Genomic DNA, 60,948 nt, shown 5'->3' with positions numbered 1-60,948 from the left:
AGGCAGGATACATCGTCGGGGACAGGCAGGTTCGATAACGAGGAATGCAGACAGAAGACAGGCGGAGTGGCAGGCAGGATACGTGGTCGGAGCGAGGCAGAGTCGGTAGCAGGGAATCAGTCCGGAGAACGCTGAAGAGTCTGGTGCAAGCATCAAAGACAAACTGACAATGGGTGACTGGTGAGAGAGGCATATATAGGGGTTAGATTACAGATCGGGAACAGCTGTGTGCGCAGGTGAATGGAGTTGGACTAATGGGACAGGTAAGGAGAGGGAGGGGAAGTAGAAGAAGGCGGAGATCATGACACTCAGTAAAATGAGAAATCCAATTTTTGAATGCACAGTGAGTGAAGGAAGACTTCCAGTGAATGAGAGTGAGAAAAGTTGGCCATTCATTATATTTTTCATTCTTCTGTAATGATTGCAATTTATTTTGGAAAGGCAATTACCATATACATATAATAGAAAGGTATATTTGCACTTAAAAGTGACTTTCATTTGAAGTTTGAACTGGACCTCCATTTTAGTTGTTGTGTCCTGCTAAAACTCAGTGAGAGTTACAGGTTGCATTATTGTGAAACTTGGTGACAGTCCCATATTCAAGAAGGTCCTGGGTTAAATTCCCGCCTGGGGCACTGTTGGCACCATGCTCCGGCGGGCTATCTCCGAATTAGGGGCCTTTCTGTGTGGAGTTTGCATGTTCTCTCCGTGCTCACATGGGGTTTCCTCCATCTAACAGTAAGGACCCCCACCAAAAATCATGCACACATCATCATCTGACCAGCAATGGACATATGGAACCAGGTCCCCGGGAGCGTCGCCGAATGCTGCCCACTGCTCCTGGCTGCCCCCCACAGAGGAAGGGATGCCAGGATGGGTTAAATGCAGAGAACCCATTTGTGTGTGTGTGTGTGTGTGTGTGTGTGTGTGTGTGTGTGTGTCTGAAAAGATTAATAAAGTTGTTCCATAGTGAATAATTAACAATAATAATAACACACAGTGTCAAAATCAGCGATCCCACTATTGTAGTTACTGAAAAGTGCAGGTGTCCTATCACGTGAACGTGATCAGATCACATGATCTATTTATCATTACGTACAGCAGATCGTAAATCAGAATCAGCAGGTCGGACTAAAAACATCAGAAATAGGAATCTGCAAAGAAAATTGCAATCGGTGCATCTCTAGTTGGTAAACATGTTTAGTAACTTTACAAGATGATGCATTTAAGGGATATATCCTATGGTGCCGGGGTGATGTGGTTTAAGTAGCCATACATGTCCTGGGTCGAGGTAATTGGGCCCAGGATCAGTGTTGCTATGCACCTGTTGCTCGTGAGACCAATCAACGAGCAACAGGTGCACAGCAACACTGATCCAAGCCCCAACTACCTAGAACCAGGTCAGGTGTGGCTGATTAAACCACACCACCCCCAAACCACATATTCAATTAGGAAATGGAGGAGGACAGAAAGTCACACTGATTGTTTGGCCTCCCCACACTGATCCTGTGCCCCCCCCCCCCAAGCAGTTGTGGCCCTAAACAACTGCATATAGTGCTCAAGGCAGGCAGGAGTGTGTGTGGGGGTCTCCCCCCACAGGTAAGGGTTTAGGGAGGGAGATGGAGTCTTACTGGCCGTGGTGCGCCAACATGGCACCAACAATGACCAACGTAACCAGAGCCATGGACGCCCCCTCCCTCCATTCTTTTAAGAGGTTTATGTGATAAATCTGTGTCTCCCCCTGCTTGTCAGACTGTTCGACTTCATAATCGACCTTGCTATCCCGCCGTGTGACCACAAAAGGCCCTTGCCACTTTGAAAGCAATTTAGAGCTGGACGTAGGGAGCAACACTAACACCTTGTCTCCCGGGGCAAATTGTCTGAGTCAAGCTCCCCAGTCGTATATGAGGCACTGACATTCCTGAGCCCGGAGCAAATTCTACCGTGATAACAGCCGAATCAACTTGTGGAATGTTATCTCTGTACAAGTATAAAGGACAGTTTCTTCTTCCATTTGGGAGAGACTGCATTGGCTCCCTTTTCTCTCAGACATCCATGGCAAGTCTGGTTTGATGCTGTTCTTCCTTGTAATAAATGTAATATTATAATCAAGTCAGCGTCAACGGAGATTCTTTCTTCAGACATGTGATCGTGGCGCCTCTTCTTTTGGCGCTCTAACACAATCCGATAAATGGTAGCATGTAGGAGAACCTTTAACCTGAACCGCAGTTCCCGTACTGCGAACAACCTCAAATGGTCCTTCCCGGCATTCGTTAAACCACTTCCTCCTAAACACCTTCACGAATACGTTGTCTCCAGGTTGCACCACGTTCATCTTTTGCTCACAATGTTGTGGCTCCCCATCCTCTGGAGTTGTCAATTCTCAGCTGGATTTACCGTGAAGCACCTTACTAAGGTGACATCTTCCTGCTTTAAGAGCCTATGATAGTCTTTTAGCCTAGACATAGTTCAAAAGATTTCTGAGACAATGATGAGTAAGAATTGTCAGTGGGTAACCCATAGTTACTAATGATTTATCATACATTAGATTAACTCCCACCATTGCTCTGTAGCACAGTGGTAGCCCAAATTCTACCTCTGAATAGGTAGCAGAATAATACAAAACAGGTTGTGGACTTGTCCCTGTACCTGTGGGCTGACAAAGAACTGCACATGCATATTTACCCCCAGTGCACGTAGCCACATACAGCAAAAAGTTCTTAGAATAGTCTGGCAACGCTAGCACGTCTCAAATGCCACAAGACCTTCCTGCGTCCAGGTGAGGTTGCAATGGAGTTGAGCATTCCCAGTCTCTTTTATCATGGCTCTCAAAGGCCCTGTTAGGCAGGCATAATCTTCTACCCAGGCTGAAGAATATTGCGCAATACCAAGAAACGTCATCATCTCTCTGACTGTTCTAGGCTTTGGTGCCGTTCGAATGGCTTTCAAATGACTCTCAGAGATGCTTCTGTGTCCATGAGTTATTGTTTGACCCAAATAAACTACTTTTTCTTGACAATACTGCAGCTTCTTCTGAGAGGCCTTGTGTCCTTTGTCTGCCAAAAGCTGCAACTGTTTGATTGAGTCCTCATGGCACGTTTCCTTATCTGGTGAACAGATGACGATGTCATCCACATACTAAATGACAGTACTTTTCAAGATCTGATCAATCCCAGCCAAGTCATCCTGTAACATTTTATTGAAAATGTGAGGGCTATGTTTGAATCCTTGAGGAGCCTCTTGTACTTGAAGGTTTGTCCTTTGTATGTGAATCCAAACAACCCTTGGCTTTCTTCCCTCACTGGAACACTGAAAAATGCTCCACACAAATCCAACACTGTCAAGTGTGTAGCCTCTGGAGGAATTTGGGCTAACAAGGTATGTGGATCTGGTACATCAGCTGGAAAGTCTGCCACCACTTCCTTTTCCGCTCTTAAATCATGTACCAAGCAATAGGATTCATCTGGCTTCTTTAGAGGCAATATAGGCTTATAACTCTGAGGATCGGAACATATTTCCACTACACCTGCTTTTAACAATCCTTCAATTTGTGGTTCAATCCCTTTGATTGCCTCCTCCTTTAGTGGGTACTGGTTCTTCCAAGGAGGTTTGGTTTCTGGTCTCAGTTCAACTCTCACCGGTTGGGCTGACTTCACAAGTCCGATGTCCGTACTATGTCTTGACCACAAACATTCTGGAATTTGTTGCAGCATCTCCTTTCTCATACTGTCGGAGTTCAATTTAGTGCTGGACATTGACTCATGTGTCATCTGTACCACTTGTAGTTGTCCTTGTCCTTGAGCTGAGATCATGATTTTTATGAACTTCTGTTCTTCACTCATCCAGAGAGCAAGATTCTCCTTTATTGGTACGAAAATGTCTTCCTCAGCTTCTGCCATCATTTCTCCTATATGCTTCTGCTCAAATTCTTCAGCCACCATTAAAGTCACATGTGGCACACATTTCTCAATGTCATACTCTTTCTCAAGATGCTCATCAGTGTTCATAGCTGCTTCTTGTGGTCCCAAAATTATGCAGCACGAGATCAGCTGGACATGCTTGTGTTGACTACTCAACCATTCCTCCGGATCCGATTGGCCAGCTTTCTTAAAATATTTAAGCGTGCAGTGATGTGGATACTCAAGAGGCTTGGCATCAGGCATATTTGCCACAATGAACTTCTCCCACATCTTGGCTGGCTCTAATAGCTCTGGACTAAGATTTCCAATCCAATAATAGAAGATGTCTTGGTCTCTGGTGCCATAAATAATTGGCGGTAGACATCAGGTGGCACATCCACCAGACAGCCGTCCGGTGTACACCGTATTGTACAATTTAGTTTGCACATAGCATCTCTTCCCAAGAGTGCAATAGGCGTATGTTCTGACACCAATATAGGTAGTGTGATTTTTCAATTTTTTTTTTCAATTGGTTTTGTGAGAGGAGTCAGCTGTTTCACACCCTCAAACCTGATTGTCCATACCAATTGGTCAGACATGGGGAGATGTATAGCATCTTCAGGCAAAACACACGGAAAGCTGCTCCGCAATCTGCCATTACTTCCAATGGTTTATCATTTATTTTCCCTTCTATTTTTGGATCTTGCTCCGGCCCTGACACTACCAACTGACACCTCCCTTTCAAGTCTTCCAGGCACCACTAGAAACCAGGTTCCGGACCCCTGTAAGGGTTCACAGGTCCCATGGGTGGCTGTGGTTGTCCTCTGAGACCTCCTCTGAACCTGTAACAGTCACAAGCAAAGTGGCCTAGTTGTCCACAATTATGACACCATCCTTGAGACTGTTGGAAATTTCCTCCTCTACCTCTTCCTAAATGTCCTTGACTCTTCTCTCCATATTTTTGGTTGATCAAAAACGGGCTGTAGAAAGGAGACAGTGGGGACCACAGGTGGTTGAACCTGAATCGGTCCTTGCAGTGGTTGTGGAGGTAATTGATTTGGTTGTGACTGGCTCTGCATAACCACAGCGTGTTTCCTTTCCTTCTTCTTACTATCCACCAACTGTAATTGGTTGAGTTTTCTGAGAGTCTCCTGGTCCTGTTCCTCACTACCACCAAAACCTCTTCCAGCTTTGAGATCCATGGATGTGCTCCATCTTGAAGAGTGGGTAACTTTTCAAGTATGTTAGACTTGTCTGTATTCTGCCAAGGCTTGTACTCTAAATTTTGTCCTCGAATTATTACTGGACACATTTTGTCGGGTCTCTTTCCTTTTCTTGGACGTAGTCCATACCTCAAAGTGTCTGGCTTTTGAGGCTTTATCTTCTGTAGTTTCTTCTTCGTTATTTGTAGTTCTTGTAATTGTTTTTCTAATACTTGTTCAACGTCTGGACAGGTGTAGACACTTAGGTCCTCGAGGCATCTGTCTATTCTCCTCTAAGTCTCTCTTAAAACCATGCGTCTGTCATCTCCTACCCCTGTACTCGCTGCTAACGGTTGAAAACAGGAAAGACCTTCTTTGTCCGATTCTTCATCACTTTCACCCTGTTCACTCTCATCCGTGTCGTCCATTCCTGGAACCATTTTCCTCACTGGTCGATCTCCTCTTTTCTCCGCTTTAGCCAACATCCATCTGACTGCTGGGTCGTATCCTCTAATAGCTTCGTCTGAATCGCTCACAATCTCTTCTCCTATTTCCAGACTTCTGACTCGTTGTCTGCTTCCCAAACTGTTCCTTCTCTTTGTACTGTTGGAGCTCGGGTACATCTTTATGGTATTTTTAGCCTTGCCCATCTCATATTATTTTCTCGTCTTCATCTTTGAAGAGATAGTTGCCCTGCTGTGTAATCACTGGGAGCTGGGGATAAACATCAGTGAACTTCACCTCCTTCTCATAAGGCGGGGGCTTCTTTACAGATGCAGTATGTGAGAAGGGTGCCTTAATCTTCTCCATCAATTTTTCTGTTTCCTTATCATTTTTCTTTACTTCTTGTATACCCCGTTCCCTTTTTTCTTTTGCAGCTTCGAACAATTTCTGTCCCTTCTTTTCTAACAGCTGCAGAATGCCAAGTTCTGTTTGTCTTTTCTCCGTGCATCTCGTTCCCTTCTTAGCTTTCTTTTGATTCACTTTATATGTGGACACAAGCACCTGCATTGTTTTAATCACATCCTGGTTAAGAGATCCTTCAACTGGCCACGAATGTTCAATGTCAGGCCAAAGCTTGCTCCATTTTCCTGATATTTTTGCAATATCTTTAATAAGGGGATTATTGTATTGCACTACATCAACAGGAGTGATTGCTTTTGTAATTTTATTTTACATTTTTGACATCATAATGACCCTCTTATTATCTTTTATTGTAAATCGAATCGCATTATTTAAAAATTATTTATAAAGCACTGTGTAATCACACTCAACCAAAAATAACCGAATTTACCAACCCCAAAGGAGACCAACAGCTTCCCACTTATGAAAGCAAATTCACTTGTTCATCATCTGATGCACTCAACAGCGCACTCAACAGTATTTAAATCAAATCAGCTTTTCCACAAGTGATCAATAAAATCAATAATACTCCATTAATTAGGCAAATGCCTTACTTAGTCAGTCCGTCGCCAAGTCTCCCACTAAATAATTGCAAATGTAATATATTAAATAGAACTACTGTAAGCCTATATTTAAAAACAAGCTAAACATGTATCAATTATGTAGGTTATAACTAAATGTATACACATATAGGTAAATGCAGGTGTCTATTGAAAGATAAAGCCACACTGGAATCACTGGAATTCTCAAATCAGAAATGAGATCCGGACCATTACATCTCAGCCTGATGCTATCATCCAAAAAAAGACACAATTCCTAATGCAACGAAGAGCAAATTATTTTGAATTCAATGACAAATCAGGTAAATTTCTTGCCAATCAATTGAAACGCGATGGAGAAAAATCATTTATTACAGCCATCAAACACACAGGTTAGAATAACATACTCCCCAAGACTCCCACAATACATCAGTAACATATTTAGAGATTTTTATAATAACCTATATCACTTGGATAATTAATGCAATATATCAAACATTCACTCATTCATTGATGATATTGACCTTCCTAAACTTTCGACAGAGCAGGCTAACACCTTAGATCAATCACTTATTCTTAAGAACTCAGGAAAGCGCACTTCTCTATGCCCAACAATAAATCACCTGGATCAGATGGCTACCCAGTGGAATTTTATGAACACTTCTGGCCACTTATCTCCCCATTATTCATCAGAATGGTTACAGAGGTCAAGTCAACCTCCACCATGCCTCCGCACATGAATACTGCTCCCATTTTGGTTTTGCTCAAACCCAATAAGGACCCAACCCTCACCTGCAGTTAAACATTTACGTTTACATTAAGTCATTTAGCAGACGCTTTTATCCAAAGCTACTAACAAGGGAGAATAACATTCAAGCCACATTGCAACAGACACATTAGTATAATAATAAATAAATACTGCTAAGTAGAACAATCTTTAATCGTCACACAGCACACTACAACACATGCACGCTTTGGATGGTGGCTGGTGAAATGAAGACTCTGCGTTTAACCCATCCTGGCTTGTCCTTCCTCCGGGGGCACAGCCAGGAGCAGTGGGCAGCATTCGTGGACGCGCCCGGGGACCTGGTGGTGAGTGTCCATCACTGGTCAGATGATGATGTGTGCATGTTTTTGGTGGCGGTCCTTACTGACGTTAGGTGGAGGAAACCCCATGTGAGCACGGGGAGAACATGCAAACTCCACCGAGAAAGGCTTCTATTTGGGAGATAACCCGCCGGAGCACAGTGCCAACAGCGCCCCAGGCGGGAATCAAACCCAGGATCTTCTTGCTGTGAGGCAGCAGTGGTGGAGGTGCTCTCTGAAGAGCTGGGTCTTCAAGTGCTTCTTAAAGACATTTAAGTAAGTGGGAGCATTCCCAACAATCACTCTGTAGGCAAGCATCAGAGACTTGAACTTGATGCGAGCAGCTACAGGTAACCAGTGGAGCTCGATAAGCAGCCGAGTAACGTGTGCCCTCTTTGGCTGGTGAGCACCAGTCGCACCGCCCCATTCTGTACCATCTGCAGTGGCTTCACCGCACAAGCCGGTAAGCCTGTTAGGAGAGCGTTGCAGTAGTCGAGGCAGGAAATCACCAAGGTTTGTATCAGCAGTTGAGTGACATTGGGTTAGGTACGGCCTGACTTTTTGGATGTTGAATAGTGCGAAGCGGCACGACCCAGAGACGGCGGCAATATGGTCCGAGAATGTCAGTTGGTCATCAATAATGACACCTAGATTCCTTGCAGCCTTGGTAGGCGCAAGAGATAAAGAGTCAATTTTGATATCAGTGTTGTGATAAATACCTTGTTTGTCCAAGAAGACCAACAGTTCCGTTGTTGCCAGGTTTAGTTGAAGATAGTAATCCTTCATCCACGTGGATATGTCAGCGAGGCAATCCGAGATCCTCGTCGAGACAGTGGGGTCATCAGGCAGGAAAGACAGATAGAGTTAGGTATCATCGGTATAGAAGTGATTTCAAAAACCATGCGAGCGGTTGATCGGGCCAGCAAGGTGGTGTATATGGCAAAGAGGAGAGGTCCCAGCATAGAACCTTGGGCACAGACCACTGGCCTTGCCATGTCACACTGAACAAAGGCCCAGTGAGGTAAGATTCAAACCAGGAAAGTGCACTGCCAGAGATGCCCATACTTCAGAGTATGGACAGGAGAATGGTGTGATTGACAGTGTCAAAAGCAGCTGATATGTCTAGCAGAATGAGATCTGAGGATTAGGCACCAGCTATAGCAGTTTTTAAGGCCTCCGTCACAGACAACAGGGCTGTTTCAGTGGAGTGTCCGCTTTTGAAGCCAGATTGAAGGGGATCAAGAAGGTTGTTTATGAATCCTTTCCGACTCTCCATCTGCTTCTGTCATTACCAGTGGTTACACTTCACAGCAGAACAGGAAACTCTGTTCACAAAATCAGTTTGTATGCAAACGATATCTTGTTGTACATATGGAACCCTGTATCATCCCTACCTGAAGTGTTCAATCTTCTTTCTTAATTCTCAGCTATCTCATACTATTCAATAAATTGGACTAAAACCATAGTCTTACCACTCAATGGGGGGGACTGCAATGCTGCAACCCAGAAACTTCCCTTAACCATCACAACGGGCAATATTAGATACCTGATATCTCCACCAATCTGTCAGATTCCAAAAATAAAATGTATTTTCAATGACCCCAGTGCAACCAACAGTACATTGGTTTAATACTCTAGACTCAATAGTCAATAAATTTTATTGGAAATTCAAGAAACCGAGAATTAAACTAGGAACACTACAGAAAAACAAAAACTGTGGAGGCCTGGCAGCCCCAAACTTTAGATACTACTATCTAGCAAACCATCTACAATTTTTAATTAAATGGTTGCAACGAGATCAACATTTGGCCCATGGATGGCGAGACATTGAACAAACTGAATGTCTGGAGTTATCATTATCTGATCACCCATTCCTTACTGAATAAATTAGGAAACCTAAATGCTTTAAAAACCCATTTATCGCAACAACTCTGTCAGCCTGGTAGAAATTCCTCAAAATCAGTGGTCACACTCTATCTCCAAACAAATTCAGGCCAATCTGCCACAAACCAGATTTTCTGGTTAAAAACAGACCAATAATCTTTAGGTCTTGGAAAAGACAAGTAATTACTCATCTGGAGCACATTTTTGACAACAATTCACTTATATCCTTCCCAACCTTAATCCAAAGGTATAACATCGGTGGCCACGGCTTCCTTCAATTCCTTCAATTACAGCAGTCTCTAAAAGTTAAAATCAAATTGACGAACAACATCCTACAACCACCCCAAATGACTGAACATCTCACTCATATCGGTCAGTTGAAAAATCCCTTTTCCAGAATATACAAACTATTATTAAAAACAGATGACACCTTATCTTTACCTACAATGGAATGGGAAAGTGACCTTGCTGTTCCCACCAATATCAACCTGTGGAAGCTTATTTGTAACACCTTTTCTATGACCTGGAACTCCAAAATGTAACTCATCCAATATAAGATCTTGCACAGAGCCCATATCACGGAACATAAAATGTTTAAATTGGGTTTTGTGGATGACGACATTTGCTCTCACTGTTCCCTTGATACCAGGGATGAATACTTTCATGCCTTCTGGCTCTGACCACCTATCCTAGCATTCTGGACCAACATCAACAAGAAACTATCAACCCTTCTGGCTAGCAGCATTCCAGTTTCCCCGTCTATATGTCTTCCCGGTGACCTCTCCTCAGTCGACCCACCATTGAAACACCACCAATCCATTTTGATCGCCTAAACAATTCCCAAGAAAACAATATTACTCTAATGGAAAAAGAGATAATCTCACCACATCCTAATAGTTGCAGTTATTAATAGATTACACCTCAATGGAAAAACTATTGGCGATATCCAATGTTGATTCATGTTGACAATGTCTACTTTTATCATTTATATATTTACTTTTATTACCCTCACAGAGCACAGTGCCAACAGCGACCCAGGTGGGAATTGAAGCCAGGACCTTCTTGCTGTGAGGCAGCAGTGCAATGCACTGCACAACCGTGCCACCTTCAGCTCATTTACTGCCATAACTATGACAGGAAGGGGCCACTTGACCAGTTGTAGTTCCGGTGTTCCTAGATCTAATTAATTGATTTTCAATACATGTTGTTGTCCAAAGTTTCTGTTTTGTGTAAATGTTGTTTATTTCTATGTTTATTTGTCTCACCCGTGGTGATTCTCCCTCTCTTGGAGTAGTGATCAGTTGTTTATAGACCCAAACATGATAAATAGTTCTCCAAAGAGGGGGGTTGGTGGTGGTGCTGTATAACCAAAAACGGTGCTCTTGTCATTCTACAGGTCATCCACAGGACAGAGTTATTGCAGCAGTTCTTGATGATTTCAGAATTAATAAAGAGTTGCATTGCAGGTTGAGAACTTGAACTCCACTTGCAGACTAAATCTGTCCTAGATGCAATGACATACAAATACTCAGTGTTGTATGCCCAGCATGCTGACAGCACAGGTTATGGAAAATAAAGAGAGCATTTGCGGCTTATAGGACACGACCCTTTTCAGGTCCATCACATGGGATCACAACAGCAGCGCCGCGCTACGCACTCCCAAGCCACCCACCTCAGCTACAGACCGAGACTGCCCCACTACCTTGACCCTCACGATGATGCCCTACCACTCCAAGGAAACCAGCGCATCCCACGCATGGCTGGCTCCCTTCACCTCGACAACTCCAGCTCCCGTGGACTCCTCCCTCATCACCATCGACCAGGACAACTTGATTTGACCCCTCAGTCTCAGTATCACCATACCAGCTTCCTCCAACACGTTATTCAGCTCCTCGTCGGACACAGCCACTCCAGACAACTCCCCACAGGAAGGCCCAGAAACCACAGTGGACCCATTTTTTGCCCACCCTGCCACGGTGGCAGCTATGTCTTGCCCTGGTATCCCGTCCCTTCTGGCCAGGGTCCCACAAGCTACAGCCATCTACCTCCCTGAAATACATATCAGGAAACAACAGCGGCTTCAGTCATTAAGGGCCCGTTGCAAAGCTAATGCTCACTTCGATCAGCTGACACCATATAAAGATAGAGTGGACATACTCAATACCATCATCGAAAATCTATGTCAGGTGACCGCCCTCAATCAACAACTGCTGCGTATTGAACGCCTGCGAAGGGGGACTTGGTGAACTTCATTGCCAAAGGCTACTGCAGATGAATGGTTTCTTATGTACCTGTTATATTAAAGTTGTTGTTGTATTCAGGATGATATTTGGTAATCTTTTTCTGTTCATACCATAGAAAAGATGGTTTTGCATATTTTTATCCATCACAAATATTATAGTATATATAGTATGAACAGTTTTTTTCTGATAAACAAATATGACTGCTCTAATGTTTATGCAAAAAACGCAAAACTCCATACCCGTATTTCTCACATAATTCACTGATCCTCACACAAAATGTATACCCATCACCCACCATATTATTTTACAACATATATCCTTGTAGTATTCCTGCACTCACTACAGTTGTTGTGTCATGCATTTGCCCCATATACTCACTACAGTTGATTTATTATGTATTGCTCACAGATTGATCTATGTTTCCTGCTTGTTTGAGTGCAATATATATTACCACATAAGGTCATTTGTTTATCCTCAATATTCTGTTAAAATGTTAGAAGTCACCACATGAAACGAAACTGATTACATGTTATACTACACTGCCAATAATCAAGGTACTGTATATGTATTAAAAAAAAATTGTAAAAAAAACGCATGCTATAAACCCAAAACTAAGGGAGTCATGAAAATAAAAGAAATAACTTAGTCTTCTCCAAAATCCTTCCTGGACAGAAAACCAGCCAGACATGGTTAAGATAAGGGATCATGCCCAAACATGTTGAAACATGACAACGTTAGTTCAGAGAACCAGAAAAAACTTCTTAGTAGCAAGAGTGTTGGTTCCTTGGGAAAACACCTCCAAGCCTATGATTGATTTTCTTCCAAGTTTTTGAGGCCAGAAATGATAGAAACGTCATCTAGAAATCCAGGTCTGGACCTTCTTGGTCATGATAACGTGATTAAAGTGGCAATGTGAAATACTTTCACACTAGTCACCACTTGCCCAGCCATCTCACCAATAAAACAATCAATCACGATATTGAATTTTCTTGGAAACAACTTTTATTTCAGGTCAAGACAATAGGACAACAGGTCAAGACAATAGGTCAAGCTTTGTTTCATCTTGAATGGGTCAAGCTTTGAGCACAACCTAGAATAAAAATAAAGCATACATTTTGTTTTCTCTCATCACAGAGGGCTCTTTCGCGCTCAGGGGCCTGATGCACGTGCCTGATTGTCTCATATGGTAGATCCGGGCTTGCTCACTAGTAAGCATAGCGCTACTTAATGGCCTGTGAATTATCTTGGTCAAAAAGATTCAGGCTGAGGCCTGTGAATTACTGCGGTCGAAAAGATTCAAGGCCGAGGCCTGTGAAGAAAAAGGCTGGATCTCAGCTCGTTAAAATAACTCAGGCCAAGGCTTGGTTATGGCCAAGTTATGGCTTGTCCGTTAAATTACCTCGGGAGATAATACTTTTTAATATTTTTGTGGAAGGTTTTGCCGCCCTCTATTGGTCATACAATGTACTAGACTTTGGCTCCATCTGGTGATTATAAGGTGTATTACATTTCAAAGGTAATTTCAGAGGGATTTTTTACACATTAAATTTGGTTTCTTATCGCATCAGATTTAGTAAGACATATAGAAGGTTATTCATGTGGGGTAACTAATTTAACCCTGACAGGTTACTCATTAACCAACACCCCCTGTGTGACTTCTAAAGTCACATTCTTACAAAAATAATGAGGATTAATAAAAGAGTTTCTACCGATGCACCATTGAGAGCATTCTCACTGGCTGCATCACTGCCTGGTACGGCAGCTGCTGCCGTCTGGTAAATGTTACCAGAGCATCCAGGCACGGACTATCAGACTCACAAACAGTTTTTACCCTCAGGCCATCAGGCTTCTCAACCTGCAACATCTGTAGTCACCTATGTAAATTAAATGTACATCACCACAACTACCTGCACATATACACCGGCACTCCTTCACTTTATATTTATATCTATATCTTGTGCAATAGACTGACCTATTTCTGTTTGAACTGCTACAATGTCTAATTTTGAGTTTCCGTTTTAGGATTATTCTCTTATTTTAATTTTATGTATTTATTACACTGCGACTTCTTGCCCGTATTTGTGACTCGACTCTAACTTTTTTTTATATTCAACTCTTATTTTATGTTAAATTTTTTATTTCCTCCTTATCTTTGCCCTGTTATTTTATCTTTTTATGCGCACTACATAGTTGTTGCCAGTCATGCCCTAAGAATTTCATTGTACCGAATGACCTTGTGTCGTACCATACACTTGACAAATAAAACACTTTGAACTTTGAACTTTGAACTTTGAAGATTATAAGTAATAACACTGGTTATGCTGGATAACATGTGGATTGTAGATGGTAACAATGAACATGCAGGATATAATGTAGGGAAACAAGTGGTACATAAATGTACCTGTAAGTGAGTGTATAATCAAACTACTGTAGTGAATATACAAAACTACTTTAAAACACAACAAACATAGTGAGTATAAAAAACAACAAGTGTAGTGCATAGCAGTTGTAGTGTAGTTGCATAAAACAACAAGTGTAGTGAGTTTAAGAAACAAAAACATAACACAACAACTGTGAAGCACAACAACTGTGAGGGTCAGTGATGTATGTGAGTAATACGGGTGTGGGGTTTGCTGTGCATAAACAATGGAGTGGTCATTTGGTAATCAGAAAAAACTGTACAAAGGCGATAATATTTGTGATGGATACATTTATGCAAAATCCTCTTTCACGCAGCATAAACAGAAAAAAAGATTACCAAATTACAACCACCTTTATATAACAGGTACATAAGAAGCCAGTCATCTGTGGCGACGTATTGGCGGTGAAGTTTACGAAGTTCCTCTACACAGCCGCTGAATCTGCTGCAGTGGTTGATTGAGGGTGGAGATCTTCTGGAGCATATTGTTATTAGCAAGAATGAGTCGTCTTGGTCGCTGATGGCATGGGAGGAGGCCACGTGGACTGGAGCCCCAGAGGCGTGGGTAGTCGGCCATGCGTGGGATGCGGTGGTGTACTCGGAGCAGTGGGGCACCAGGGTGAGGGCCGAGATGGTGGAGTGGTCATCGTGGATTAGTGTTGAGAGCGCGTGGCTCGGCGCAACTGTTGGGATCCCAGGAAGTGGATCAGTTGTAGCTGTCGCATCTCTGGTCGTGTAGTAGTCCTTCCGGTGGGATGAGTGGAGTTGCTTTGACCAAGGCACATAGACTTAAAACACTTGGGTGAGAGACACACATTATGACAACAGTGTTTGGTCTAGGTCCACGATTGTATAAGTGGAGTGTGTGGAATAATTCTGTGATTCCCACACAGTTATGCTGAATAGCTGACCACCGTCCCACCACCTAAAGTAATGTGTGCACCCCATTGTAACAACAGAATTATATCATCATAATGTCTAATATATCCGGGTAACCTCAGGTCCCTGCAGCAAACATCTTCTGCAAAGACCTCCTTCTCTGTTGGCTTGTGGAATTGTCGATCTGCAGTTAACAAGGCAGACTTCATTTCTGGTCATGCCAACCAACTCTCCTTAGAGCTCCTTGCTCTCACTGAGACATGGATTAAACCGGAAGATAGCGCAACCCCGGCTGCACTCTCCACTAACTACTCATTCTCCCACACATCCAGACCATCTGGCCGTGGTGGTGGGACTGGCCTGCTAATTTCCAACACATGGAAATTTAATCCACTGCTGCCTTTAAACAACTTTGCCTCCTTTGAATATCACGCCGTCTTGGTGACTGCTCCGGTGAAAGCCTATGTGGTCGTCATCTACCGTCCACCAGGACAACTAGGTGACTTCCTACATGAGCTTGACACCCTGCTGTCATCAATCCCTGAGCACGAGTGTCCCATGCTCGTCCTCGGAGACATGAACATCCACTTGGACAGTGCGAGCTCGGCTGACTTCCTGTCTTTGGTTCGCTCGTTCGACCTAAGACAGATCCCGACTCCACCGACTCACAAGGCTGGCAAAGAGCTTGATCTCATTCTTGCTCGGAGCTGTACCACCGACAACCTATGGGTCACTCCTCTTCATCTCTCTGACCACTTCTTCATCCACTTCAATGTCCAGCTACCAAAACAACCCCCCACCTCCCCACCCATGGTTACTATCCGCAGCAATCTCCGCAACTTGTCTCCCACCCACTTCTCCTCTGTGCTCTCCTCTTCTCTTCCACCCCACGGCACTTTCTCCTCTCTGCAGGTTAATGATGCCACTGACTCCCTCTGCTCCACCTTGAGCTCATGTCTGGATAGCCTGTGTCCACTATCCACCAGACCTGCTCGTTCAACCCAGTCGCACCCTTGGCTGACTGACACCCTCCGGACAACGCGCACCGACCTCAGAGCAGCCGAGAGGAAATGGCACAAATCCAAAACAACTGAGGATCTTGCTAGCTACCAGACACTGCTGTCCTCCTTCTCCTCCAGCATCACTGCTGCCAAGAAGGCCTTCTTCAACGATAGGATCAACGGTGCCACAGACACACGTAAGTTATTCGCCACCTTCAAGTCTCTGCTTTACCCTCCACCACCTCCCCCAGCTACTAACCTCACTGCCGACTGCCTTGCCTCCTTTTTTACTAACAAAGTGGCAGCCATCAGCAGCCAATTCACTAAACAACTTACTCACAACCTGTCTTCTCCAGCCCTAGGCTCATCGTTCCCTGGTTTCACCCCCCTCGCTGAAAGTGAGGTATCTAAACTACTAACATGTAGCCGTCCCACTACCTGTCCGCTAGATCCGATCCCATCCAACCTCCTTCAAGCCATATCACCGACTATCACCCCGGCAATCACACATGTGATTAATTCTTCCCTAACTTCCGGCACTTTCCCTTCCGCTTTCAAAGCGGCTCGGGTCGCACCACTGCTCAAAAAACCCTCACTCGATCCCAATCAAGTAGGAAACTATCGGCCGGTCTCTCTCCTCCCATTCCTTTCCAAAACCTTAGAGAGGGCGGTCTCTAGACAGGTTACAGAGTACCTGTCAAGAAACAACCTTCTTGATACACTTCAATCTGGCTTCAAAAGTGGTCACTCCACTGAAACAGCCCTGTTGTCTGTGACAGAGGCCTTAAAAACTGCTAGAGCTGCTGCCAAATCCTCGGTCCTCATTCTGCTAGACTTATCAGCTGCTTTTGACACTGTCAATCATTGCATACTCCTGTCCATACTCTCAAGCATGGGCATAACGGGCAGTGCACTTTCCTGGTTCGAATCTTACCTTACTGGGCGCTCGTTCAGTGTGACATGGCGAGGCCAGCTGTCTGTGCCACACAACCTCACCACAGGGGTGCCCCAAGGCTCGGTGCTAGGACCCCTCCTCTTTGCCATATACACCACCTCACTGGGCCCGATCATCCGCTCACATGGCTTTTCATATCACTGCTATGCGGATGATACTCAACTCTATCTGTCCTTCCCGCCAGACGACCCTACTATCTTGACGCGGATCTCGGATTGTCTCGCTGACATATCCACATGGATGAAGGATTATCATCTTCAACTAAATCTGGCGAAAACGGAACTGCTGGTCTTCCCGGCCAAACAAGGTATTTATCACAACATTGATATTAAAATCGACTCTCTATCTCTTGTTCCTACCAAGGCTGCAAGGAATCTTGGTGTCATTATTGATGACCAACTGACATTCTCGGACCATGTTGCCGCAGTCTCCCGGTCCTGCCGCTTCGCACTACTCAACATCCGAAAAGTCAGGCCGTACCTGACCCAATATGCCACTCAACTGCTGGTACAAACCTTGGTGATGTCCCGTCTCGACTACTGCAATGCCCTCTTAACAGGCTTGCCGGCCTGTGCGGTGAAGCCACTTCAGATGATACAGAATGCGGCGGCGCGACTGGTGTTCAACCAGCCAAAGAGGGCACATGTCACTCCGCTGCTCATCGAGCTCCACTGGTTACCTGTAGCCGCCCGCATCAAGTTCAAGTCTCTTATGCTGGCCTACAGAGTGATTGTTGGGAATGCTCCCGCCTACTTAAATGCTCTTGTAAGAGCACATGTTGCCCCCCGGATGCTGCGCTCGTCAAATGAGCGTCGCCTGGCTCTGCCGGCCATACAGCCACGGCAATCCAGGCTATTCTCATTTGTAGTTCCACGTTGGTGGAACGAGCTGCCAAAAATGACCAGAGCGGGGACCTCCCTCTCTGTCTTTAAGAAGCACCTGAAGACCCAGCTCTTCAGTGAGTACCTCCTGTCCTAATCTACAATTACTTTGCACCACCTTGCAGTATTTATTGTTACACCAATGTTGTTGTTACACTAATCTCTGTCGCAATGTAGCTGAATGTTATTCTCCCTTGTAAGTCGCTTTGGATAAAAGCGTCTGCCAAATGACTAAATGTAAATGTAAATGTAATATGTAGAGGATAATGTCCAGAGAAAATCAATTAGGCTGCAAAATATTCGACAGTGTGTAAATCATGCACGGTTTTCAAATATTTTTTTGTGCATTCAAATGTTGCCTGAACATAATCTTGTCTACACAATTTATGAGGTAAAATCTGAAAGTGATAAATACTAGCTGGACAATCTGATCAATACTGGTTTAGGTGATGTGATTCTGGCTTTTGTCGACAGAAGACAGACCTAACCGCATAGGTCTCCTGGTCAGCACTTCATGTGGAGACCCTGGTTAGAGCATATGAACGTCCTTGCATTCCCATCATCACTAAGGCGGGGATGAAACTCAGTTGAGCTTAGCTTCCATTAAGAAAATCATGTAAATTATCACCAAACAATGTTTTAACCATGATAGGGAGTCAGCTCGATAGAGCCCATCATGGGGTGTTTAATAGGAGAATGCAGTAAGCTGGCGGTGGAAACGCCCTTTCCTCTATTGTTGAAGGCAATCATTATGTTTGCTTAAATCACTAACTATCCCCCCTTTTTGACAAATGGTGCTCACCATATGTCAAAACAAGCAAAACTAGCGGCGGAGATACAGCTCTCCCTGCGGATCACATAGTACCAAATGGCTCTGCCACTTCAAACTTTGGTTTGCCACAAGTATATTACAGTGCGGAATGCCTGTGAGTAGATGGAAAAAAAAAAGATTAGTGAGGAATCCTGTGTCCTCATCTGGGGAGAAAACAAACAATATTAGACAAGAGCAATATGTGGTATGGAGGCCTTGTTGGCTGCGTCAGCTCCAACATTACCTATAGAGATGGGGTCAAGTACATTTACATAAATAACACAAATAGGAAGATCAGAATGGAAGGGTTACAACATCTAAACATTAAACGGATGTTTCTGTATATCACATTAATCAGTTGCACCGCACTGTATCACATTGGCTTGTACACATCCATGGGATCAAAATAATACAAAAGACAGTTTACAACAGATAGAAACATTATCACAAACACAAAATAGACAAACACAAAATAGACAAACACAAACATAAAATAGACAACGCCTCACACAACCGGTTGTATAAAATAGACAATCACTGTTTTACACAAAAATAGATGACTGACAGACAGACAAAACAAAAATCCCCCTAATAGCTGTACTCATGAGTCTAAATCATCATAGTTGAACTTTTCAAGAGCTTCAGTAGTAAGATCCGGGTGTGGTGAAACCACAACGGTTATCACAGCCACGCGTCGTGTGAATTTACATAAGAGGGAGGAAGAGAAGGTGGAGTAGGATCGGTGCACCACTTCAAAGTGACATGAGAAGTGAAAGTTGCATGTGTTGATGATGGACAGGCGTTGTCAGAGAGAAATGACCCGATTTGCTTTGTAGCAAGATAAAGGCTACAGCATGTAATCAAACCCATAACCATAATATGCAACAAGACATAATTCATCTCCATAAGATTGCAACAACACAGCTAACTTAGACCACCTCCCTCATCCACAGTTTTGCAACCCACAAACCCAACATAGAGCGCGTGCAAAAGCTTGTTTGAAAGCAACAAAAATGTTCTCTTGTCCAATGGCTGGGCAAACACTGTTCCACGATCTGAATCACAAAAGCCCAGAAAAGCCATGCAAAGGTGCGACCCTGAGGAGAAAATAAATAATAAAATAAATGTCATGACTTAAATAGTGAACGTTCATTCATGCCATCTAGACTAATAAGGAAAAATGTATTGTGTAATCATCCGGTTATTTCGAGTGCTTCAAACCATAGTAAACCTTTTAACCCAGTGCTTGAAACATAATAAACCAGTTAACATTAGGTGTGGCACTATGTGTGCCACGGTTGCGTAGTGTATTGCACTGCTGCCTCACAGCAAGAAAGTCCTGGGTTCAATTCCCACCTGGGGCGCTGTTGGCACCATGTTCCGGTGGGTTATCTCCCAAATAGGAGCCTTTCTGTGTGGAGTTTGCGTGTTCTCCCTGTGCTCACATGGGGTTTCCTCCACCTAACGTCAGTAAGGCCCCACCCCCCCCAAAAACATGCACACATCATCGTCTGACCAGCAATGGACACTCATCACCTGGTCCCCAGGCACGTCCACGTATGCTGCCCACTGCTCCTGGCTGTGGCCCTGGAGGAAGGACAAGCCTGAATGGGTTAAACGCAGAGGCCTCATTTCACCGGCCACCATCCAAAGCGTGTGTGTGTGTGTGTGTGCGTGCATGTGTTGTAGTGTGCTGTGTGACAAATAAAGATCGTTCTTCTTAAGTAAACAAGTGCTTAAAACCATAGTTAACCCATTGCTTACCCTGAGTAACCGAGTTAAACAAGGGCTTAAGACCTGTTAGCCTAGTGCTTAAACCCTGAGTAAACCAGTTAACTAAGTGCTTAAAACTGTAGTATACCAGCATTTAAAACACTGAGTAACCCAGTGCTTAAACCCTGAGTAATTCAATTATTCCAGTGCTTAAACAATGAGTAAACCAGTTAGCCCCATGGTTAAACACTCCCCAAACCAGCCAAAAGAGTGTTTAAATCCTTCGGGGTAGTTTCACTGACACAGATTAGGTTTATTCCTAATCCTAGGCATAATCCTGTTCACACTAACTAATTGATGGCCTTTCTCAGTCATGGTTTAAAATAGTCTCAGGCTTGCCATAGTCTCAAAAATCTGATTTCCAGATGGAAGACTAATGCTAATCTAGTTCTAAGTGAAGGCTTAAATTAAACCTGGCCAGAGGCAGGTTTATTGTTTTTGGATTTATGGATGTGGCCTTCATTTTATCAACCTTTGTTTATAATTCAGATTTATGCTATATATACTTTATACTATATTCATACATGTATTCATTCTGTAGATTTATACTATATAATCACAATCTTATATATATAACCAGTACTTTGTTGCCCCCTGCAGTTTGGATCCTTGGATCCTCCTCCTCTTTGTACTATGCATTGTGCGTGTGGTTGTGTCCTGTTTTACAGCACTCACGAATATCTCCCGGCATGCTTGGTAGAGTGTAAAAATAGGGACTGTTTTGTGAATGTTATTGATCTCAAACATACTTCAAGTCTATTCTGGTGGAAACATTTCAGTACTTGCAGCAGTAAAACTGTAAGGAAAACAGTTATACCATTAAAATAATCAGTTGTACCTCGAAGATAACCAGTAATACATTTAAAATGACCAGTAATAGTCAATTTGTTAATAAAGTAAATAATGAGATCCGCAGGTTCGTACCTCTCTCAGTCCAAATATTCAACTTCTGGTTTCTGTAGCTTATTTTTGTCAGTCTGTCTTTCTCTCTGTCTGTCTCTCGGTCTGTCTGTCTCTTTGTACCCCCACTCAGTATTATCTTTTTGAGTCTGATTTGATTTTATTGTATTTTATATTATTCTATTTACTAACTGCATTACGTTTTAGGAATCGGTTAGTTCAATTAGTTAGGTAGTTATTAGGTTAGCTATTGCACTCAGTTTAGAACTTATTGTGCATAAACTCTGGGTGCGTGGCAATTACATTTTATATATACTGTATATATAATTATGACGCTCATACCTATGTATGAGCGTATGTATATGTATGTGACAAATAAACCTCTTGAATCTTGAATCTTGAAACAGACCCCTTCGCCCTTGTAGTGTCGTACATGATCTGAATCTATATTTAAGCTTCTACACAAAAGGTTTCAACCACTTCATAACAAAATATAATGACTGCTTCATAATAACAACTTTATAATAGTGGCTTCATATATAATATCATATTAACAGCTTGATGATTACATCTTTATAATAAATAGCTTCACAATAACTGCTTTATAATAACAGTTTCACAATAAGTATTTCATAATAACAGCTTTGTGATAACTGCTTCTTAGTACTGATTTGTAATAAGAGCTTTGTAAAAACTGCTTTATAATAACAAATTTGTAAAAACTGCTTCATAATTACTGCTATGTAATAACACTGGGACAGGACCTATAGTGGACAGGGTACGAGGGACAGAGAAGACAGTAGCAGGTTGTAGCAGAAGAAGGTTTCAGTTTCAAATTAGGTCTTTATTAAAGGGAGTAGCAGAGGAAGCGCTGCAGGCGACCCGGCAGAGGCAGAGTATTGATCAGCTTCAGTCTCTGGACTCCAACCAGGCGTCTGATCCTCAGCCGGCAGAGCTGCGATAGTGGCTGACGAGGTGCTGAAACATAGTCCATCATGTGATTTAGTTTCATTGAAAGAAAACTGCGCTTCATAGAAAGAAAGCTAGGACTTACTCGCCTTCCATTTGATTGGTGTCCAGTCGCTACAACTCTCCAACAGCTCAACAAGCTGAGAGCACAGTTTGACATGGCCAACGTAGTCCAGAAGCAAGGATAGGATTGGACCGGCCCATTCGCAGTTAGACGGGTTGGAGACTGCTTCACAGAACTGAAATAAATGAAGCGCTGATGGTTAGAAGACTTGTCTCGATGAATAAACGTAAAGGACATGTTATACTTAATTGATCCTCATAGGGAGATCATGCATTTTACTGAAGCCATCCTTATTATTCAGAGTGGGAAAGAAAGAACCAACTCTCGATCAAAACGCAGGGCCTTGCTCAAGGCAGTGTGGTACATAGGTAGATGTACATGTTAACTCCAAACATGGAAAAAATTATATTATTTACATGTGGAAACAATACTTTAACAGAAGATTTAAACAGATAGTATTGCTACTACAGCAAACCTATTTAAAAACAGCAACACCTGCATGCAGTGCTGTATCGGTTGTTCTTCAACGCTGTAACGGAGCTCCTCGTGCCGCGGCCTCGGAGCAACAATGACAGGATGAGCTTTGCTGCCAAACTTGCAGTGGAAACAGGCATAGGCATTGCAGCCATGGTCCAGTAGGAGCTTCATCATGGGCAGGTACTCCATGCTGAGCAGGATGGCTGCTGGGAAGGACAAGGGCTTTGTGGAAATCTGAGCATTGACGTTGGCTCCAAACTCCAGGAGTAGCGTCACCATTTCAATGCATCCCTGTCTGACAGCGATGAGCAGGGGGTTGAACCAGTCCAGGTTTGGGTTGGCTCCGGCCACCAGGAGCTTCTCAGCTGCCTCTAAATTTTTGTTGTAGACTGACATATAGAGGGCAGTGCTTCGCCGATCCTGATACATCTTCGAGCGTTCCTCCGACAGCCTGGCATTGACCTCATACCCAGCATCAGTCAGCATCTGGATCACGTCGCCTTTGTTCTGCTCTGCAGCGAAGTGCAGTGGACTGATTCCACTCTGGAGCACCATGTTTCTGGTGGTCGCAGGAAGCAGCAAGGACACAATGCTTCAGAGGGAAAGGAGGCGTTAGAACAGTGGAGCAAATGTAAAATATGTTCTGATCATGTGAGAGTTCCTACGCTGAGTGGTTCTTCTTCACAGCAATGTGAATCGGCATCAAACCAGACTTGGTGGATTGGTTTGCGTTTGCTTTCTGCAACAGCAGAGTCTCCACGATGGTCACATGACCATTCTTACTGGCTTCGTACAGCGGTGTTGCACCATCTGCCGCCGGCTGGTCAATCTCAGCTCCTGAGCAGGAAGACTCCAGTTACTTCTCAGAACCCATTTTCCCCTGGAACCATACTTTATAGACTAGAGTTGGAATGTGGGAGTGGTTATTTTTTAAAAGATGTGATGTCTTTATGATCTGTAGTATGGGGCTTTATAACCCCTTACCCATCACTCCCTCACACTATGTTTCCTTGCCCTACATTCCCTCACCCTATGTTCCATCATCCAATGTTTCCTGACCCAGTTACGAGTCACATACTGTATGTGCTTCAAGCAGAGGCACAGACAGCATGTGCCTTGAGAGCTGAGATGGATTCCATATTTTGTTAGTGCAGGCTACTGGGCTGTGAGAAGGCTGGCGGGAATCATTTCGCGATCTTATGACAGCATATCAGTGCCAAAATCCGTGAGCGCAAATAAGATCCACACTCGAGGATGCAGAGGAACCGCGCACGCATATTCTTTTTACACACATGAGGTACATGAGCTTTCACAGCACTCTCGCGCAGAATATCTATGCACGTGAGAGCAATATTGAAGGAGTTTGAACAACGGTGTGAACAATAGATAGATCAATAAATATATTTGCCTCAGAGAAGATTTCACTATAATTGGTTGTTTAAATTATATCCAACAGTGCTTCCCATACCGCATCATGCATGGCAACTTAACCCCCCTGGCAGCTGTATGGTCCATAGAAAGATTTGCCCCCCCTCGCCATTTTTAACTGCCTCCTCAGTCACTTCATCCTGGCGCCAAGACTACTGTGTACACTCCTGCCACCTCATGCACGCCACCTAAATCTGAAGTCACATCAGGATGCACCTGGAGTGGCAATGACTCGTGATGGATGTTTTGGATAGATGTACCTTTTTCAATGAACAATTTTATGACACTGAGCTCTCCGCTCTGTGCTGCGGTGAAGAACGGCTGGATGCCGTAAGCGTTAGTGACAGAGAGGTTGGCACCGGATTTCAGTAACATCTTGCAGATGTTTAGGTGTCCACGTTCGGCGGCCTCGTGCAGTGCTGTGGATCCCTGACTGCATGGCCTGTTTACTGATGCTCCGGTCTGCAGCAGGATATCCACAATTTGCTCGTTCTGCTTCTCACAAGCTGAAACCAAACAGCAAGACAACTGTGACAGTGTTTCAATCATTAGCCCTCTAGAGTTTTGTGTGCCAATTTTCCAGATTACCATCCCAGAATAACCACTAAAGATCCATAATTCCTATTTACAAGTACACAGGGAGAGAGGGAAAGAAATGGAGTCAGCAGAATGGCTGGAGAAATTCTAGAACATAAATAACCCCTTTGTTACACCTCTTATTCTTTGATATATAAAGGGAGCTTATGGAAAAGGAGATTCGTTTTTATTGGCCACCGCAGCTAAACAAAGATCTTCAAGAAATCCTCCAAATCTCTGCTCAACTCTCCCTTGTCCTCTCCGTTACCCTTGAACAGAGGAGTGTCCCTCTCCTTGTTGGGGATGTTGGGATCAGCACCGTGGTCCAGAAGGGCCTCCACACAGGAAGCAAACCCACGTGAAGCCGCTAAAAGCAGTGGAGTCTGGCCGCTGCAACAGCATCTGTTCACTGTCTCAGGCTGGCCTGGAAGAGACCACATGCCTGGTTAGCAAAAAAATAGCTCTAAATCTCTCTTGTATTGATTCTCTTAATTTAAAATGGAGAGACTAACTATTTTTTACCAGGATTTCTTTTAATGACTAAAATGGTGAATTAATGCTATTCTCACTTTGAATTAAGATCCTGAGACACTGCAGCTGGCCAAAATACGCCGCTTCATGCAGAGCAATCCAGCCGTCTTGGTTTGGCTCAGTCACACAGGCCGAGTTCTTATGGATAATATCCATCACAGCTTCTGCATTTCCGCTGAAGATCATTGACTGCAGCTGAGTGTATTCCCTAAAAGAAGAAACATATTCATTAACAGGCAGAAAATATAAGGTAAGCAGCTTAATTTGGCATGAAGCACCACTGCAAAGAACAATTAGAGATTAGTCTTCCAGCCAGGAACATCTGAAGCAACAGACCCTTGAGTTGAATAATTGTTTGACAAAGTGAAGTCATGTGCAGACCTTGTTGAACTCTTATTAAAATAACAGCTAAGGAATGGTGGGGGTACAGCTGGTCCTTGGGAAGATGCAGGATTGGCTGGAAGTTGTACATACAGTTGTGATGGATTGCCTGGTGGGAGGTGGTGTCTAGGTGGAGATGAAAGTCTAAGTGTAGGCAAAGATCTAAATGGAGACGAAGATCTAGATGGAGATGTAGGTCTTGGTCTGCAGTTTGCAGTCTTTATAGCAGGAGCACCATGCTCTGCAAGGCTGCGTTCAATTGCAAGCTGCATCAGTTGGTCATCAGAGAGTTGGTTGTAGAGGCTGTAGTCCTCCAGGTCGACGTTGGTGCCAGAGTGTTCAGCCATCATGCTGCAATGTTCTTCTCACTGGAGGTGAAAGAAAAGAGGAATGACAAGTACACATATGACTTTAGTTAGGAGAGATGCATGAAATTCGTAGTTATACCATGAATTGGAGATGACGTCTGACTTTCTACATAACGATACCAGACTGTCTTTTAAAGTTAGCCATTTTCAGGCAAATTTGGCAAAGATTTGACATCAGGCTGAGTCAGGGATAGTCCATGGTAGTCATGCTGTAGAATCGTAGCCATCATCGATACTGTATGTGTGTGTGAGTGAAAGACTCAAATCTGGCTCTGTATGATCCCAATCGACCAGGTGACGTTTCAGTCAAATATGTTTGATTTTATCGGGGCTATTCGTTCCAAAATCCTTTGGTGTGTGCATGTCAAAGCCTCAAATCACAATGGCAATTTTCAATAGCCAATAAGATTGTGGGCCTGCACAATGGCGAAGCTAAATAAACCAGCAAGTGGAAAATGTGGATTTCTGAAATGGAGGAGCAGCTTGTGGAATTGTGGAAGACTAGTGTCTAATTAGTGTATGTCAGCGCTGCAAGTTGCTGCACAAACAACCACAGTAGTGAGCTGTATGGCATCTATGTTTGTTCTTGCTTGAATCTCATGGGAAGATACATTCTCGTGAGAACTTAAGTACCACAAAACTCTGTTTGTCTGTTCTCCATCTTTAGATTTGTGCTCCTCAAAGAGGGCAGTTATTATGTGTGTGTAATGAGAGGCCACCTGGACTTTCAGAGAGAATATGCTCCCCTCTGACACCCACAGTAAAACAATGATCTTGGAAAATCAAAGCAATTTAACAATTTGAACTGGCCAAGAGAACAGACACAACCATCTCTGGCCGGTCTCCAAAACCATTCCCTTGCTGTGAACAGCCATGGACCCAAGCCAAAATGGCTGGATCAAGATTTACATGACCTGAACTCTGGATGAACCTGAACTTTAAGATTCTTTCTCAGGTGATTGTGCAAAGAACAATACCACCCTCAATTTTGGGAAAAGTATACTGATAAAAGTAAGGCACAATATTATAAATGTGCCCTTCCCTTTTGCCAGGTTTGGACACCCGGCAGTGCTACCATTGGTATTATCCTAAGCACAGATTCCTATCGTGTATAAATATTATTTATTCCTTATTCCAAGATTTATTGTTTGGCTTATGGGTTTATCCTCTCGTAGTTCAAAGAGTCGGCGACTTTCCTTCTTGCATCCTAATGATTAAATTTTCATGTGTTTATGTTATTGCATTTGAAATATGAACTTGAATGTGGAATGTTACCTTCTTGCATTTCAAAGATCTATTTAAGTGCAACTTTGTATTATTTTATTTTCAAGATTTATTTATGACTCATCAGAGCTGATGCGGTGATCCAGACAAAGTCAAACCCGGTGAGCCACGGAGCTTCCGGTAAAGCATGCCGATATTCTCTTTATTTCATTATTCAGTTAAGAATACGTAGTTGTACCTTAGAGTGCATTTACGTACAATCCCTCTCAGTCAATCTCTCCCTCTTTTCATAACAACTGCTATTTAATTTCCAAAGTGTGCCCTGCTTGATCTTTCATTCACGATTGAAAAAAAATTATGTAATGTGGATGAGGCTTAAGATGTGGAAGAGCAACTACTGTAGAAGAGCAAAGAAAATGTACGTTGTTGCACTATAAAGTCCTATACCTCTGTTTCACTGCTCATAGTATGGTGAGGAGTGAAACAGTGTGGCGGACCAAAGTGCGTGGATAAGCTGTGGCTGCGGCTTCCTTCCGGCAGTGGCACAGCTGTTGCGAATCGGCCAAATTCGTGCCCAAGCAGCGCTGATTGGTCCAATTCGGGACAGGGAGCTTGCTTAATGTTTATCGCCTTGCAGAGGGGAATTGGCTTGCGGGGCTGGTCGGCCTTGTGCCAGACTGAGTGATGTAATTATTATTGTTCATCATTTATCACTTTGCCAGCGAGCCTTTTTGTTGATCTTAATTAATAAACTCTCTCCATGTCGGCGCCCCACTGCTGAAGAGACTCCCTCCCTAAACCTGTATGTGTTGGTAGAGACTCCCAAACACAGGCCTTTCATGAGGTGACTCTCTTCCTAAAGGTTGTTTCTCTGGAGGGTTTTTAACATTACTTTTCAGCTTAGTCATTACTACTGCCTATCCAGTTTGTCCTTTGGGAGGATATTCAAACTGCAAATGTGATTTTTTTTTCACATTTTTAAACTACGCGTATGTGTGGTGCAATTCCTTGCGTTTACCATTGAGGCGCTAAATACAAATACTACTCAACAAACGTTGCAACTGAAGAAATAACCTTTTCTGGGTAAACACACTGAAATGACAATTGAAATAGCAGAATACAAGTGTTTCGTGGAAATGAATTCCGCAGACACCCACCTGACACTAAGATTCCACTGCATTCCAACAGAAATGCAGAAAACAAACATGTTAGTGATCGTGGGCGGCAGTGAGTAGTGAGTGCAGACCCAACACGGCGGCGCCCTGCTATACTAACTTACGCACCGGTAGTTCCACCTCAGACAAAATAACAAAGTGAATTGCAAATAAAATATATATTTAAATAGAAATATATATATATATATATATATATATATATAAAAAAGGGAACACTGCGCGAAACCAAAGTGGAGGTCCCTTGAGGATTATATAGATTTTTTTTATAACGCATATGTGATGGAGACGAACAGGACCGCAATAATCCCGCGAAAGGGAAGAAGACCGACTCAGCAACGGACACGGATGATCTCTTACCGGATGCCATAGAGGTTAGTGTCTTGGATGAGATTAACAAAAAGCTGGACATTCTCGGTCCACTTCTCTGAGACATTACCAAGATCAAAGACAGTCTTGATTTCCTGCACCGCACGGTCAGCGAGATGCAAAAAGATAACGTGGATCTAAAAAACTCTGCAAAGCGTCACACAGCGGAGATGGAAGTTGTGAAAAAATAAAATAAAACAAAGAAAGAGACTTTCCTGGATATTCAATCAGGAGGACAACCTCATATTTTCTGGGATCCCAGAGAACAACACCGAGTCCCCAGAAAATATGGTGAAAGACTTTCTCCTCACCGCCCTGAAACTCCCGACGGGCACTGTGGAGCAGATCACCTTTCACCGAGTTAATCGACTGGGACACCGCGTGGGGAACCGTCCCCGCTCCATCATTGCTAAGTTTGAACACTTCAAGCAGAAGGAGCTGGTTAAAAGCAAAGGACGAGAGCTGAAAGGAACAGTGCTGGGCATGAATGACCAATTCCCCCGGGAGATCAACGACCGACGGACGCTGTATTCTGTCCTGAAGGAGAACCGGCAGAAGGGTAAACCCATATCAATGGTTGTTGATAAATTATATATAGACGGTCTGTTATAGCGAGACTCCTCCACCACACCCTGGTTATTCTGATCATAATGTATGTATTCTTGTAATTCTGGTTATAATATGCTGCAAGATGTAGGAATAGGCTTGCTATCTATGTCAGGATTTAAACTATCGCTCACTCTCATCGCCTTCCCAATTCCCCCTCCATACTTCTCTCATAATCTCACCTCCCTAATCCCTCTCTCCTCACTTCTCCTATCACTCTCACTCTATAATTTCTTTCACTTTATATATGTCTAATCCGGCAATGTTCTGTGTTTATCTTTGTCTACTTGTCATTTGTTTGTGTAGTTATGTATCCCTACAAACTTCCTACAATACTATGGCAATGAAAAGGAATGTAAAGGAGGAAATTCCAGACTTATCTATGGGAAAGCATGGGAACGGTAGTATAGCTATTGCCCTAGATGCACTGTGCCATCACCCCCTAACTAGCTTCAATGACACCAATTAAGTTTGTTAGTTGGAAAGTGAGAGGCTTGGGCTCACCTGCTAAACGTAGCAAAATCCTAACTCACCTCACCAAGATGAACCCCAGCTTCTGTCGACTGCAAGAAACCCACCTCACTGCACCTGAGCACCTGAAACACAAAGCTAAATGGGTAATCAGAGGTTTTCCGCATCATACAACTCAAAAAAAGAGGTGTATCTATATTGATCAATAAAAGTATCCCATATCAAAATAAAACCACAATATCAGACTCAGAAGGGCATTACATAATGATTAATGGAATTTTAGGTAACATCAAATTAACCATAGCTAATATTTATGGCCCCCATGAGGATGACCCAAATTTCTTTCACAATATATTTTCAAAACTCTTAGAATTCTCTGAATCAATTTTCATATGTGGAGGAGACTTCAACACAGTACTGGATCCAAATTTAGACCATTTTCAAGCCAGAAATATTCACAAATCCTGGCGTTCGTCGGACACTATAAAACAATATATGAGTGATCTTGCTCTTGGGGATTGTTGGCAATCAAATAACCCACATTCTAGAGAATACACATATTATTCACCACCCCACCAAAGTTTCTCTAGAATCAACCTTTTCTTGACAAGTAACTCAACACTGCCCAAAATCACTAATCCAGAAATCCACCCGATTGCAATTTCCGATCACGGGCCAATTAGTTTCAACCTGATAAATAAAACAAATCGGAACCCTCCCAGCAGGTGGTGGTTTAACCTCTCTTTTGACAGATAAAGCATTTAACCATTTCTTTACAAGAGAATGGTCTTCCTTCTGAACTGAATGGCTCCCCAAAAATATCACCATCCTTTCTTTGGGAAACAGCTAAGGCAGTTCTAAGAGGTAGTATTATTTCATTCTCCACTCACAAGAAAAAGAAAGGACAAGAATGCCAAAACAAACTCTAACAGCGACGAAAGCAGTTGCACTCCCAATAAGCCCACTCATCTTCTGAGCTAAACCGAAATTAGATCAGGACAATTACATCTCAACTTGATACTATCATCCATCAAAAGACACAATTTGTTATGCAACGAACAAGAGAAAATTCTTTTGAATTCAATGACAAATCAGGTAAATTTCTTGCCAATCAATTGAAACGTGATAGAGAAAAATCACTTATTTCATCCATCAAAGATTCACAGGGTAGAATAACATACTCTCCGCAAAACATCAATAACATATTTAGAGACTTTTATAATAACCCTTATCACTTGGATAATGAATCGAATACATCAAACATTCACTCATTCCTTGATAATATGGACCTTCCTAAACTTTCGACGGAGCAGGCTACCACCTTATATCAACCACTTACTCTTGAAGAACTCAGGAAAGCGCACTTCTCTATGCCCAACAATAAATCACCTGGATCAGATGGCTACCCAGTGGAATTTTATAAACACTTCTGGCCACTTATCTCCCCATTATTCATCAGAATGGTTACAGAAGTCAAGTCAACCTCCACCATGCGTCCGCACATGAATACTGCTCTAAATTCGGTTTTGCTAGAACCCAAAAAGGACAAACCCTCACCTCCAGTTACAGACCCATAAGCCTTATTAATTGCGACCTTAAGATTATAAGTAAAACACTAACCAACAGAAATTAAAAAGTAATTCCATTCATAATTCACCCAGACCAAACAGGCTTTGTCAAAGGCAGACACTCCAGAAATATGCGTAGTTTATTCAGTCTGATGTGTATATCTAAAAAAAAAACAACTTTAATACTATTATTGCCTCTTTGGATGCCGAAAAAGAATTTGATAGTTAATTGGACATATCTCTTTTCAATCCTCAACAAATTTGGCTTTGGAGAGTCCCTCATTCAATGGATCAGAATCCTCTACAACTCTCCATCTGCTGTGAAGTGTACCAATGGTTACACTTCACAGCGTTTCACTCTACAACGCGGCACAAGGCAAGGATGTCCGCTCTCCCCTTTACTATTCGCCATCTTTATTGAACCCCTCGCGTCGGCTATCCGTCAAAACTATAATTTTGTATGCATACAAACAGGAAACTCTGTTCACAAAATCAGTTTGTATGCATACGGAACCCAGTTGTACATACGGAACCCAATATCATCCCTACCGGAGGTGTTCAATCTTATATCTTAATTCTCAGCTATCTCAGACTATTTAATAAATTGGACTAATTTATAATTAAATGGTTACAACCAGAGCAACAATTGGCCCATGGATAGCGAGACATTGAACAATCTGAATGTCAGAAGTTATCATTATCCGATCTCCCATTCCTTACTGAATCTATAAGGAAACATAATTGCTTTAAAAACCCATTTATCGCACCAACTCTGTCATTCTGGTGGAAATTCCTCAAACTCAGTGGTCACACTCTATCTCCAAACAAATATACGCCAATCTGGCACAACCCAGATTTCATGGTTAAAAACAGACCAATAATCTTTTGGTCTTGGAAAAGACAAGGAATTACTCATCTGGAACACATTTTTGAAAACAATTTGCTTATATCCTTCCCAACCTTAACCCAAAGGTATAATATCGGTGGCCACGGCTTCCTTCAGTTCCTTCAATTACAGCAGTCTCTAAAAGTTAAAATCAAATTGACGAACAACATCCTACAACAACCTGAAATGATAAAACATTCCACTCATATCTGTGACTTGAAAAATCCCTTTTCCAGAATATACAAACTTTTATTAAAAACAGACGACACCTTATCTTTACCTACAATGAAATTGTCCTCAGTAGCCATGCGCCACGCACAAACACATGCGTAAGGTCACATACCTGCGTTTGCTTATTGTAGCTTGGGTAGAGTATATAACTAAATATATATTAAGGATGATGTTGTTTTGTAACTGGTCTACTCTCCAGCCAATCACCAGGCAGTTTTATGCTCTGCTTAGATAAACATATCAAAGTGGAGCCTGCAGACTCGATTACAGGTAGCATCACACAGTATTTATAGCCATCTGAACTCCAACCTTTAACGTTTTGGCTGAGCATACTATGCTGAAAAAGGATTGGATGAAATCATAGACCTGCTGACCCACTAAACCATGTAGGTGACTAGGACCCTTTAACTTCCATCCAAAAGTAACAGCAACAATCTGTATTTACATGGATCAAGCTGCACAGAGCAAATGGAACTTCATGTGTATTTATCCTTAATCTGTCTTTACATTTTACACTTTACAAGAAAAAAAACAGAGAAATTTTAGATAAGATATAAAGGTGAAAGTAGGAAATGATGGCGTTAAAATCAGCCAAAGTGGCTAGAGGAGTTGCTCGAGGAATCATGAAATTTTCTTTTTGTTTGTTTTTTTTCCTCAGTGTTTATCTTCAGCTCGTGCACTTTTTTCTTCTGGTCTTGTGTTTTGTGAACAGTGACAAAATGTTGGCCTCATTTTACTTGTATCACAGACAGCGATCAAGGAGATGTTTCGTTTTGCATGTGTGTGTAGTTTTTTCTTTGTCATTTCACAGTGCCCTTCAGCTGTGAGGCGACTCTAAATAACCAGGTTGATTTGGAAATATGCCGTTGTAAGATTTCCAATTAGATTATAACCTTTGGATTGAACAATACACATATATATCGTCAAGCAAACCGAGTGCGGCAGGCGCAGCACGGTGGAGAGGACGGGAGGACACAGGGTCAGAATCCAGACTTGACACTGACAGTGTAACAGTGGTCATTCAGTGAAGAACCGAAAGACACCGACACGATTTTTATCGTCTTTTTATTTTATTTTAAAGTGGGCCTGGAAACAGAAGACAACACACAAAATGTCTTCATGAATGTCATTGTGTTGGTACTTTACAGGCTCTCTGTCTCATGGCAATGCCGCTCTCTCTCATTATAGGACTTCAAAAGTAATACAATCTTAGACTTCCTCCAGCTTGGATGGATCCATTTTCTCAAGGTAGTATTTTCTTAGCTCTGCCCATATCTGGTTGTGGTGTCCGCCAAAACCCACGACGTTGGCACTGTTGCCGGTCACCACTCTAGGCAGCATCGCACAGTGGAAGATTTCTTCTGTGGTGTGTTTACCTGCAGGTGTGCATTAGCAAAGCTTGATGTCTCCCAGGGCCAGTGTTTCTCCTGCCATGCTTTCCTCCAGTGCTGTTATCCATTTGTTTGCCCCTTCGGTGAGGGCTGGCTGTCAGATTGCTAGGCCCACCATCTCCATAAATGACCATGGCACATAGCGGCGTTCGCGTTCAGGTCCTTTGACCAATAGGGGATACATGCCTTCCCTTTCTTCCTCATAACTGTTTCTTCTGTGCAGGCATCCCACATCCCTTTCCCACTGATGCTCTTGCCTCCGCTTTCAATGGTGTCTTTGTCCTTTTCTTTCCCTCCTTCAACATGGTGGGATTTTAACGTGCCATTTAGCCGCAGATGTAATGTTTCCCCTTCTTCTTCTTGTCCCCACGTACTGTCTGGGTTTCCCCATGTTTTCCTTCTAGGTACCACTTTGGGTGTGGATATTTTCCCATGTTGATCTTGGAGCTCTGTGGCTATGACTTCAATGCTTTTCTTCACTCTAGACAGCATTTCCTCAAGTTGTCCTTTTCGCTGTAGAGTTTGGCTGGTTCCATGCATTGGTGAGGAACATGGCAGTTTGAGTGGGTCCCACTCTCCTTCTGTTGGGGTCCTGTTTGTGTCCTGTCGTTTGGGGATCACGTATTTCTTCAATTTGCTTTTCTCCAGCACTTTTGCATAGTCCAGTCTGTCGTTGAACTCTGCTCTGGTATCCCCTTCTGCTGCCTTTTGTTGGTAGTATCGTTGGTCCTGAATGTTTTGTGCTTCCATTTCCATGTGTAAGTTGTCTGGCTTCATCAGACTGGGTGCTTGATTTATCTTGCTCACTGCTGCTCTCGGTTTCTTCTCTGTCTCTTCCAGGTGCTTTTCTCCCTTTTTTGTATTTTCTTCTTTTGTCTGTCTCCCCCTCTTTAAGCTTTAGGGTGAAATCCCCCTGTACTTTTCCTATCACTCTCGTTCTTTGTCTTGGCTCGACCCTAGTGGGTACTGTCCTACTCTAAAAGGGTTCTTGTCATGTGGGTAGGGCGGTGGGTTAGTTGAATAAGGGGAAGCTGTGGGGCATGGTCTCTGGCTTTCTTCTGTTTCTTTCCCTTCTCTTCGTCTCCTTTCCCTGGTTTCTCATTATCCTCCATCATAATTTTTCATACTGCTCTAATCCTTTGTTGGTGGTGCTTTCCCTCTTGTCTGAACCAACTTAACACTTCCCTTTCTTTAGTTCTTTTCCCTGCCCTTTTGTCACCTGTCTGTTTGGGTTTGGGATGTTTTATGTTGGTCTCCATCTCGTTACAACAGGCCATATCAAAGGTGCCCTCTTTTGGCCACTGTGGGATTCTGTCATGCCATTTTTTCATGCCGTTTAGAATTTGTTTATTTTTATCCAGATGGTGCTTTATGATAAGTTCCGCTGGGGACCCTCTCCCCCTGCCGTGCACCGACCCCCCTTTGCTCTTCCCTTGGCCCACACCCATATCTCGGCTGTGCTTTGTTTGATATGGACCTAAGTGTTCCTTGTTCCTTGTTTAGCTTTCCCATTTTAATTAAAGCAATTACTGAGTTTTATTGTTTTTATTATTTATTTGTTAAATTTTGTATTATTTTATTGTTTATTTATTATTATTATTTTTTTTAAATGTATTCCCTCCCACACATTTTAGTATTTTTAGTATTTTTACAGCTTATAGAGCTTATTGTGTGTAATCACTGGGTGTCACGACATTTCACTGCATATATGTACGACCGTATGTATATGTACTGTATGTGACAAATAATCTCTTGAACTTGAACTTGAACTTGAACTCCGATCGGATATTCCGACCCTCCTGCCTTGTTTCCCTTCTGTCTTCGTCTGGGACTGACGGTGATACCCGGCCGTGGATTTGGAGTCCGTCTGCAAGCAAGCACCCCCAATATGACAGTGGCCGTCAAATCTTGGACTGTTGCTCTGTTTCTCTAAAACGTATTTTATTTATTTTGGGAATTTACCTTATCTTTTATTTACTTATATATGTATACATCTATATCCCTATTATTATTATTATTATTTTATTGATTGATTGATTTATTTATTTATTTATTCAGTTATGCACTGCCTGTCTCTAGGAAGCATTTGGGGAGTTTTTGCTTGAGTTTGATTAACGACTTTGGCACCCTGCCCAGATTTTAGTTTTCTGAGCTAGTGCATCTTGATTCCTGGTTCGTGCCTTGCTCGTCTCTGTGTCTGTGTGCTCTAGCCAAATAGTGTGCGCATGTGTGCTCCTACACTGAAATCAAAAGCAATTTCAATCAAAAACATCTTAACAGGCCAAGTTACATGTTAACATAGGACCCCTTCTTTGATATCACCTTCACAATTCTTGCATCCATTGAACTTGTGAGTTTTTGGAGAGTTTCTGCTTGAATTTCTTTGCAGGATGTCAGAATAGCCTCCCAGAGCTGCTGTTTTGATGCGAACTGCCTCCCATCCTCATAAATCTTTTGCTTGAGGATGCTCCAAAGGTTCTCAATAGGGTTTATGTCAGGGGAGGATGGGGCCACACCATGAGTTTCTCTCCTTTTATGCCCATAGCAGCCAATGACAGAGGTATTCTTTGCAGCATGAGATGGTGCATTGCATGAAGATGATTTTGCTACAGAAGGCACGGTTCTTCTTTTTGTACCATGGAATAGTCAGAAACTCTTTATACTTTGCCGAGGTCATTTTCACACCTTCAGGGACCCTAAAGGGACCCACCAGCTCTCTCTCCATGATTCCGGCCCAAAACATGACTCCGCCACCTCGTTGCTGACGTCGCAGCCTTGTTGGGACATGGTGGCCATCCACCAACCATCCACTACTCCATCCATCTGGACCATCCAGGAATGCACAGCACTCATCAGTAAACAAGACTGTTTGAAAATTAGTCTTCATGTATTTCTGGGCCCAACCATTTCTGCTTGTGAGCATTGGTTATGGGTGGCCGAATAGTAGGTTTATGAACAACTGCAAGCCTCTGGAGGATCCTACACATTGAGGTTCGCGGGATTCAAGAGGCACCAGCAGCTTTTAATACCTGCTTGCTGCTTTGTAATGGCATTTTAGCAGCTGGTCTCTTAATCCAATGAATTTGTCTGGCACATATCTTCCTCATTATGATTTTATCTGCACTGTCTGTGCTCTGAATTAGCCACAAATCTCTTAACAGTACAATGATCACGCTTAAGTTTTTTGTGAAATATCTAATGTTTTCATACCTTGTCCAAGGCATTGCACTATTTGATGCTTTTCAGCAGCAGAGAGATTCTTTTTCTTTTCCATATTGTTTGAAACCTGTGGCCTGCTTAATAATGTGGAACGTCCTTCTTAAGTAATTTTCCTTTAATTGGGCTCACCTGGCAAACTACTTATCACAGGTGTCTGAGATTGATCAGTGATCAGTGATCCAAAGAGCCCTGAGAAACAATACCATCCATGAGTTTAATTGAAAAACCAAAAATGTCATGTTTATGACACTTAAATCTAATTTGCATAATACTTTGGAATGCGGTGTATGCACTTCAGGTGTTTTATTAAACTCAAACGTCTAATGTTGTATGCCCAGCATGCTGACAGCACAGGTTATAAAAAAATAAAAATAAAAATAAATAAACTCAAATGTCTATGCACAGAGACAATTAACTGAACTCGATCGTCCGCACGCAGGGACAATTTCTATTGTGCTCTAACGTCCGCACTCAGGGACCATTTACCAACGTCCTCACCCAGGGACCATTTACTAACGTCCGCACTCAGGGACCAATTTACTAATGTCCTAAGAGTGGGGATTTTCTCCATGACAAAATCTGATGAAGTCAATTAACTGCTTTATTAAAAATATAAAACAAGACCTTGTGACCTAATTTCCAGTGTTGAAATTAAAGTGAATTAAATTTAACACTAGAAAAAATCAAATAAGCATGAAATGATATTGAAAAACATAACTCTCCCTATGGACACCGTGAAGCATCCACCGGGTTCACCAACTGGGACACCAGGAACCGTCCCTGCTCTCATTGCCAAGTTTGAACACTACAAGCACAAGGAGCTGAAAGGAACTATGCTGGGCATAAATGATCAATTCCCCCGGGAGATCAACGACCAACGGAAGGTGCTGTATCTCATCCTGAAGGAGAACTGGCAGAAGGGTAAACAAAAATAGATGGTTGTTGATAAACTACATATAGGCGACCTGTTATTCCGAGACTCCACCACCACACCCTGGTTATTTGGATTCTTATGTTTGTATTCTTGTAATTCTGCTAATCATTTACTGGGAGATGTAGAAATTAGCACGCTAACTATGTCAGGATTTAAAATATTGCTCACGCTCATCACCTCACCCCCCTAATCCCCCCTTCCTACTTCTCACATCATCTCACCTCCCTAATCCCTCTCTCCCCACTTCTTCCGTCATTCTCACTCTATTCCGTCTCTCACAATGTGTATGTCCCATCCTGCAATGTCTATGTTTATCTTTGTCTACTTGTCATTTGTTTGTGTGGAGATTTTGTGTTTGTGTAGATATAAATCCAAAGTCACCTCACCAGGATGAACCCCAGCTTCTGTCTACTGCAAGAAACTCACCTCACTGCATCCGAGCACCTCAAACTCAAAGCTAAATTGGTTAATCAGATGTTTTCTGCACCATACAACTCAAAAAAAAGAAGCGTTTCTATATTGATCAACAAAAGTATCCCATATCAAAATAAAACCACAATATCAGACCCAGATGGGCGTTACATAATGACTAATGGAATTTTAGGAAACATCAAATTAACCATAGCTAATATTTATGGCCCCAATGAGGATGAGCCAAATTTCTTTCACAACATATTTTCAAAACTCTTAGAATTCTCTTACTCAATTGTTATATTGAGAGGAGACTTAAACCCATTACTGGATCCAAGTTTAGACTGTTCTCAAACCAGAAATATTCACAAATCCTGGCATTCACTTTAAAACAATAAATGAGTGATCTTGCTCTTGGATCAAATAACCCACATTCGAGAGAAAAGACATATTATTCACCACCCCACCAAAGTTTCTCTAGAATCAACCTTTTCTTGACAAGTGACTCCGCAATGTCCAAAATCACTTATCCTGAAATCCACCCAATTGTAATTTCCGATCACGGGCTGATTAGTTTGAACCTCATTATTGAAACAAACTGGAACCCTCCCAGCAGGTGGCGGCTTATTGCCTCACTTTTGACAGGTAAAGAATTTAACCATTTATTTTCCAGAGAATGGATTTCCTTCATTGATCTGAATGACTCCCCAGAAATATCATCATCCTTAATCTGGGAAACAGCTAAGGCAGTTCTAAGAGGTGGTATTATTATATTCTCCACTCACAAGAAAAAAGAAAGGACAATAATGCCAAAATAAACTCGAACAACGACTAAGGGGAGTTGCACTCCCAATATCCCACCCATCCACTGAGCATCCACTCCAAAATGAGATCAGGACAATTCCATCTCAACTTGACAATATCATCCATCAAAAGACACAATTCCTCATGCAACAAACAAGAGCAGCTATCAAAGATCCACAGGGTAGGATAACATACAAGACATCAATAACATATTTAGACACTTTTATAATGAGCTATATCACTCAGACAATGAATCTAATATATTAAACATTTACTCATTCCTTGATGATATTGACCTTCCTAAACTTTTGACGGAGCAGGCTACCACTTTAGATCAACCACTTACTCGAGGAGAACTCAGGAATGCTCTCTTCTCTATGCCCAATAATAAATCACCTGGATCAGATGGCTAACCAGTGGAATTCTATAAACACTTCTGGCCATTTATATCCCCATTATTCATTAGAATGGTTACAGAGATAAGTCAAACTCCACCATGCCTCCACACAAAATACCGCTCTCCTTTCGATTTTGCTCAAATCCAATAAGGACCCAACCCTCACCTCCAGTTATAGACCCATAAGCCTTATTAATTGTGACCCTAAGATTATAAATAAAACACTTACCAACAGAATTGAAAAAGTAATTCCATTTATAATTCACCCAGACCAATTCAGACCAACCAGACCATTCAACCAGACACTCATCCAGCAATATGCGTCATTTATGTTATTGCTTCTTTAGATGTCGAAAAAGCATTTGACAGAGTTAATTGGAGATATCTCTTTTCAGTCCTCAACAAATTTGGCTTTGGAGAGTTACTCATTCAGTGGATCAGAATCCTCTACAACAGTGGTCCCCAACCCCCAGGCCGCGGACCGGTGCCGGTCCGCGGATCAATTGGTACCGGGCAGCCTAAGAAATAATTAATTATTTCCGTTGTATTTATTATCTGAGTCTGAACAATCTTTCAATCTTTCAACAAGCCCCCGGAGTATTTTGAAAGAAAAAAACAGGAACACGAAAGACAGAAGAAATGACTGGCGGCACATCAATAAATGCGAATGCACTGAGAGCATCATACTTGGTGGCTAACCGTATTGCTAAGGCTAAAAAGCCATTCACTATTGGTGAAGAGTTGATCTTGCCCTCCACTAAAGACATTTGCCCTGAACTTCTAGGAGAGGCTGCTGTTAACAAGATAGCATGGGTACCTTTGTTGGCTAGCACTGTGACTCGGCGCATTGAGGAAATAGCCGAAGACATTGAGAAACAATTGTTGGAGAGGATTAATACGTCACCGTGGTACGCACTCCAGGTAGACATATCTACAGATGTTGACAATAAGGCAATACTACTTGTTTATGTGCGATATCTTTATCAGGAGGATGTACATGAGGACATGTTGTGTGCGCTATCGTTGCCAACCAACACCACAGTCGCAGAACTGTTCAAGTCGCTGGATGGTTATATATTAGGAAAACTTAAATGGTCCTTTTGTGTCGGCATATGCACAGACGGAGCTGCTGCCATGACCGGACGGCTGTCTGGTTTAACTGCTCGGATTAAGGAGGTTGCACCTGAGTGTGAATCTACGCATTGTATCATTCACAGGGAAATGCTTGCAAGCCGAAAAATGCCACTCGTTGCAGAGAAACAAGCTCAGGGCTCTCATTGATTTAGCGTTGTGGTGAGTCAAAATTTTCATGCACTTTATATTCATTTTTGTGGCGTATCTGTATCTTATTTTGAAGGCATATTTAAACGTTACCATAGCGACCAGAGTCCGAGAGTGTTAGGGCTGTGGTCGCCAACAGAGGGGGATGAGGGAGAGGGGAGAGGAGATGGTTCAAACTGACAGCTTTATTTCAGCTGTTGAAAAATATCATTCATGGAGTGTTTAATAATACAAATGTGAAATGTGGAATTGCTGGTTCTTCGTATTTTTTATAACGTTTATTATTTTATTATTTATTTTATTATAATATATATTTCTTTATTATTTATTACCACGTTTATTATACTCGCAATATAAACAATCTACGAACCCCCCCCGGTCCGCAGTACAATTGTCAAGCATTGACCGGTCCGCGGTGATAAAAAGGTTGGGGACCACTGCTCTACAACTCTCCATCTGCTTCTGTCATCACCAATGGTTTCAATTCAAAGCGTTTCACTCTAAAAGGCGGCACAAGACAAGGATGTCCTCTATCCCCTTCACGATTTGCCATCTTCATTGAACCCATCGCGGTGGCCATCTGTCAAAACAGATATATCGTAGACATACAAACTGCAACCCAGAAACTTCCCTTAACCATCACAACGGGCAATATTAGATACGTACCTTGGTATTGATATCTCCACCAATCTGTCAGATTTGTTTACCCTTAACTTCACTCTATTTCTCAAATCCATTGAAGAAGAACTCATTCAATGGAACAACCTACCCATCTCACTAATTGGTAGGATAGCAGCAGTGAAAATTCATGTACTTCCAAAAATAAACTATATATTTTCAATGACCCCAGTGCAACCAACAGTACATTGGTTTAATACTCTAGATTCAGTAGTCAAAACATTTTATTTGAAATAAAAGAAACCGAGAATTTAAGCAACACTACAGAAAAACGAAAACTGTGGAGGCCTGGCAGCCCCAAACTTTATAAATTACTATCTAGCGAACCATCTTCAATTTATAAATAAAAAGTTACAACCTGAGCAACAATTGGGCCATGGATGGCGAGACATTGAACAAACAGAATGTCAGGAGTTATCATTATCTGATCTACCATTCCTTACTTAATCAATAAGAAAACATAATTGCTTTAAAAACCCATTTATCACAACAACTCTGTCAGCCTGGTGGAGATTCCTCAAACTCAGTAGTCCCACTCTATCTCCAAACAAACTCACGCCAATCTGGCACAACCAAAATGTTCTGGTTAAAAACAGACCAATAATCTTTAGGTCTTGGAAAAGACAAGTAATTACTCATCTGGAGCACATTTTTGACAACAATTCACTTATATCCTTCCCAACCTTAACCCAAAGGTATAATATCTGTGGCCACGGCTTCCTTCAATTCCTTCAATTACAGCAGTCTCTAAAAGTTAAAATCAAATTGACGAACAACATCCTACAACCACCAATCTTTAGGTCTTGGCCTTTTGCTCCTGCTGCGCGGTTTCTCTGCGGCGGGCTCCACCGCTGCCGGGAGTGGTGGAGGGCCCATATATCTGGTGGCTATCATCCAGGTGCCCTACGCTGAGCACACACTGCTATGTGGATGGGCACTCGGCACTCACACCAGGTGGGACGTTTGTTCGACTGCGGTGGGGCGGACTTCACTGTTACGCAGGGTGTCGGTGGGCATGGGAGTCCGGACGGCCTTGCCTACGGGGCGGACGGTTCGCGCTGGGTGTCGGTCTGTCGGCATGGGGCCTGGATCCGTGCCTGGCGCCCACAGCACCCGGTGATTATGCACAATGTTCTCGACTGAACACAATAGCTACCTAACTTCTACTTGACTCACTAACTAAACTAACTGATTCCCAAAACGTAATGCAGTAAGTAAATAGAATAATAAAGAATAAAATAAAATAAAATAACTCAAAAGTAATACAGAGCGGGGGTACAAAATAAAAATAAAGGGAATAGACTTACAGTATGCAGATATGTGCATTAAAGTGGCATGTGAATAAAAGGTAGTGTGTGTGGAGATATACAGTACAGTATACAACAGTACGGCACAGTATGCAGTACAGTATGCTACATACAGTACAGTAAGGTAGTGGGGCCTATGTGTGTGTCTCAGCGTTGACCGTTCTTATGGCTTGCGGGTAAAAACTCCTTCTCAGTCTCTCTGTTCTCGCTGTGTGACTGCAGAGGCGCTTGCCTGACCGCAGCAGCTGGAACAGTCCGTTGTGGTGAGGATCTTTCATGATCCTGTGGGCTCCGCTACTACAGCTCTTGATGTATAAGTGCTGCAGGGAGGGGAGGGTAGTTCCAGTGGTACGTTCAGCTGAACGCACCACCCTCTGCAGGGCCCGTCTGTCCTGAACAGTACAGTTCCCAAACCAGGCAACAGTGTTGCCTGTCAGGATGCTCTCCACTGCTCCAGAGTAGAAGGACTTGAGGATTCTCACTGAGACCCAGAATTTCTTCAGCTGCCTGAGCTGGTAAAGACGCCGCCTCGCCCTTCTCAGCAGAGTGTCTGTGTGTCTAGTCCATGTTTAGTCCTCCGTGACATAGACTCCCAGGTACTTGAAGCTGCTCACCCTGTGACAGAAGTCCCATTAATCACCATGGATCATGCGTCCTTAGCTGTAATCTGCTCCTAAAGTCCACAATCAGCTCCTTAGTTTTGCCGACATTCAGGAGGAGGCTGTTGTCCTGGCACCAGAGTGACAGGTCAGTCACCTCCTCGTGGAAGGCCTTCTCATCGCCGTCGTTGATAAGGCCAACCACGATGGTGTCGTCAGGAAACTTGATGATGGTGTTGGAGCTGGACCTGGCCACACAGTCATGTGTGTACCTTGTTAAAGTCCCCAGTCACCACCAGAGCCGCATCAGGATGTTTGTTTTGAAAACTGCACAACACATCATATAGGTCTGATAGTGCTGTGTTGGCGTCCGCTTGCGGTAGAAAATAAAGGCCTGTGATGATGCCTGTGCTCAAATCCCGGGGGAGGTAGAATGGACGGCATGAGATGGTCAGCTGTTCCAGGTTCGGCAAGTAGGAGCGGGAGAGAATATTGATGTTGTTGGGTTTACACCAGCGGCTGTTTATCATGAGGCAGATGCCTCAACCCTTGGATTTCCCTGACTCCTCAGACCTGTCGGTGCGGAACACGGGAGGGGGACTCGCCTAGACGTATGCCGTAGTCCAGCCCCAGTGGGTTCAACCATGTCTCCATCAAGCAGAGGACGCAACAGTTGCTTGTATCCTGTTGGAATTTTATCCCCGCTCAAAGATCATCTATCTTGTTCACCAGGGACTGGACATTGGCAAGAAGGATGCTTGGCAGAGGTGGACAGTAAGTTGTGTCCTCATTCTTACCTGAATGCTTACTCCGTGGGCCCAACTGCAGAACAGCGGCTCCATTGTTGTTGTTGTTGTTGCTGTTGTTGTTGCTGTTGTTGTTGAGAGCGTAAAATCTCCGGCGGTCACTCTGGATCCGCAGATAAAAAGGCCCAAAGTTGTTCTTTCAGGGAAATTTATATATCCAGGATTGCATTGTGGCCATAGGAGATCACTGCTGATGATTTTTTGGCAGACATGGTGATAAAAAAAAAACAGAAAAAAAGAAGAAAGCGCAGGCAGCTGCAAAGGGCGGCCCCACGATCGCAAAGTCTTTTGCCTGCACTTGGGGGTGGGTTGTAGGTGTGCGGTCTTCTGTGGCCACAGGGCAGGGTGCTCGGGGCTTTCATCAACCTTAGGGTGTCTTTCGCAGCGGCGGAGCTCAGGGGGGCTCCGGGGCCCTTTCCGTTGCTTGGAGGTGCCACGACATAATACCGACCTTATACACCAGAACCAATTGGGATAACTCATGTACACTCACCGGTGGACACCTTACACACACACAGACACACACCACCACACCTGCTTTGAGTGCATCCCAGCAACCTTCTGGTTGCATTCCTCTCCTTTTCTCCCTCATTTACTGCCATAACCTTGACAGGAAGAGGCCAGGTGCCCAATTGTAGTTCGAGTTTTGCTGGACCTACTTAACTGTTTTTTCAATACATGTTTTCTTCCAATGTTTATGTTTTTGTGTAAATGTTGTTTGATTCTATGTTTAATCGTCTCACCGTGATGATTAAGACCCAAATATGATAAATAGCTCTCCAAAGAGGGGGGTTGGTGGTGGCTCTCTATAACCAAAAACATCATCACGTCATCCTACAGGTCATCCACAGGACAGAGATATTGCAGCAGTTCTTGATGATTTAAGAATTAATAAAGAGTTGCATTGGAGGTTGAAAACTTGAACTCCACTTGCAGACTAACTCTGTCCTAAGTGCATGCTGACAGCACAGGTTAAAAAAATTAAAAAACAAACTATAATTTTTGCCACAAAAACAGTCAAAAAGAAAGTGTTCCAAGTCCTGCAAGGGCAGCCCCACATAATAAACACCGTAGAAACCAAATGAATATCATGACCATGATGATCTGCAGGATTTATACACCAGGAGGTGTAGTAGCAGAGCCCACAGGATCATGAAGGATCCTCACCACCCCAACAATGGACTGTTCTAGCTGCTGCGGTCAGGCAAGTGCCTCTGCAGTCACACAGCGAGGACAGAGAGACTGAGACAGAGTTTCTTCCCGCAAGCCATAAGGACTCACATAGGCCCCACTGCCTTACTTCACTGTATGTAGCACACTGTACTGCAAGTTACTGTATCACTGTTCTGGGTTACTGCATACTGCGCTGTATTGCTGTTCTGTTCGGTGCTACTGTATTGCTGTGTCGTACTGTTGTATAGTGTACTGTATATCTCCCTACACACTTTATTCACATTCACTTTACTGCACATAACTCTATTCACTTCACTTCTATTTAGTACCTCTACTCTGTATTATCTTTTTGAGTCTTGTTTTTTTCTTTTTTTATTTTATTGATATTATTCTATTCACTAACTCCATTACGTTTTAGGAATCAGATAGTTTCAGTTAGTTAGCTGGGTAGGAACTAGATTAGCTAATATGTTCGGTTTAGGAACTCTGGTGCATAATCTCCGGGTGCATTGCAGAGACTTCTGCCATGATTTAAAGCATGCAAAAATACCAATAGCTTCCGTTTGTATAGAGAACAATTCTGTACCTATGATACGAGATTCACAAGTGAATTCCAAAGTTAATTTATTGGAATTGCACACAGTTAAGTTAAAGGGATAGTTTGGATTTTGTACATTAAGTTGTATGAACTGCTTGTCAGTAGTGTAGTGGATGCAAAGCTATTTGCGTACTTACTGAGTTCCATGGTCCAAGTTCTGGTCTGGTTCAGGACAAAGAACAAGTAGTTCAGGTAAGACAGGGGGTTCATGGAACCAAAACATTTTACTCTAAAAAACATACATGTAAAATGGTCATTCATTTCCTCCACAAAATAGTGTTACCTGTGAACTGGATGGCTGCAGCGGCACGTGCCAGCTGAAATTACTACATGCTGCAGCCGTCCAGTTCACAGGTAACACTTAATAACATGGAAGGTCATTGTATGTACAGTGCAATGTAAAAATTAAACATGGTTCCCAAATATCTTTACCACAGCCTATATAAAACTGTGCTTCACAAAAGAAAAGGCACAGATCAAATGTAAGCAGCTAGCACCGAATGGGGGCCATGTTGTGTACAAGAAAAATAGGACATCAATCAGACAATACCAACTGCCTGATTTCAATAGTGGAGCTCTCCCCCTGGGAGACATGTTCTGGCTCTAAGAGGAAAACAAACAAGTCGTTTCCAAGCTCCAGCCTAACTGGACAGGAATTTGTGCCCCAGTTATGTTAACAGGTCAATTAACAATACTAGCCCCTCTACCAGAGCAACCAAGTACAAGGCACAAAAGAAGTGCGACCACCCCATGGCTTCTAGAACCTCAAGTATAGGTTGCGTTTAACCAAGACCCTTATGGCGTACCCAATGACCATCGGGTAATAGGCTTGGATTGGATAGTGTTGGGACAAATTGCAGGCTCAAGTCCCATTCCCTGTACGGGCAGGCGGTAAATGCTCAGTATCGAGCTCGCAATAGCATTTGGGTCAATTAATTATGTTATAACCAATACCGCTATATAAACCACACTATACAGGTGTTAGAGGGAGTGAGAGAAGAACTGCATGCTGTTTCCTTTTTGACCCTACAAAACAGATTTGTTATAGAAACCTTACTTGCCGAAGATTGGGGGTGTGTGACATCATGGGAGACGAATGTCGCACAGGCATACCCATACATGCAGGCGAAGGAGGTAATCTCACTGAAGCATTAAGGAAATTGAACATTCAACATTTCAATTGGAACACAGGCCGCTGATATATGGACATTTATACAGAACCTATCGTGGCCCAAGACGCTCAAAGGCGTTGAGATTGTTATTGGTTAAATTCTGTTAGTAGTAATGAAACTTCTTGCTGTGTAATCCCACTGATTAGTGTTTTAGTTAAGAAAAAGACAAAGGCTATAACAGGCCAGTTCCCCATGCAAATAGAAGAAAACGAGTACACAACAAATACAGATATCGACCATCCATACAGCCTCCCGACTTACATCCAGATGCGTGGGCACACCAACCAGAGAGACCCCTACCACCCGTATAATACCCCTACTAACACTCAAGCATGCAAACACACAGTTCAGTTCAGACCCCTACCATCTATACAATAACTCAACATTAACAACCAACCGTGTGAAGCCCTATACATGTCTATGGAAGAGCCTGTACAGTGGCAGATTGTATAGTCATGACACCATTAACTCTGCAATTGTTTCGATAGATAGTCATGGTAGATGGCTACAACTGGAAGGACAGCTATGATCACCATCCCGCCCCACACATACCAGTTTCTACTGGCCCACCCCTGCGAACCACAATGCTAACCCCGCATCATACGCCAAACCCATGCGCGTTAACACTCTCTCAATCAGGCCTTTGGGTAGTACCCCTTACCTCCCTTTCACGACACAGTACCCTTATATAACTCTGAAAACCAGTGGCCCCAGAACCAAAGTCTTCCCACTGTTAACCAGTGGCCCCAGGACCAAAGTATTCCCACAGTTAACAAATGGCCCCAGAACTCCCAAAGGTTCCACTCCCACGGTAAATGCTCCCACTTCACACCCATGCAGGCCCCATAACCCTATCAGCCTACAATCCATGGCCCAAAGCGCAGGTTCCACCCTCTCAGGTCAACCGCCAATGACAATGTGCGCCAGTAGGTGACCATCCTCAATCAATGACTGCAGCATATTTCAGCAGCTGCGAAGGGGGACTTTGGGAACTTCACTGCCTAAAGGCTACCACAGATAAATGGTTTCTTGTGTACGTGTTATATTAGGGTTGTTGTTGTTTATAAATAAATATGGTTTTGCATATTTTTATATCCATTACAAATATTATCAAGGGAATACCGTTTTTTTCTGATAACCAAATATGACCGCCCCAATGTTTATGCATATCAAACCCCACATCTGTATTTCTCACATAATTCACTGATCTTCACACATAACTTACACCACCTATATCCTCGTAGTATTTGTGCACTCACCACAATTGTTGTGTTATGCATTTGTTTCATTTACTCACCACAATTGTTGTGTTATGCATTTGTTTCTTATACTCACCACAGTTGTTGTGTTACGCATCTATATTATACTCACTACAGTTGTTGTGTCATAGAGTAGTTTGCCTACATTATATCCTCCATGCTCATTGCTACCATCAATAAGCCAAATGTGGTCCAGCAGCATAACCAGTGTTACTACTTATAGTCTTTCATCTATCCTCGTTATTTTGTTGGAATGTGACTTTAGAAGTCACATAGGGGGGAATTTTGTGATTAATTAGTAACCCCACATGAAAAGAACCTATTACATGTATAAGTAACCCCACATGAAAAGAACCTATTACATGTTATACTAAAAAACAATACAGGTACTCCCACATAACGTTCAGACTTACGACCAGCTTTCTTACCAGTCTGTATTGTGCACAGCGTACAATAAGCGTGCACGCAGCGTCAAGTATCTCATCGCGCATCTCCGTTCCCAGTCTCAGTCTTGTTCCCGCAATCTGTCAGTATTCACTATACTAGCATTCGCAATCGCCACACCACGTGAAATAACACGGGTCCTCCCTTATCGACCAATTTGCTTAATGACCTGGTGCTAGGATCAGAACTCAGCATTCAATGAAGAGTACCTGTACTCAAAATTAAGTTCATAAAAAAAACTTTAACATCATTAGAACCAGCAGATGGAGCCAAAGTGTAGTACATCATGCAAACTAGCAGATGGAGCCAAAGTCTAGTATAATGCAAACCAGCACAGGGTGCTAAAGCCTTCCACATACAGGCAGCTGGACCACTTCAAAGTCGTATACCCATATACGACTCAGCCAGGAATTTTGGAGTCAGCTCGTTCCTGAAATACAGCTCTGTGGAAAAGAACTGGAGTTCATAGAGACCACCCTCTTCCAAGAAAGGGGAGGGTGTTCAACTACGAAGGCTGCGGTTGGCTGTCTGGAAAGTGACATCAGAACTCATGATAACAAAGACTATGAGCTGCGATTGGCTCAAATGGCATTTTGAGTAGTTCATGACACTAAAATAGCCAGAACATGTAAATGAGCAAACTTCTCCACGACTATAAAAAGGAAAAAGAAGGAGATAGGATCAGTCAATTTCGCAAAGTCGACTCAGAGTTTGCTGCTCTATTTGTCTTACAAATACAAGTATGCAATAAACTTGATCGCATCAGATTTTGTTTTGTTCCAGTGGCTTTTCTTCAAAGTTTTGAAGCCAGAATAAGTGTCAAGCCCACGGTCTCCCAGAGGCACTAGAGGCTGCTCTTTTCTCATTGCTGCTCCTCCCTCCGGCAAACTCCACACACACACACCTGAGACCTATCATCATCATCATCATCAACCACTGTATTTATTCTCCGGGTCCCCAGTCACTCATCGCCAGCTCGTCAGCTAACTTACCTGAGTTCGTATCTCTCCTGGCTCCTTCCTAGTCTGTAGATCCAAGTCTGTATGTCCAAGTCCATCCTTGTCCTAACCTGCCCGTCTCTTCTCCTCGTTCAAGTGTTTTCGTCCTGCTTCCTTCAGCCCGGTTCTCCGTCTCTCTGCCCGGAACCTGGATCCCTCCTTCTCAGTCCTCACCGTTCCTGTCCTTTCCTGCTCCACCTTGTCCGATAGTCCCGCCGGCTTGGACCCGTTCCAACCCAACCGTACCCCTCCTGTCGTCACCACTGTGTCTCCAAATAAACCTCCTTCGTTTACCCCAATCTGCCTACCGTCTCCGTGTCATGCATTTGGATCCCTCCTAGCCTCGATTGTAACAATAAGATATAAACGTCATCCAGCAATCGAGGCTTTTTGTCATTTGTGTTCGTCTAACGACGAGGGTTAGGGTTAAATTGTTTGCAGACGATCACTGATGGGTTCAAGATTGCATTTCGACCAATGCATTCCACTTCTTTTGCTCTCTACACGGACTGTAATAAATGATAGGCTCATTGAAGCGCAAGTCTTAGTAGATCAATAGAACCCATAGAACTTTGGTATTCCCACGCATAAGCGCACCTGCGCCCTATTACAATGCACCCATAGTTCAGCTTCTGAGTTGGAATACGGAAGTTCTACGGTTGACAAAATGTAGTGCCAAATGAAGCGCTTTCTGACAGCAAAATTAAATAATGAAAATATTCAAAATATAGCATACATTTACACTGCAAATGGTTTTTTTAGGTGGGCCTTTTTTTTAGGTGGCTAAAATTCTGTAGCAACCCTGTTTGAAATGTTCAAACTGTGTTATTGATGTGTTTATTTTTACTGTGTCGCTTCCATGTTGAACGGGGTGAGTCCATGAGGTGGGGCAGAGAGACTGGAGGGGGGGCTCATGGGCGCGTCGGTGGGAGGTGGGGAATTAGAGCCAGGTTCCAGAGTGTGAGTGTGTCTGTTTTTCGGCATGGTTACGGCTGAAAGTAGCCTTTGTTGTTGATCAATAAATGCACTGGACTACACTCCTTGTGTTTATTCAAAGCGTTGAGTGGAACACTACAATACGTTTTGGTGCTGCAGCAACACATTCCTTAGGTTCTGTGTGGGTAGTCATGGTGCTTCTCTGAACTAGGAGCACAAAAACCCCTATCTACTGCAGGTAATTCATTGACTATGGATAAGTACTTCATGCAATCCCACTCAAAAAAGGCAAACTATCCTATGGCTGCCGTTGATTACGGTACGGGATCGGACGCTGATTCGTCCGATCCCGTACCAGGAAGTAATTTAGGTTTTGTTTTTCCCCGCAATGAGGAAGGTGCATGTATGCGGAACATGCAATAAGACCCAGCAACAAGAGCGCTAAGCACAACAGACCGGACACGTTACGGCAGCAGCACGCTTGAGCGGAGCCGTTCCAGACTCTCCCCCTATTTGCCAGCAAGCGTATGATTTTCCCTTTCGCCCACAAGCCATCTTTTTAAAGTTAGCTGCCTTGAACAAGGCAGCTTCTCCACAAAACAAGAGCAATCAAAGAAAGAAAGCATTCTGTGTGAAGCTCCGTCTCTTTGAGACACAACTACGCAACTTCAATGTTGCGCACTTCACCACGCGGTCCAAAATCAAATTTACTTTTCCAAAGGCCAAGCTTTCTGCTAAAAAAGGGGAAATGTGTTTGTGATCACATCTCTCATGACAGAATTATTACGATTATTACGATTATTATTATTATTATTATTAGATTATTACGATTATAGTTCAGCTTTCAACACCATAGTCCCCACCAGACTGGCTGTCAAGCTGATGGAGCTCGGATTGAATGGTCCGCTGTGCACCTGGATCCTGGACTTCCTCACAGGCCGCCCCCAGGTGGTCAAGGTGGGGAAGTACATGTCAAGCTCCCTCACCCTGAATACAGGATCCCCCCAGGGCTGCGTCCTCAGCCCCCTACTGTACTCCCTGTACACACATGACTGTGTGGCCAGGTCCAGCTCCAACACCATCATCAAGTTTGCTGACGACACCGTGGTCGTGGGCCTGATCACTGACTGCGATGAGAAGGCCTACCGCGAGGAGGTGGCTGACCTGTCACTCTGGTGCCAGGACAACACCCTCCACCTGAACGTCAGCAAAACCAAGGAGCTGATTGTGGACTTTAGGCGTGGATCACAATCGAGGACGCACGCGCCCTTGTGGATTAATGGGACTTCTGTCGATAGGGTGAGCAGCTTCAGATATCTGGGAGTCCACATCACAGAGGACTTAACATGGACTGTTCACACAGACACTCTGGTGAGAAAGGCGAGGCAGCGTCTCTACCACCTCAGGCAGCTGAGGAAATTCCGGGTCTCGGTGAGGATCCTCAAGTCCTTCTACTCTGGAGCAGTGGAGAGCATCCTGACAGGCAACATCACTGCCTGGTTTGGGAACTGTACTGCCCAGGACAGGCGGGCCCTGCAGAGGGTGGTGCGTTCAGCTGAACGTACCACTGGAACTACCCTCCCCCCCTTGCAGGAGCTATACACAAGGAGGTGTAGTAGCAGAGCCCGCAGGATCATGAAGGATCCTCATCACCCCAACAACGGACTGTTTCAGCTGCTGCGGTCAGGCAAGCGCCTCCGCAGTCACACAGCGAGAACAGAGAGACTGAGACGGAGTTTCTTCCCTCAAGCCATCCTAACTGTCAACGCTGACCTCACCAGGGGTCCTAACTGAGCCATGCACTAGGCTCCACTACCTACTGTACTGTATGTAGCATACTGTACCGCATACTGTGTCACTGTTCAGGGTTGTTCGTGATGCCGTATTGCTGTGCCGTACTGTTGTATACTGTGCTGTTGTATACTGTCCCGAACACTACCTCACTCTATTCACATTCACATGCCACTTTAATTCACATGCCACTTTAATGCACATATCTGTATATACATAGGCATATTCCCTCTATCTATTCCATTTTATTTCCATTTATTTTTATTGTATTTTGTTCTATATATTTTTATCTTATTCTACAAGTATGCAACTTACTGTATTACGTTTTAGGAGTCAGTTAGTCGGTCTATTAGAAAGGAATTTTCTACTTTTATTTTTATTTTTTTCCTAGGACATATTGTGTGCTATCACCGGGTGTGTTGCATTACATTTCACTGCATATATGTATGAAAGTATGTATATGTATGTGACAAATAAAAATCTTGAATCTTGAATCTTGAATTCAATCAGCGCTTCCAAGTTTTTTCCTATCATTGAGAAAGAAATCATCCTGTTCTCGACTCCCTTCCTGATGGATGCAGAAGTGGAAGAGCCTGTAATTAGAACTTATCGAAATACAGTGTGATAATTCTCTGAAGAATCAACATCAGCTTCTCTCCCTACCCGACTTCTACCGGAGCTTGCAAAAGGCCAAATTTCCTCTGATGAGATGCCACGCAAAAAGAATGATGAGTCTGTTCGGCTCAACATACATACTGTATGTGAGCAAACATTTTCGCGGTAAACTCTGAACAAAAGCAGATTGAGAACCAAAATGACCGGCAGCCATCTCTGTGATGTCCTTTGCATCTCAACCGCCAAACTTACTCCTTACCTCCCAGCCATCCTTCAGTCCAAAGCGCAGCATCACTGCTCCCACTGAGTGCAACGATGTTCCTATTATAGGTGAGTTAAAAATATATTGCACAGTATTCATGTTTTAATAAGCCCAGTTACTTAATAAATTCAGTCAATTAAAGTTGATAACATTTTCTAACAAACGTTATTTGATGTGTTAACAAGCCAATAACTTATTTGTATAACAAGCTTGAAATATACTCATCGCCTTTTCCCCTTATTTTTCCCCCTTTATACTACTCTATACTACTTTATATTGTACTTATACTTATACTTATAACTTTACCCCCTTTATATGATCAGCATCTTGACTCAGAAGCAATCTGAGGCTGCTGTTTTAAAAATGTGCTGCCAAACATTTTTGTAACAAAATGAATGAAAACTCATTAATGGAAAGCTGTAATGTAGGCTGTTTTTTTTCTTTAAGCATATTCAATTATCAAGCATAATTTACTTACATTTGATTGATTTTGCTAACTTTAATACACTAGAGGTAACGTCGGGTGAGGTGGCGCGGGTCACCGTGGCCTTGCACCTGCTGCCTGTGGACGGGTGCTCCCAGGCCCTGGTAAGGCTGCGCGCTGTGTCACTGGCGGCCGTGAAGCTGCCCAACCTGACCCAGCTCATTTCGAGCAGAAGAACGACGATGGGATGCTGGAACTGACAGCCACATGGTCGGAGGACTCCGTCACCTGCCACACGCTCAACTTATTCGGACGTTTGCCAGCGACGCTGCGCTGGCCCCCGTGCTGCACTGGGTGCTGTGGTCAGACTGGCTGAGCTCGTGCAAGGCCAACCGTGAGCAGAACAACACGCTGCCGCCCGGCTGGGGTTACGAGTTCTATGCCGCCACGGGAGAGGGGCCTGGGTTCCAGCGGTTCTGCCTCGAGTGTCACGGTGCCGGGCCATAAGGGCTGTCGTCGTGGCCATGCGGGTGGCAGGCTTCACGCCGTGGTCCACCGTGCAGGCCTTGCACACGGTCGACTCCTACTCGACTGGCAGGGCTCCGAGGGTGAGCACATCCCCATCTCCCCCGCGGAGCTGTCGAGAGCCAGGCCGGCGACGTTGGTGGCTGACCCCCAACCGTCGCTGCAGCCGGGCCTCCCCGAGTCCTACTATGCGACCCGTGCGTCCCTGGCTCCCCAGGTGCTGCGCCCCCGACCGTGTCGTCAGCACCATGCTGGCCATTACCTTTGTCGCCAGCTGTGGAGACGCCGGCGCATGAAGGCAAGGTGACGTTGCCACCTTGGTAGTCGGACATGTTGTCCTGGAATATGCCAATGATCTGGTGGTGGAGGTGCTGCTGCTGATGATGATGCTTCTGGTGATGGTAGTCGGCGTTGGCCGTGCCCGGATTGACTTGGGAGCTGTGCTGCTAATGCTGATGTGGGGGGATGCGGCGCGCTGCTCTGACAAATACAGACGGGAGGAAAATGTATGACCTGAGATCTCAGAGCCCTTTGCGACAGGGGGGGGAAATGTATGAGCTGAGATCTGTGCGACAGTGTTCGCGCAGGCCCCACCAAGAGCTCGCTCTGACATCTTGACACCTTTTCTCCTCTATGTAATTTCAGAGCCTTGCGCGGAGCTGCGACATCGAGGCGCCAGAGCCCAACGCTGGCCCGCCCGAACCCGCTCGCACGGTTCAGGGATGCTGCCTATGAGATCTGGGCGTCCTCCACTCTGTACGTGCGTGAGGGCCCTGCCCGGCCGCCCCCTTGGCGCACAGCATCACGCGAACTATAATTTTCAGACCCTGACACTGCACTGCCCTCAGATGCAGTCGTGCACCCCAGGCCCGCCGAAGGGGATGGTCGGGGTGACCCATACAAAGCCGGCGATAGGCATCAACGTCAACACCATGGTGCCCACGGAGGACGAGTCCCACTACATGGTGGGCATAACGCGCGACAGCACGCTGATGGAGCACGTGCTGCCGGTGAACCAGCTGTGCAAGGTGTACAACACAGGCAAGCACATGCAGAGCGTGCACTTGGCTATGGTGGAGGGCTTGTATGGCCTGTGGCCACCAGTGGTGAACCACAACCTTGGCATCATCGTGAAGTCCCCCGACTACATGTACATGCTGTTCAACTTCACACCCGGCGTGGACTACATCAACATTAATGTGAGCTGCCCTGGCTACAACTACGCCATACAGCCCTGCCTACTGGCCATATACGGCGGCAGCAAGACCTGTCGCATCAACTACGACAAGCTGTGCAACTCGGCGGACTCCATCCTGGCCAAGGCCAGGCTGGCCTAGGCCTCCTTGGACGATGCCATGGCAGAGCTGGCAGAGCAGGAAGAAAAGGCTGAGCCGTACACATACGGCACATACTCTAAAAAGCATCCCCACGGCAGGAAAAAGAGGCTTGCCCTGGCAGGCTAAACCACCCTGGACATGGCGATCGTCCTGGAGGGCAAGTTCAACAAGTTGGAGCAGCAGCTGGACATGACCAAGAACACTATGCTGGAGTTGGCGGCACGCGGGTCAACAAGAAGCTGGACAAGAATATCGCGATGGTGGATGACCGCCTTGTTCGTTCGTGTAGGGCTACACAGGCAATTGGGACATTAGCCAAGAAGTGGTATCATCATCCAGTTCAATGAGGCCGCTGACTCCATGTGGTGATTTGAAGATTGGGCATTCATCAGTGATGTGTTCAACAGTCTGTGGTTTTTCCGCATTCACAGAGATTTGTGGCAGACACTCCAATCATATGCAGATAGGTTTGGGTCTTTGCTACTCCAGAGCTAAGTCTGTTGAGGTTGACCCAGGCATTCCGTGGTAGGTCACACCCAGGCGGATTGGTTGAAGGGGAGTTGATGAACTTCCTCAACGTGGAGGTGGACTCGGACCATTGCTTGTTCCAGCAGTCAAGGATCCATCCAGGGTGTGGAGGGCTCGTGGTAAGGAGTCTCCTAGCTTCGGTGGAGAAGTGTCTGCGCTTGAGTCTCTGGTGGCCATATTCAGCAGGCGGGGGTAACAGGCTTGTTGGCTCATCTGCACTCTTGCAGGCCAGCTTCAAGGTCAGGAAGTTACGACGGAGCTCTGGAGGTGGAATGCCAGACAGTATGGGGAGAAACTCGACAGGGGTTGATGGCAGGGCACCACTAATTAGCCTCATGGCAGTGTTAAGCACAACATCAACACAGGCTGTATGGCTGCTGTGACTCCATGCAGGGGCGGCATACTCAGCCGTGGAGTATGCGAGGGCAAGGGTAGAGGTGGGCAGGGTGGTGAAGTTTGCACCCCATCCAGTGCCAGCCAGTCTCTTCAGGAGGTTTACACGGGCAGCGGTCTTGGCAGCAACTTGTTGGATGTGTGGCTTGAAGGTGAGGCTACGGTCAAGTGTGACACCGAGATATTTAGGGTTGGGGTCATGCCTGACGATGGTGACATCGAGTGTGATGTTCAGCATGGTATTCGCACATCGATTGGCAAGATGGAACACTGAGCAAACTGTTCAAGTTCAAGTTCAAGTTCAAGTTCAAGAGATTATTTGTCACATACATATACATACGGTCATACATATATGCAGTGAAATGTCATGACACCCGGTGATTAGGCACAATAAGCTCTAAAAGCTCTAAAAATACTAAAAAATACCTAAATGTGCATAATCGACACAAGGTGCTCGCGCAGGCAGCCGCAACGGGAGGCGCCACAATCGCGATTCTGCGTTCTATAATTATATAATAGAGATTGCTGAACTGTCTTGGGCAGGCTAAGCTTGAGATGCAATTTATGGAAGTACCTGCTCAGTAGCGAGAGATCTTTCTCAAGGGCATTCTCAACCACACTAAAGGCTTTGTCACCAAATCCAATGGCTGAGTCATCGGCGTAGGTGTATAGCGAGCACTCTCCAACAGGCATGTCAGCGGTGTAGATGTTAAAAAGTGTAGGGGCAAGAACAGAGCCTTGGGGGAGCCCGTTCCTCAGTTTTCTTCTCTTGCTGCGTTGGCCGTTTGAGGTCTCCAGTACAAAGGTACGGTCCTGTATAAGCAGCATGATGAACTTCACGAGCTTAACATCAGGCAAAGTCTTCAGGAGCTTGAGGTAGAGGCCTCTGTGCCAAACTGTGTCATACACTGCAGGGAGGTCGATGGAGACTGTTCCAAACTTTTCTTTCCTCTGGAATGCACTTTCAATGTCATGAACTAACCGGGTCACTTGATCTGTTGTTGATCGACCTTTACGGAAACCAGCTTGAGTGTGGGGAAGACTCTCTTCAATGATGTTGTTTATTCTTGATAGAATGACCCTCTCAAGTAGTTTGTAAAGATGTGACAGGAGGGATACGGCGGTAGTTCTTTGGTTCATCTGGTGTTTTATTTGGCTTGAGTATGGCCAGCACCTTAGCCTGCTTCCATTTGGATGGTATGGTCAGGTTTTCTAGGCAGTTGGAGAGGAAAAGCTGGACCCAGGTCAGTGACTCATGGCTCATGTTCTTCAGTAACTCAGTGTGGATGTTATCGTTTCCAGGAGCCTTATTTACCTTGAGGGATTTCAGAGCTGCAACGATTTCTTCAGACAAAATGGGCTGGGAAAGGGGGCTGGATTGAGGAACTGTCCTGGTGAGTTTCCTGATGTCTGCGACTACTTCTCTGGTGAAGGCTTTTGCCTCAGATGAGCGGTCTTTCCATTTGCCGTTATCAGCGAATACAGAGGCTATCGCATTCGCTGCTATGGGGCATGGTCTAGCTGGGCAACTTTGCCCAGTTAGCCGGTTGATCGTATTCCAGGCCCTACGACTAGAATGTGTGAAGTTGATGTTGTTTACTTCCTCCTCCCATCTAACCTTTCTCTTTTGCCCGAGAAGGTCCAGCAGTTGGCCACCACGGAGAGAGCGTTGGTCAGTGTCGGTGGCATTCAGGTACTCCTTGTACAGTTTCTCGCAGTCTTTATCCCAGCAAGGTACATGTGGGTCCCTGCGGCCTCTTGGGATGGAGAGCTTGGCAGCCTTGTTGAGCAGGATGCAGAAGGCGTTATAAGCTCCATTCACATTGGATGATGGGTCAGGTAGGCTTGCTGTTAATTTCCTGGTGAATTCTGAAAACTTTTGCCAGTTAGCCTTCCTGAAATTCCATCTTCTTCTGTTGAGGCTAGAGATGGCTAGCTTGATGTCACTGGAGATGATGATGGGCGAGTGACCAGATCTAGGGAACTTCTGTAGAACCATTCTGTTGCAGCGTCTGCTGATGTTGTTGGAGATAAAGGACAGATCAGGGCCTGTCCAGGTGCCGTGTCTGCCAGAGTAAAAGGTTCTGGGGTCCTTGTTGTCGAAGAGCAGATGAAGGTTGTTACTTTTGCCCAGTCGCTAGAAACAGAGCCATTTCTGTCAGTGTTTGAGTACCCCCATTTGATGTTCCTACAGTTAAAATCACCGCAGACAAAAGAGTTCATAGGGATGGTGGGGAGGAAGGATATATCCAACTCGGCAGGTGGTGGTTTGTAGATGTTGCAAAAGATGGTGCCCAGAGCTTCCATGGTGCACCATTCAATGGCAGAGTTAGCTGGAGATTGCTGGAGGGCTCTTGCATTTATTCCCTGTTTGGTGTAGCAGGCAATGCCGTGTTTGTTGTGACCTATGAGGCTGCTGAGGTCGAAACCATCGATGAGTAGCTTGTGTTCAGTGACACAGTGGGTCTCTTGTAGCAGCAGTATGTTCGCCTGATGTTGTTTGGCAATGTGCTGACTGAGATCACGCTTAGACCGTGTCAGGCCCTCTGCGTTCAGTTGCAGTAGACGCACTTCGGTGTTAGCCATGAGGCTCGTCTTGACAGACGCGTAGTGGGTACTGTACTGTTGAGGACTGAGGGCTGTTCATGTAGAATCTGTGTAGTACTAGTATGACTGGTTTTGTTGGATTCTTCGGTATCTTCAGATCGGGATCATCAGGGTCGTTGGAATCCGTAGCAGGGCCACCATGTGCAGGTACCAGTCTTGACCCCCTACGATGACCGCCTGACCCGGCGTGAGACCAACTTCAGGGACAACAACGACGACAAGCCGCAACTTTGCGCCGATGAACGCTATGCCAAAGCAGAACACGGACATGTCCCTGCACGACACCAACGACAAGTTTTCGCTCATCGCCAGCTACGTGCTATGGTACGCTGGCATACAGAGCTCCATCCACAAAATGTCGCAGGCGGCCGAGCACCTCAAGTTCATGGCAAGCAGCGTGGGCAACTGCCTGCGCGAGCTGAAGGCCAAGAAGTCGGGCAGCTGCCCGAGCAGCCTGGCCGTCATGACTGTGCACCAAGGCCTGAGCAGCTTCCCCACAGTGCAGACCATGCTGAACGAGGAACTGCAAGCTATTCATGATGAACTCTGTGCCCAACACGGTGGAGCTGACCATTGTGAACGACGCCATACTCATGCCCTCCGAGAGCAGCCGTGGCCAGCTGGCCTGACTACGACATGTGGCAGATCAACAGCACCGCGCCAGCACCACTGCGATAGCCACCGGCGGCGCATACATGTTCTTGTGTTTCAGTGGCAGGTAGTAGGATTTAATTCTCCACTCACAAGAAAAAGAAAGGACAAGAATGCCAAAATAAACTAGAACAGTGATTAAAAGACTTGCACTCCCAACAAGCCTACTCACCCACTGAGCAAATCTGAAAAGAGATCCGGACAATTACATCTCAACTTGATAATATCATCAATCAAAAGACACAATTCCTCTTGCAACGAACAAGAGTGAATTATTTTGAATTCAATGACAAATCAGGTAAATTTCTTGCCAATTAATCTAACTGCAATAGAGAAAAAAACTACAAACTACAACTATCACTACCAAAAACTACCACTACAACACTAAAACACAAAAAAAAACAGCAATCAAAGATCCACAGGGAATACAAATTTTCAGCCATCTCAGACTATTCAATAAACTTGGACTAAAACCACAGTCTTATCACTCAGTGAGGAAGACTGGAATGTAGCCCAGAAACTTCCCTTACCAAGGTATCTGACATTGCCCTTTGTGATGGTTATTGATATCTCCACCAATTTGTCAGATTTCTTTACCCTTAACTTTACTCCATTGCTCAAATTCATTGAAGAAGACCTCACTCAATGGAACAAATTGGCAGGTAAGCAGCGGTGAAAATTAATATTCTACCAAAAATAAACTATATATTTT

The 60,948-nt window shown here is 44.1% G+C and overlaps 1 protein-coding gene across 1 annotated transcript; it reads right to left on the bottom strand.

Moving 5' to 3' along the window:
* Positions 1-22,222: 22,222 nt before the first annotated feature.
* LOC307239298 (ankyrin repeat and SOCS box protein 2-like) lies at positions 22,223-32,874 on the bottom strand (the record flags this gene model as incomplete). Its single annotated transcript, XM_080012651.1, has 9 exons — positions 32,809-32,874; positions 25,802-26,169; positions 25,459-25,628; positions 25,158-25,313; positions 24,574-24,819; positions 23,551-23,722; positions 22,904-23,477; positions 22,430-22,583; positions 22,223-22,353 (listed from the first exon to the last, which is right to left on the bottom strand). Exons 2-9 carry the CDS (start codon positions 26,149-26,151, stop codon positions 22,223-22,225), a joined length of 1,953 nt encoding a protein of 650 aa, XP_079868777.1. The 5' UTR covers positions 26,152-26,169; positions 32,809-32,874.
* Between the last annotated feature and the right edge of the window lie 28,074 nt (positions 32,875-60,948).

The sequence above is a fragment of the Zeus faber genome (assembly GCF_960531495.2).
Source record: "Zeus faber genome assembly, chromosome: 13".
Classification (NCBI taxonomy): Eukaryota; Metazoa; Chordata; class Actinopteri; order Zeiformes; family Zeidae; genus Zeus; species Zeus faber.
The sequence above is the reverse complement of the archived record's forward strand: the minus strand, read 5'-3'. Positions and strand labels throughout refer to the sequence as shown.